Source organism: Bos javanicus, chromosome 12 (assembly GCF_032452875.1).
Source record: "Bos javanicus breed banteng chromosome 12, ARS-OSU_banteng_1.0, whole genome shotgun sequence".
Lineage (NCBI taxonomy): Eukaryota > Metazoa > Chordata > Mammalia > Artiodactyla > Bovidae > Bos > Bos javanicus.
The window spans coordinates 65,431,492-65,503,580 of NC_083879.1; the positions used below are offsets into that span (position 1 = coordinate 65,431,492).

The 72,089-nt window shown below is 38.8% G+C and overlaps 1 long non-coding RNA gene across 3 annotated transcripts; it reads left to right on the forward strand.

Annotated features, from left to right (window-relative positions):
* The first annotated feature begins 6,540 nt into the window (after positions 1-6,540).
* Positions 6,541-41,019, forward strand: LOC133258521 (uncharacterized). Of its 3 annotated transcripts, none has more exons than XR_009740065.1 (4): positions 6,541-6,699; positions 34,037-34,338; positions 35,633-35,766; positions 40,607-41,019. It is a non-coding gene; the product is annotated as an uncharacterized LOC133258521 (long non-coding RNA). The 3 variants fall into 3 exon arrangements; XR_009740067.1 differs by having other exon boundaries at positions 35,667-35,766; positions 40,607-41,018; XR_009740066.1 differs by having other exon boundaries at positions 6,542-6,699; positions 34,094-34,338; positions 40,607-41,018.
* Positions 41,020-72,089: the final 31,070 nt, after the last annotated feature.

Consider the following 72,089-nt stretch of genomic DNA (forward strand, 5'->3'; position numbering starts at 1 on the left):
CATGGGCGTTGATTTCCTGTTTCATAACTTGTGATTGGTGAGTTATTTTTACATTTAACTTAATGAGGTTACACCCTGCTCTGAGATTTCATAAGCCATTTTCCTGCCTCTGAAACAAACAAAATATTCTCTCGGATTCCGTTTTTTCATTGACCTTGGGATAGCTGAACAAGGGAATGGTCCGGGTTACACATTAACCTCTGGGTCTAAGATGTGTGGCAAGAAGGAACAATCAGGCTTTATTTGGAATTCTTTACCTGTGAGACTCCAAAGTCAGTTATTTCCTGCCTTTTTATTTGTATCTTGAAAAAGTTACAAAGGACCAGAAAGCAAGCGTTTCCTGAATTGTGCAGTAAAAAGTTCTCCAAAAAAAGTGTAAATATATCTTTGGCCTTGAATGATGCATCTTAAATCAATTCTGACAAAAATCTTGTGTGGATGAATAAAAATTAATGGAACATGATTCACTGTGGGCATCAAATATTCAAATGAATAAAGAGCATAGCCAAGGAGACACAATTATTTTATTCTTCAGTTATGCCCTGCTTGCTGCGGTGGACAGACGAATTTGGGCTGTGTCCTTTATCGCCACCACACTGCTCTGGGCGCTGGCTTGGGAATTAAGGATTCATGCCTGTACATAATGATATATGATTAGCACTGTGAAAGTAATTGAACTCTTCGTTCTACACAATCCCTTGCAGTGTCAGCAAGAAGCTGGAACAAACTGTGTCATTTAACAGAGTTATGCTGTAAGTGAAAAAAACCTCTGATCCCTGCACAATTAACTTCCTAATAATTTTTAAGTTCTCGAGATTAAATGAGAGAATTAATATAATAGACCATGTAAATGTGCATCAGAGAAATAAAGCGACACAAGGGCATGAAGAGGGATGGGAAATTTAAGGAAATTAACAATTGTTCTCAAATATAATAAGAGACAGGTGTCAGGCTGTGAAAAGGCTGATTGTTGTAACTGGAGCAGCTGAGGATGGTAAACCCACAGCTGTTGCAAAGATTAGTTGTATTGTAACAAAGAATACTACTTGTTTTGCTGTGCCCTCCACAAACTAAACTCTATTAGGACAAGCTTATAAAGTATCCAGAAAGTGAAGCAATAATGATATTAACACCTGTTTTACATAAAACACTATAACTCAAATCAATGATATTGACACCTATTCTACATAATAAAATGTTGTAACTCAAATCGATGATATTGACACCTATTTTATAAAACACTATTACTCAAATCATTTACTATAACTTTATGGCTTCAAGTCTTAGCACACTAGCTGATTATTTGTGAAATTTCTCAATTTTCTTCATTAAATTGATCAATTAGCTCAATAATCATTTTAAGATAATAATCTAATTGCATTAGGCTGCATTAATTTCCCGAGAAGGCAATGGCACCCCCATTCCAATACTCTTGCCTGGAGAATCCCAGGGACGGGGAGCCTGGTGGGCTGCCGTCTATGGGGTCGCACAGAGTCGGACACGACTGAAGCAACTTAGTAGCAGCAGCAGCATTAATTTCAAAATGATGACATTTTGAAAGAAATAAGTTCTCTTTCAAGTTCCCCTGTTCCAAACACCTTTTTATACTGCTAGTGTAGTTTTGTCAAAATGTTATTGTATTCTACACAGAGCAATGAATTGTATTTCAAGTAATTCTATAAAGAGGATGGGCGTACTCTTGGATAAGGTCTGGACTTGGATAAGGACTGTTATATTTGGTTAGAATCACACTGACCTTTAGGAAACAAAGGAAAGAAGGAGAGATTGCTTTATTGTTCAGTTGCTAAGTCATGTCTGACTCCTTACGACCCCTTGGACTGCAGCACGCAGGCTTCCCTGTTCTTCACCATCTCCCAGAGTTTGCTCAAACTCGTGTCTATTGAGTCAGTAATGCCATTCAACCATCACATCCTCTATTGTCCCCTTCTCCTGCCTTCAATCTTTCCCAGCATCAGGGTCTTTTCCAATGAGTTGGCTCTTCGCCATCAGGTAGCCAAAGTATTAGAGCTTCAGCTTTGGCATCTTTATAGTTATTCTCAAATGAAATTTTTGTTTCTTTCAGTACCATCTAATTAATTAACACCCTCTTGTACAACAAAAAAAAACATAAAGCTGAAAGGAAAAAATGTCAAAACAGAGATGTGATCATATTTATGGCTGCCTCTGCTATTTCTTTTTTTTAAAGAGTCTATGACTGAAAAGGTCTTCCCTGGTGGTTCAGTGGTAAAGAATCTGCCTGCCAAGGCAGAAGACTCACGTTCAATCCCTGGGTCAGGAAGATCCCCTGGATAAGAAAATGGCAACCCACTCCAGTAGTCTTGCCTGGGAAATCCCATGGACAGAGGAGCCTGGCAGGCTACAGTCCATCTGGTTCAAGAATCTGGCACAACTTAGCAACTAAACAACAACAATGAAAGAAAACGATTCCAGTCACTCATTTACAAGAACATACATTCTTTGGTGGCAGGGACCTGGGTTTATTCAGTGAGGTTTTTGTTGATAATGTTTCGTTTTTATAAATTATAAAATTTCTTTTTCATACCTCTCTAAGTCATTACCCTCTCCTGTGAGTTCCAGTCATGTTGGCCAGTGGTTGCTAGTTCTGGCAAACATGTGAATTGAAAACTGAAATAGCAATATATTTGAGCCAATAAACTACTATGAGAATTGATGTCACCATTTTTATGCAACTTTGGAAACTCTTCTATGTTTTTATATATGTTTGATGGCTGACTAAATAAACAACAATGTTAAACTGATTAGATCCAAGATACTAGACATTAATTTCTTATTAGTGATCAGAAAAGTTTTGTTTCTACCTGGATAGATTTAAAGAAAGCAGTCATCTTTTCTTATTATTTTGTTACTGCAGGATTCAACTGCTTATAATTTAATTCTGTGGGTTTTTTCTGTCTTGTTTTGTTTGTGTGTTTGGTTTTTGCTGGAGTAAGGTTGCTATGCAATTAAGCTTCCACTAGTTTTTAATAACCACTGGCCTGTTGAATTTGGATGCAAGGTTTGATCAACATGAATACTTTCTGGCTGGTTCCCTTGCAGATTAATATCAGAATAATCAAAGAGACAATGTGAAGTAAGGATGAATTTTTATATTACTGAATGTTCTCCTTATGAAGAAGGAAAAATAAAAAGAATTATATTAACTGTTAAAGGAAATAGTTTTGGTTTAACTGTTTCTAAACATTTCTTAAAGTTTGGTTGAACTTTTTCTATACTTTAAGCAGCTACTTCACTTGCAGATTCTAAAACCTTAGTAAAATTTTGTTTATAAGAGAGTGGGTTATAATAATGTGATGGAAAATTCTACTGTTGCTGCTGATATGGAGAACTGTCAAGGATATGTCTTCAGGGTAACATCAGCATTCTGAAGTGGTGACTCTGGTTACAGCATATTTAATAATATATTGTAATCAGTTGATTTTTCCACTATCTGTGCCATTGAAATTATAAAACAAGCTCCTCTAAATCTTTTGTTCATCGTTAAAGTAACAATCCATTGGCCCAAGAGCTGAAATGCTTAAGTGAAGTTTATAGAAATATAAAGATGCATGTGAGTAACAAAAAATAAGCCTATTATATTCAGTTCTAGAATTGTGACAATTTCCAGAGCATTAAAAAAAAGAAAGCATGATTATTCTAGAAGCCAGAAAATTTAGGATTTAGATTACGTAGTATGTCAGCAACAAAGAGCATGGCGAGGCATTTAGAAGTGCCTGTGGTTCTTACCTTACTCTAATGTAGTAGTTGTTTACATACTTTTCCTTTCTTGATCTCTGCCTTATGTCTCTATCTAAAAATGTGCCAATAAGAGCAGGCTTTTGTTTTTCTCATAGTTACATCCTCCCATGTACAGCAGATCATCTTTCGTTTAAAGGGTTCACAAATACATTTAAATGAATTGATCAGATGAACACACATGGATTCAGTTCAAAATAATGCACAGAAACCAACAAGAAAGAAGCTATATCGAAAGAAATGGGGAAAACAAATGAGAAGCAGCAGAGGCACCAACAAACGAAAAAGAAGCAAGCAGACAGGCTTCAGGATGGTTATAGCAACTGGAGAATCAAGACAAAGTGAGAACTCATTTCATTCAATACGCAAATATTAGCCAAGTGCCAGGCTGAATGGCAAGCACTGGGTGACAGCAACGAATAAGACAAGCATCTTCTCCGACCTCCTGTAGTTGTTGTCTAGTGGAAAGCATAATGAAGGAAATAAACAACGTTCTTGGGTAAACAGTAACGTATGGACAAAGGGTGGAGTCAGCCAGGACTTCTGAAAATAAATGACTTCTATTCTGAGACCTAAAATGTGTAGGAAAAAAAAAAGAACAACCATCCAAAAAGTGGGAAGAAATGTTGTCCCAACAGCATGAACATGTACCAGTTTCCTGAGAAAGGGAAAACAGAATGTCTAAGAAAGTGGAAATAAAACCTAGTGATGCCAGTGGAGTTAGCAAGAGGGGGATTGGCAAAAGATGAAGTTAGAGAAAAAGGCAGTGGCCAGATAATGCAGAGCCTTGAAAACTAAGATAAAAATCTTATTCCAAGTGCAATGAGAGAGTTTCACACCTGTTCCAAGTACAGCCAAGGTCATGATCTAATTTAACTTAAAAAAAAAAAAAAAAGAACACTTTTCTGGTTGCCAGGTGAAGATTAGATTTTAAGGGAAACCAGAGTGGAAGTGGGAAGGCTAGTTAAAGGCAATAGAAGCATCTCTGATGCGAGGTGACGGCAGCCTCATTTGGGGCAATTACGGTAATGACGGAGAAGAGTTGGGCTCTGATTGAAGAGCATTTGCTGAAGGATTAGATGGTGGAGATGGGAGTGAGGAAAGTGAGGAACCAGGACTGACCCTTAGAAGAAATGAGTGAACTTAGGGTAAACTGATTTGGTCTTCCCTTCACCACAAAAACGAGAGATGGCCACGGTTGTGTAGAAGTAGGAATCAGGAGTCCATGCTTAGTTATGTTCATGTGGAAATGCTTATTAGCAGACATGTCTGTATATGTGAGTTTGAAGATCAAAGGACACATCTTGGCTGAGATATTAATTTGGAAATTATCAGCACAACATAGTATTTAAAGGAATGAAAATGTATGAGATCATCTGGAGAGGAGAAGAGACAAAGATAGAGAAGATACACAAGTACCACCGACAATCAGAAATGCCGTGAGATTTCCTTCAACGTATTCTGTTTCTGAACTTGGCACATCCCCAAGACCTTTCCAACTAAAGTCAGCTACAAGAAGCAAGACATAATCTTCATAGGGTCTTCCAATATTTAACAACTGGGGGAAATAATGTAAGGGATTAATAATTCCAAGTTTATGTTTTAATGTCAGCAACACAACTCTTAAGAAACACCATGTGATCTAACTCTAAATCCAAAACCCAGTCTGCAACCTGGGCACAAGGAAAGTTTTCTTCCAAATAAACATTCAAGTTATATGCCAATCCTGCAAAAAGCCTTAAGATTCCTGGCTGCAGTCAATTAAAATTATTCATGAAATGTTAATCTTCTGTGCCCTAAGTCACATCCTCTGTCTTTTCCACTCCCTACTATACATGGTTTTCCTTCCTCGATAAGACATCAAACCTTAGGAATGGAACCAACGTTAATTCTGACACAGGGAAGAATGACTGATGACTTTAAAAATATTACCTTTCCCTGAGAAATTGTCTTTTCAACAAAGATTTGGAAAATTATGGTGGCATTGAAAACATCAAAGGCAGAAATAAAGCCCTCAGTGGTGGAATTTCAGGGGACTGCATTCCGAGAGATTTGGGAAGGTGAAGGAGGGAGGGTGGGATTTTACGCTACTATTGGAAGTATTAGCATATGCAATGAAATGCCCATTTAGAAAGAAAAGAGTGTATTAATAGATTTAGTTTAAAATGCTTATCTTAGATAAAATATCCCCTTTATTGATTACAAAGCATTGGTACCCTGAGACAACTGAACTCTGTACAGACATTAAAATGAAGGGACTTCCTGGCAGTTCAGTAGTTAAGACTTTGCCTTCCAAGGCAGGGGGTATGGGTTTGATCCCTGGTCAGGGAACTAAGATCCCACATGCCTCTAGGGCAAAAAACCAAAAACATAATACAGAAACAGCACTGTAATAAAATCAATAAAGACTTAAAATTTAAAAAAATGTTCACATCAAAAAAAATGTTTAAAAATTGAAGCAAGTTTTTTCCCAACAAAACTTTTGTCATAAAGAACTGAAAAGTCTTCTCTCATAGGGTAAAAATAATACTAACCATGTTTAAAGTTTGTTTTGTATTTATGTATTTATATTTCTCATGCCAAAAGAGAATACGATTACTCCTTTAAAAAATGCCTCCAGCACCCTTCCTCTTAGGAGAAGCAAAAGCTACACACACTAAAAAGTACTAGATTTAAAAGTAGAGCAGAGGCCCTATTATTTGAAACACAGTTCAAGGCAACACTGAGAATAAAGCCATTGGCTGGGGTAAAATTTAACTGACCCTTTCAAGGTTGAAAGAGATCTTCAATCAAAACGCTTCCCTGTCACAGGAGGAAGAGCTCTGCATTGAACTGATTTAAGCGTAAAACCTACTGAAATCGCTCTCGCTGGGGAAGCATAAGCTAAAACAAAAGCAACAACAATATAAACCTGCTACAGTTGTGGTAAGTAGATTGTGGAGCTGTATTTTTGCTACTTCAAAGGATACCATAGATGAGAGGATTTCTGTTAAAGTAAAACAAGTCCTATGGACAAAAATTGTGTTATTCCTCACTCTTGTTATCAGTTTACTCACTCACTGTAAACTCTTCACCAGACTTTAGATATCTCTCATATTAAAATCTCAGATACTTAAATAAAAGGCTATATTTTTGAGGCACAAAGGGATATTTATGATTTGCTCTAATGCATTTACTGTCGATGTCACAGGCCTACCTTCAGGGTTGAATCCACGAGGGAACGTTCCCCATGAAGTAAGTGAGTCACAGTAAGCACAACGGTAGCTGGTGCTTCTTGGGAAATGGAAAACATTTTCTCTGGAAGTTGAGGCTGTGATTTTCATCCTAGTGAGGTATCTTTCAAGGACTCTATTTTGTTTTTCGAGCTCTTGACCACTTTAGCCACAATCACAACAGATGTGCAGGGCTATCAAGCTGGACACGTTCCGATCCGTGGGTGGTTTGAAAGGATTTGACAAGGTGAGACCGATGTGTCATCCCAGTTTTGAAATGAAGGACCACAAATACTAGTGCTGTATTTCTGCTGATTCTCTCTGGGAACAAAGCTGATTGGTGCACAAATCCCTCACCAAGAAATGTTAATAGAAGCCGTAATTCTGACACCTCCTCGAATTGGGGGAAGTGAGTCAGAGGCCACACAAGAAACCCAGCAGCGTTATTAATTTCACACTTGAGCAGAACCACACAGTTGAGCATGCACTGCCTGAATTCAAGCCACAGCAGACAACTGGATTCAGTGATAATCAAAAAGCAAAGCTGATTTAAAAAAAGAAAAATAAGATGAAAACCACAGTATACAAGGCTTTTTAGCACAAAGAGTCACTTTTACTGAAATATGTACTTACTGAATTTGATCATAATTGATAGGTATGTAGTATGAACTATCAATGAGGTCAAAGCTTATACTATATGAATGAATTAAAGTACAACAGTAATTTTCCAGAGAGTTCTGTAAATGACCATTCTTCTTGCCTGGAATCTGAATTACGTGGAAATATACTCCTCCCCTTTCTTTTTCTATCTGTAATTGTCAGTTATTTTTACCATTTGCTCAGTTCTTCACTTTGATAATGCACATCTCTTACCATTACCAAATTTCTCAAATAATTTTGTGATCCTTAGAAAGGCTATATAAAACATTGAACACAGCTCAGGAGATCACCAGGGAAACAGTGATCTGCATTATACATCAGTATCAATATAAATTTTGTGGTTGCTTGCTTTCTCTTTTCCCTACAAGAAATGTGTCGTTGTTGTTTTAGTCGCTAAGCCCTGTCCGACTCATCTGTGACCCCATAGACTGTAGCCCGCCAGGCTCCTCTGTCCATGGGATTTCCCAGGCAAGAATACTCGAGTGGGTTGCCAGCTCCTTCTCCAGGGGATTTTCCTGACTCAGGGATCGAATCCACTTCTCCTGCATTGCAGGCAGATTTTTAACCACTGAAGCCCATCAATATAAATCAGTATAAATACCTTCATTGACTGAACTGTTAAATAAATGGACAATACGAGTTTGGAGTGGTACTGGCTTAGAAAAATGTATAGTGAAAAAAAGAAAAGGAGAGATTACCCAGAAAAAAATATTTGCTTGCTAAATGAAAGAGAATTAATATGTTTTTCAAAGTAACATCAAAGTAGTTTTTATGTTAAGAATTACACCTGACTTTTATCAATGTAAAACCTAACAATTTACACACACACACACACACACACACACACACACACACACACACGTACACACACACACACACACACACACACATTCCTGCATTTATTTTTTGTTCCTGCTTTTGTCTTAAGCCCTGCATCTGAGATCTCTTGGTGGCTTGAATTAGACATGAGTAATGGACTCATGCTCACTTAGCATTTCACTTTCTTTGTACAAGGAAACATATATTCTAGTCTAGATCCACAACTTCTTTCCTGAGCTAATACCTACAGCTGTGCTCCATCTATCAGATGAGTAGATGTTAACACAGATATTAACAACCAAAAAAAACAAAAAACAAAAAGTGAAAAGACTGGTTTAAAAAATGTTACATGTCCTTCAAAGCTCATTGTTACTGAGGAGTATTTTTAAAGCTTATTCCAAGGGAAACTATTTCCCAGGCTCCTCTCTCCATGGGGATTCTCCAGGCAAGAATACTGGAGTGGGTTGCCGTGCCCTCCTCCAGGGGATCTTCTCAACCCATGGACTGAACCCAGGTTTCCCACATTGCAGGCAGATTATTTACCATCTGAGCCACCAGGGAAGCCCAAGAATACTGGAGTGGGTAGCCTATCCCTTCTCCAGCGGATCTTCCCAATGCAGGAATCGAACCAGCGTCTCCTGCATTGCAGGCAAATTCTTTACCAGCTGAGCTACAAGGAAGACCCATAATTGGAACCATGATCATTCAAATCCAAAGACTGATTTGCTGGAAGCAAAGGTCAAAAGCATTTGACTTAAAATTCTCTATTTTCTACTTCAATTTATGCATATAAACATGGTCTCAGAATATACAAGCTGTCCCCATGAGAAAAATCACATTTTATAGTTGGAAAATGCTTTCAAGACATTGAGCAAGAAATAGGGAAACTTATGTAGCAGGCAAGGATAGCCACAAAGCAAAATGTAACTGCTTGAAATCCAGATAAAGCAAAAAAAAAAAAAAAAAAAAGCCAGTGGACTGGTAGCTTCTGACATGACTTTTTTGAACAGATTTACTACTGCACCCTATGCCTCCTTGCCTCATATTGTGAAAAGCTGACTAATCCATACCACATCTCATCTCAAGAAGAACATTTTTAAGATTTATGAGTGTATTTTGAGATTTTATGATGGTCATTTGATTTATGATGTATGTAGTGAATTTTCCAGTAACAGGCAGGGTACAGGCACTCAAAAGCAAAACACATACTATTTTCCAATCATTTCCGTCAAAATGCAGAAAGATATGATGGTGGGATTGAAATAATGCTACATTATACTGTTCCCTGACTGCCTCTCCTCTCCTTCACACCCCACGTTCCCCTCTGTGCGTGGTGGTATGTTGAAGCCTGTCCTGAAGGCATATTATGCTCTTACTAAAGCTACTGCCGCAATATCTTTGATCTATGTACCCACTGTGTTTATGTTCCATATATTTTCATGAGAAATCAATGGTGCTGATTTCTCTTTTTTCTGAAGGGTTCCGGGAGGCCAAGGGTTTAAGGGAGGTTATAGTTCAACTTGACAGTGTTTATAATTAGAGAAGTTTAAAATTTTTAAAAGGGCTCTTTATATTCTCATGTCATAGGCATAATTTCTTCATGTGCTAAGTTGCTTCGGTCGTGTCTGACTCTGTGCAACTCTATGGACTATAGTCTGCCAGGTTCCTCTGTCCATGGGGTTCTTCCGGCAATAATACTGGAGTGGATTGCCATACCCTCCTCCAGGGATCTTTCCAACACAGGGATCGAACCCACGTCACTTACATCTCCCACATTGGCAGGTGGGTTCTTTACCACTAGTGCCACCCAGAAAGCCCAATTTCTTCACAAAGAAGACGTTAACCAAAAGGTGAGGACTGAATAGACGGCACTGGTTCATTCTCTTCACCATACCTCTGTTCCATTCTTTTGGTGGTAAAGTCATAGACGCACCACTCATCTTGTTTGAACTAAAGAGAAGGCTTGAATGCTTTTCTGACAGTCAAAAGATCTTGGAAGACCAATTAGTTAAAGCCATGAGTGAGTGATAGTTGCTCAGTCATGCTGACTCTTTGTAACCCCGTGGACTGTAGCCTGCCAGGCTCCTCTGTCTATGGAATTCGCCAGGCAAGATTACTGGAGTGGCTTGCCATTTCCTTCTCCAAGTTAAAGCCATGAGATATGTTCAAAATTTAATCATACACCATTATTATATTTGAAACATTGTATGGCCCCAAGAGATAAATTGAATATGAAACGAGTGCATGATCCCCTCAATTTTTAAGGTCTTTTTAAATTGCATAGGAAGTCATTTAAATATTATTACTTTTTTTATGGTTGTGCCAGGTCTTCGTTGTTGTCCATGGGCTTTCTCTGGTTGCAGCAACAAGGGTTACTCTCTAGTTATGGTGCATGGGCTTCTCACTGTGGAAACTTCGTATGTGGAGCCCAGGCTCCAGGGCATGTGGGCTCAGTAGTCGTGAGGCTGAGTAGTTGTGGCACACTGGCTTAGTTACCCCACACCATGTGAGATGTTCCTAGACCAAAGGTGGAACTCCTGTGCCCTGCATTGGTGGGCAGATTCTTAACCACTGGACTGCCCCATTTAAATATTAAGAGAATGCAAAGACAAATCAAATAATATAGCACTATGGGTGGGAATTTCAGGCTTTCATGAGTAGCCCTGGAAAGTAGACTTTGGGGGCTATAGGTTTAGAGCTTAAAATATGAGAGGTTATAAATAGGACATATGTATGTTGTCCCATTGGTGTCCCAAAAAAAGAGGCCAGTGGATATTCTGTCAAATGCTTCTGGTTGTTGAGCAATCACAACCAGCTAAGCATATATACCCCAAATTGCTTGGCATGGTAAACATGTTTATTTAACAAACAAGATTCCTTAAACCCAGGGAGGTTTTAAAATTCAATGTAAAAAGGCCTAAGAGAAGCAAGCATGTGATGTTAATGCTGTTGTTGTTGTTGTTCAGTCACCCAGTTTTGTCCGATTCTTTGCGACCCCATGGATTGCAGCATGTTAGGCCTCCCTGTCCCTCATCATCTCCCGATGTTTGCCCAAGTTCATGTCCATTCATCGGTGATGCCATCCAGCTACCTCATCCTCTGACGCCCTCTTCTCCTTCTGCCCTCTATCTTTCCCAGCATCAAGAATTTTGCCAATAAGTCGGCTGTTCGCATCAGATGACCAAAATACGGAAGCTTCAGCATTAGTCCTTCCAACGAGTATTCAGGGTTGATTTCCCTTAAGATTGACTGGTTTGCTCTCCTTACAGTCCAAGGGACTTTCAGGAGTCTTTTCCAGCACCACAGTTTGAAGGCATCAATTCTTTGGTGTTCTGCTTTCTTTACAGTCCAGCTCTCACAACTGTACCTGACCACTGAGAAGACCATAGCCTTGACGATACAGATCTTTGTTGGCAAAGTAATGTCTCTGCTTTTCAACACACTATCTAGGTTTGTCATCACTTTCCTGCCAAGAAGCAATAATCTTCTGACTTCATGGCTGCAGTCCCCATCTACAGTGATTTTAGAGCCCAAGAAGAGGAAATCTGTCACCACTTCCACCTTTCCCCCTTCTATGTCCCATGAAGTAATGGGGCCAGATGCCATGATATTAGCTTTTTTAATATTTAGTTTTATATTTGATAGAAGTTTTATATTTGATAGAATATTTGATAGAAGCTTTATCAAATAAACTATAGAGTATGCAATGGAATATTATGAAACTGTAAAAGTGGTAATTGATGTTTACTGAACACTTGTTGTTGCCAGGCATTCTTGAAAATTTTTAATGTATGTCGACTCATTTAAAAAAAAAAAAAAGTAGAAACACATACATATACATAGCTTCTTAGCCTCTGCAGTCTACCATTTGTTACCTGGTTGAGTGAAACATGTTCAGGAAGAGTTAACATCAGTTACTAAAATTTCCCAAAGCATCATGGCCTGCACAAAAGATTGAAGAGTAAGAATTTTAATCAAAACTTCTAAGCTTGTAAATCAACTATACTTCAATAAAAATAAATTTAAAAGTTCATATAATATAAAAAAGTTATTGCAATTAAGTTTTTATAAAATTCCATTTTGTAAGCTGAATATGGCTTACTCTGGCTGCTAGGAATTTCAAGTCCAAGTCTATATCCTTACATAAATAGTTGTGTAAGACTTTACCAATAAAATGCCTTTTTTTTTTTGCTAAAAAAAAAAAAAATTTAGTTTTAATCTGGCTCTTTCACTCCCTTCCTTCCCTCCCTTCATTCTGCTCTTTAGTTCCTCTTTGCTTTCTGCCCATTAGAGTGATATCATCTGCATATCTGAGGTTGTTGATATTTCTCCTGCCTATCTTGATTCAAGCTTGTACCTCATCCAGCCCGGCATTTCTGATGATGTGCTCAGCCTATAGATTAAACAAGCAAGGTGACAGCACACATCCTGCCGTACTCCTTTCTCAATCTTGAACCAATCAGCTGTTCCGTACAGGGTTCCAACTATTGCATCTTGACCCACATACAGATTTCTCAGGAGACAATATCTTTGTACTAAGATATCCGGGCTTCCCAAGTGGCTCAGTGGTAAAGAACCCACCTGCCAATGCAGGGGACATAAGAGATGCAGGTTGGATCCCTGGGTCAGAAAGATCCCCTAGAGAAGGGCATAGCAACCCACTCCAGTATTCTTGCCTGGAGAATCCTATGGACTGAGGAGACTGTCGGGCTGCAGTCCATGGGGTCACAAAGAGTTGTACATGACTGAAGGGACTTAGCACACACACATTAAGATATCTGGGCTTTTAGTTTCTACAATTTGTAATGTTCCAGAGAATTTGCCCTATTAGAGGAACAGCTTTATGATTTCAATTTAATATGCCTTGCTGAATAATTTATTTCAACTCATAATTTAAAGTTGGAAGTGTAAATGAAATAATAATGAAAAGTATTGGACATTTAATGGAACTTACAAATAACTATTTTAATAATTTTAATAAGTAAGTGTACTACTTGAGCATTTGAATGTTGGTCAGTCAAAAAATCAAATTACTTTAAAAGTATGTTTGACTATGTCAAATGAAAATTTGGTTTAAAACATTTACTAGTCTTTAAGTTATAAATAGCACTAATCATTAAAGATGTTTTAAAGTATCATTAAACCCCTCTAATTTGAACTCTATAGATTGATTTACAACTAAACAAAGAACTACATTTTAGAATTTCTGACTTTAACAAATTTAATATTAATTTTCACAAAAATCCTTGAATAATTATTTTGTGCCAAGACACACATACACACTTATTTTAGAAGCATCTATAAAGTCCCATTCATTACAAAGACTTTACTTGGTTTTTTTTTTGAAAGAAGTTATTTTTAATAATGCTATAGGTTACATAGTAACCCAAGAAATGTCATTTATAAAATATTGCAGGTCTAGAGAAATTTAATTTTTTATTCCTTTTTTTAACTTGTTATTTTATATTGGATTATAGCCAATTAACAATGTTGTGATAGTTTCAGGTGGACAGCAAAGGGACTCTGCCATACATATACATGGATCCATTCTCCCCCAACTCCCCTCCCACCCAGTCAGGCACACAACATTGAGCAGAGCTCCCTGTGCTATGCAGTAGGTCCCTGTTGGTTATCCATTTTAAATACAGCAGTATGTACAAGTTGATTCCAAACTCCCTGACAATCTCTTCCCCTGTTATTCTTCTCTGGAAGCCCTAAGACCATTCTCTAAGTCTGTGTGTTTGTTTCTGCACAAAGACTTTTGTGATCAAGAGAGTTTGGATTTTTTTCCCCTTTAGAAGTACCTATTATGCCTGGACTACATAACAAAAAGTAAACAAGAACTGTTAGGAATTAGAAAATTGATTCTAAAATAAATAAACTGTGTAATAATTTCAACAAAAGAGATGAACTAGCTATGCTGATTTTTTTTTTCCGATTGAATTTAGTCAAATTTAGTTGTATGGAGAGAAACATCTAAAGCTGTTAATTATCTGGTTGATTTACAACATTCTTACTCTCTGTCTATAAATTTTGGAAATGATAAGTGTAAATATAATTGAAGCCATGTTATTCACTGAGTTTAGAGCAGTAGTTTGTCAGTTAGTGGCAAAAAAAGAGAGAGAGAAAAAACAGTTCAAGCAAATAATCATTAGTAGTAATTAAAATTATTTTTATTTTAACATAAAAGCACATTGGTTTGCCTCTCTTTACATATGGCTATTTGCTTTGATTATAAACAGATTAGTATTCTCCACAATCAGAAGTTCGTTATCTAAAATTTCCAGTTTTATTTCTGTAAAGGGGTCCAAGAACTTAAAGAAGCAGGTAGTAGCCCAATCAGATACAGAAACTGTCAGCTTGTCCTCTTTATATCTATCCTTCACAGCTCTTGCTCATACCTAGAAACCTTTAAAAATTTTTTTGTTTTATTTTTTGGCCATGCTTTGAGACATGTGGAATTTTAGTTCTCCAACCAGGGATTGAACCCATGCCCTGCACTGGAAGTACATTCTTAACCACTGGACCACCAGCGAAGTCCTAGAGACCCTTTTCCAGTGACTCACCTTTCTTAATTCTTTCCATAGCATTCAACATGTTTTTTATAGAAACAAAGATAGGTCCTCTACTCTATCTAGATACATTGGCAGATATGCTATGTCATGATATATAATGAAAGTATATATTGTAAAATCCTAATTGAAATAATAGCCTTCTTATTTCAGTCCCCATGTCAACACCATAAATGAGTAACTTGATAATTTGTCCAAACTGATATCTGCCCATATAAGTCCTTGATGTCTGCAGCAAATCTGCAAAAACCTATAGAAAGAAGGAAGGAATGCAAGAAAGAAGGAAGGGATATGACAGGAGGTTAAGTTCCAGTATCTTTAACCTATGTTATTATGTTATAAAGGGCAACATCAACTAGCATGTATACATATGGAAGTGCTATTCTTAAAGCCTGCTCCTATAAGCTTATAAGCAGCAGTTCTTTAATTTTCCGGCAGTTTGAAAGTCAGTCACTAAACATAGCCATTATCAAATATTTAATCATATAAATTTAAAATTAAATAATTACATCAAAATCAAAGGCAGTAAATACTTAAATTCATCACTTTAATGGATTTTCCTATTATCTATGCTCTTGAGGTTATTTACAATGTTTATGGTAGAAATATCCAATAATGATATCCTACTAATATCTCTCCCAAAATCTTCCTTTTTGGGGTGGGGGGAGGATGGGTGTCAGGGTGCAGCAGTTAAGCATTTACCAGCATACCATTATATATAGGGTGTGATATTACCAAAAGATATGAATATTTTTGTCATGTTCTTAAAGTACAGAAATTAATTTGAGGACAACGAACCTCAAAATGTTCCTGTAGGTCATTTCTAAATGTGTTACCCCACTTCACTCAACAAGAAAAAAAGAGTGCTTTGGCAGGCTCAATGAGAAATCAATAACACACCCTGCTTTCCAGTCCAGACTTGACCCATTAAATTTCATTCCATTAATTGTTAAAAACAAATGTCAGCATATATTTTCCATTGTTGGCTGAGATACTAAATTACTTCATGTCCTATTTTATATATTTATACAACTTTTACAAATAGAATTTAAAAATTCCCACAAGAACATACACACAATATGCACACAAAATGGACACATTATAAAATAAAAAATATAGTCTTCTATATTTTTTATAGGTCTTCTATATAAGTCTCCTTCCTCCCCACCAGATACTCATGTACCAGTCACTTCTGTTTCTTAGAAAGATACTTTATTTACCTGCTCCAAATTTTACTGGGCTCTAGACTTTTATTTGGAGAAGGCAATGGCAACCCACTCCAGTACTCTTGCCTGGAAAATCCCATGGATGGAAGAGCCTGGTGGGCTGCAGTCCATGGGTCCACGAAGAGTCGGACACTTACTGAGCGACTTACTTTCACTTTTCACTTTCATGCATTGGAGAAGAAAATGGTAACCCACTCCAGTGTTCTTGTCTGGAGAATCCCAGGGACGGTAGAGCCTGGTGGGCTGCCTGATGTGGGGTCGCACAGAGTCAGACACGACTGAAGCGACAGCAGCAGCAGCAGCAGACTTTTATTGGGCTATCTGCAATAATGGGTAGAGAATTATGCCTACAAAAGCTAAGTTGGTTCATGTAAGAAAGAAAAGAGCTACACTTAGAAAATAAGAAAACAGTTGACCTGAAAGAAAGTGACATAATGAAATAAGCTAAAGACTTAAAAGACCCAAGGGAAAGAAATTTGAGAAATAATTGTCACTATGAGTGAAAGCAACATAAAAAAGACATGTTTTAAAATTAGTAGCAGTAATGAACATTCATTGATTATTAATTATGTAATAGGTATCACTCTTAAGGGGCTTACATGTACGAATTCAATTTGATCCTCACAACAACACTATAAAATAGTAACATCATCTTATCATCCTCCAATTTGCACATAAGAATACTCTGGAACTTTGAAAAGTACCTTGCTAAAATGAGTTTAACAGTAGTAGAGTTGGCATTCATACCCAGATAGTCTGGTTCTTAGCTTCTTCACTCAGCCACTAGACTGCACATAGTTTACTAACATAATATCTTTTATAGCAACATCAAAAATACAAAAAATATCAACAAACTTTACTTTCTAACACTTTTGGAAATAATATTTGTGTCTCTTTTAATCATACAAGCACATTTAAACTGGCCTCAATGGATACAATTTCATTTGGACCATAAAAGACAAATTAGAAGGATCTGAAAACCAATGTCCTAGTAGTCACTGTGACATTTTAGGAAGAGTAAATATAAAATGAATTTTGTCATTTAATGTGTTTTGGCTAAAAGCTGAAAATTTGACATTTCTTACAATGTGCATTTTTTGTTTGCATTCAGTTCAGTTCAGTTCAGTTCAGTTGCTCAGCCGTGTCGGACTCTTCGAGACCCCCATGAATCGCAGCACACCAGGCCTCCCTGTCCATCACCAACTCCCGGAGTTCACTCAGACTCACATCCATCGAGTCTGTGATGCCATCCAGCCATCTCATCCTCTGTCATCCCCTTCTCCTCCTGCCCCCAATCCCTCCCAGCATCAGAGTCTTTTCCAATGAGTCAACTCTTCCCATGAGGTGGCCAAACTACTGGAGTTTCAACTTCAGTATCATTCCCTCCAAAGAAATCCCAGGGCTGACCTCCTTCAGAATGTACGGGTTGGATCTCCTTGCAGTCCAAGGGACTCTCAAGAGTCTTCTCCAACACCACAGTTCAAAAGCATCAATTCTTTGGCACTCAGCCTTCTTCACAGTCCAACTCTCACATCCATACATGACCACAGGAAAAACCATAGCCTTGACTAGACGAACCTTTGTTGGCAAAGTAATGTCTCTGCTTTTGAATATGCTATCTAGGTTGGTCATAACTTTCCTTCCAAGGAGTAAGTGTCTTTTAATTTCATGGCTGCAGTCACCATCTGCAGTGATTTGGGAGCCCCCCAAAATAAAGTCTGACACTGTTTCCACTGTTTCCCCATCTATTTCCCATGAAGTGATGGGACCCGGTGCCATGATCTTCATTTTCTGAATGTTGAGCTTTAAGCCAACTCTTTCACTCTCCACCTTCACTTTCATCAAGAGGCTTTGAGTTCCTCTTCACTTTCTGCCATAAGGGTGGTGTCATCTGCATATCTGAGGTTATTGATATTTCTCCCAGTGATCTTGATTCCAGCTTGTGTTTCTTCCAGTCCAGCATTTCTCATGATGTACTCTGCATATAAGTTCAATAAGCAGGGTGACAATATACAGCCTTGACATACTCCTTTGCCTATTTGGAACCAGTCTGTTGTTCCATGTCCAGTTCTAACTGTTGCTTCCTGACCTGCATACAAATTTCTCAAGAGGCAGGTCAGGTGGTCTGGTATTCCCATCTCTTTCAGAATTTTCCACTTTATTGTGATCCACACAGTCAAAGGCTTTGGCATAGTCAATAAAGCAGACATAGATGTTTTTCTCGAACTCTCTTGCTTTTTCGATGACCCAGCGGATGTTGGCAATTTGGTCTCTGGTTCCTCTGCCTTTTCTAAAACCAGCTTGAACATCTGGAAGTTCACGGTTCACATATTGCTGAAGCCTGGCTTGGGGAATTTTGAGCATTACTTTACTAGCATGTGAGATGAATGCAATTGTGCGGTAGTTTGAGCATTCTTTGGCATTGCCTTTCTTTATACTGGTTCCAAATAGGAAAAGGAGTTCGTCAAGGCTGTATATTGTCACCCTGCTTATTGAACTTATATGCAGAGTACATCATGAGAAACGCTGGACTCAAAGAAACACAAACTGGAATCAATACTGCTGGGAGAAATATCAATAACCTCAGATATGCAGATGACATCACCCTTATGGCAGAAAGTGAAGAGGAACTCAAAAGCCTTTTGATGAAAGTGAAGGTGGAGAGTGAAAAAGTTGGCTTAAAGCTCAACATTCAGAAAACAAAGATCATGGCATCCGGTCCCACCACTTCATGGGAAATAGATGGGGAAACAGTGGAAACAGTGTCAGACTTTATTTTGGGAGGCTCCCAAATCACTGCAGATGGTGACTGCAGCCATGAAATTAAAAGACACTTACTCCTTGGAAGGAAAGTTATGACCAACCTAGATAGCATATTCAAAAGCAGAGACATCACTTTGCCAACAAAGGTTCGTCTAGTCAAGGCTATGGTTTTTCCTGTGGTCATGTATGGATGTGAGAGTTGGACTGTGAAGAAGGCTGAATGCTGAAGAATTGATGCTTTTGAACTGTGGTGTTGGAGAAGACTCTTGAGAGTCCCTTGGACTGCAAGGAGATCCAACCAGTCCATTCTGAAGGAGATCAGCCCTGGGATTTCTTTGGAAGGAATGATGCTAAAGCTGAAACTCCAGTACTTTGGCCACCTCACACGAAGAGTTGACTCATTGGAAAAGACTCTGATGCTGGGAGGGATTGGGGGCAGGAGGAGAAAGGCACGACAGAGAATGAGATGGCTGGATGGCATCACTGACTCGATGGATGTGAGTCTGAGTGAACTCCGGGAGTTGGTGATGGACAGGGAGGCCTGGCGTACTGCGAGTCATGGGGTCGAAAAGAGTCGGACATGACTGAGCGACTGATCTGATCTGATCTTCTTTGGGATTGGAATGAAAACTGACTCTTCCAGTCCTGTGACCACTGCTGAGTTTTCCAAATTTGCTGGCATATTGAGTGCAGCACTTTCACAGCATCATCTTTCAGGATTTGGAATAGCTCAACTGGAATTCCATCACCTCCACTAGCTTTGTTCGTAGTGATGCTTTCTAAAGCCCACTTGACTTCACATTCCAGGATGTCTGGCTCTAGGTCAGTGATCACACCATCGTGATTATCTGGGTCGTGAAGATCTTTTTTGTACAGTTCTTCTGTGTATTCTTTCCACCTCTTCTTAATAGTTTCTGCTTCTGTTAGGTCCATACCATTTCTGTCCTTTATTGAGCCCATCTTTACATGAAATGTTCCCTTGGTATCTCTAATTTTATTGAAGACATTTCTAGTCTTACCCATTCTGTTGTTTTCCTCTATTTCTTTGCACTGACTGCTGAGGAAGGTTTTCTTATCTCTCCTGCTATTCTTTGGAACTCTGCATTCAGATGTTTATATATTTCCTTTTCTCCTTTGCTGTTCGCTTCTCTTCTTTTCACAGCTATTTGTAAGGCCTCCTCAGATAGCCATTTTGCTTTTTTGCATTTCTTTTCCATGGCGATGGTCTTGATCCCTGTCTCCTGTTTGCATAGGTATACAATTTTGCATATCAAAAACCTTTACAAGGGGACATATGTATACCTATGGCTGATTCATGTTGATATTTGGCAGAAAACAACAAAATTCTGTGAAGCAATTATCCTTCAGTTAAAGAATTAAAAAAAAAAAAACTTTACAAATGAGCTCATACTCTTCTTTAGTAATGAGAATTTAAGAGAAAAAGCTGGTAGGCAGGATAGACTCAAGGAATATAAATTCAAAGTTAATTTTTCATTAGGTTAAGATTCATGAAAATGAAGGCTAACCTTTTGAGACGTATGCCATCATTGAGAAAAACATGCACTTAAGTTGCTTGTGGCCATAAGTCCAATCTTTGACCGGTACTCAAAGGTTTATGTGCTGGAAATGCTGGAAATTAATGAAGTGGATACTCCTTTTAAGCATGAGAGCAGAGTGCCAGGAAAAGGCCAGAGGGAAAGTAATACATGAACCTGAGTTCAGAAAAAAAGCAGAGTAGAAGTATAACCTGAGACTGCAATCTTTGCCTTTTGCACAGTCATCTGTCTATCTCCGAGTCCTTTTAGCTTTTTTCTATAAAGGAGATTCATATTTCATCAAATAAAAGCATCAATTTTGAAATGTGCCTCTGGTTCATAGAGCTATTTTTTTTTAATCAGCCAATTAAATTGAGTTTTTTTGATGTAATTGCTTTAAAATGTTGTGTTAGTTTCTGCTGTACAACAATGTGAATCAACCTGACAATACTTTCTTATAACTAGAATTTTTATTTTATGTTTGTTGAAATAATATGCTGGGACTTCTTTGGCAGTCCACCTTGACTTCTAATGCAGGGATGTGGGTTCTATCCCTGATCAAGGCACTAAGATCCCACATGCCCTGGGGCAAAAAAATAACAACAAAATATAAAGTAGAAGCAGTATTGTAACAAATTCAAATGAGACTTTAGAAATGGTTCACATAAAAATGTAAATTATTACATATGCATATAATATTTTCATATCGGTCTCTTTTGCACTCATAAAAAAGGAAAATAGAATATAAAAAAATTGGTAAAGGAACCATAACTTCTTCACCAGAACTTACTCTTTTGAATCACTTCCCACAAAGAGTTATAGATAAGCTCTGTTTTGTCATAAAATAGAGGAAACAATAGAATGGGAAAGACTAGAGATCAATAAGAACTCTGTTTCACTTTCACCTTTTACTATACTCTTTTACCATATTTCTGTGTTTATTAACAGCATTTGTCAAGGATTTGATCATTTTCTTATTATGCATTATTTAACATTTCATACAATATATTCAAACAAAAAAACATATAGTTCACAAAGACACAAATTATTTTCAGAGATTTAAGTTGTATATTGCATGCTACCTGCCTAAGTACTTACTATTTCAGGACATTTCAATATAATCAATCTATGGATCTTTGTTACTGTATTTAAAAATAATTAATCAAAGTATTACTTCATTATTACATCTAATACTGAATGTTTATATGCTTTTACCTTGAGAAATTTGTGGTAATTTATATAACATGGTAAAAAGAATGAATACACCAATATAGTTATTTTGCTAATTATTAAAGAAATACCTGGAGTGACAGGCAAATTTGGCCTTGGAGTACAGAATGAAGCAGGGCAAAGGCTAATAGAGCTTTGCCAAGGGAATGCACTGGTCTTAGCAAACACCCCCTTCCAACAATCCAAGAGAAGACTTTACACGTGGACATCACCAGATGGTCAAAACTGAACTCAGATTGATTATATTCTTTGCAGCTAAAGATGGAGAAGATCTATACAGTCAGCAAAAACAAAACCAGGAGTTGACTATGGCTCAGACCATGAACTCCTTATTGCCAAATTCAGACTTAAATTGAAGAAAGTAGGGAAAACCACTAGACTATTCAGGTATGACCTAAATCAAATCCCTCATGATTATACAGTGGAAGTGACAAATAGATTCAAGGGATTAGGTCTGATAGACAGAATGCCTGAAGAACTATGGACGGAGGTTTGTGACATTGTACAGGAGACAGCAATCAAGATTATCCCCAAGGAAAAGAAATGCCAAAAGGCAAACTGGTTGTTTGAGGAGGCCTTAGAAATAGCTGTGAAGAGAGGAGAAGCAAAAGGCAAAGGCGAAAAGGAAAGATATACCCGTTTGAATACAGAGTTCCAAAGAATAGCAAGGAGATATAAGAAAACCTTCCTCAGCAATCAATGCAAAGAAATAGAGGAAATCAATAGAATGGGAAAGACTAGAGATCTCTTCAAGAAGATTAGAGATACCAAGGGAATATTTCATGCAAAGATGGGCACAATAAAGGACAGAAATGGTATGGACCTAACAGAAGCAGAAGATATTAAGAAGAGGTGGCAAGAATACACAGAAGAACTATACAAAAAAGATCTTCAGTAATCATGATGGTGTGATCACTCACCTAGAGCCAGACATCCTGGAGTATGAAGTCAAGTGGACCTTAAGAAGTATCACTACAAACAAACCTAGTGCAGGTGATGGAATTCCAGTTGAGCTATTCCAAATCCTAGAAGATGATGCTGTGAAAGTGCTGCACTCAATATGCCAGCAAATTTGGAAAACTCAGCAGTGGCCACAGGACTGGAAAAGTCAGTTTTCATTCCAATCCCAAAGAAGAGCAATGCCAAAGAACACTCAAACTACTGCACAATTGCACTCATCTCACAAACTAGTAACATAATCCTCACAATCTCCAAGCCAGGCTTCAACAGTACAAGAACCGTGAACTTCCAGATGTTCAAGCTGGATTTAGAAAAAACAGAGGAACCAAACCAGAGATCAAATGGCCAACATCTGTGTCTCTTTTGCTGTCTTGCATACAGGGTTATCATTACCATCTTTCTAAATTCCATATATATGCATTAGAATACTGTATTGGTGTTTTTCTTTCTGGCTTACTTCACTCTGTATAATAGGCTCCAGTTTCATCCACCTCATTAGAATTGATTCAAATGTATTCTTTTTAATGGCGGGGTAATACTCCATTGTGTATATGTACCAAAGCTTTCTTATCCATTCATCTGCTGATGGACATCTAGGTTGCTTCCATGGCTTCCTGGCTATTATAAACAGTGCTGCGATGAACATTGGGGTACATGTGTCTCTTTCCCTTCTGGTTTCCTCAGTGTGTATGCCCAGCAATGGGATTGCTGGGTCATAAGGTAGTTCTATTTCCAGTTTTTTAAGGAATCTCCACACTGTTCTCCATAGTGGCTGTACTAGTTTGCATTCCCACCAACAGTGTAAGAGGGTTCCCTTTTCTCCAGCATTTATTGCTTGTAGACTTTTGGATACAGTCTTTTGGACTCTGTGGGAGAAGGAGAGGGTGGAATGATTTGGGACAATGGCATTGAAACATGTATAATATCATATATGAAATGAATCGCCAGTCCAGGTTCGATCCAGGATACAGGATGCTTGGGGCTGGTGCACTGGGATGACCCAGAGGGATGGTATGGGGAGGGAGGTGGGAGGGGGGGTTCAGGATGGGGAACACATGTACACCCATGGTGGATTCATGTTGATGTATGGAAAACCAATACAATATTGTAAAGTAATTAGCCTCCAATTAAAATAAATAAATTTATATTTTATAAAATAAAATTAATAAAAATAAAAGTAGCAGCTGTAATTTTCATTGAGAGGAAAAAATTAAAGGAATTGGTGGACTTCAAATAAAATTTTTTATCACAAAAAAAGAATTGCCAACATCCGTTGGATCATTGAAAAAGCAGGATAAAACCAGAAAAACATCTATTTCTGCTTTATTAATTATGCCAAAGCCTTTGACTGTGTAGATCACAACAAACTGTGGAAAATTCTGAAAGAGATGGGGAATAGCAGACCACCTTACTTGCCTCCTGAGAAATCTGTATGCAGGTCAAGAAACAACCATTAGAACCAGACATGGAACAATGGACTGGTTCCAAATTGAGAAAGGATTACGTCAAAGCTGCATATTGTCACCCTGCTTATTTAACTTATATGCAGAGTACATTATATAAAATGCCAGGCTGGATGAAACACAAGCTGGAATCAAGATTGCTGGGAGAAATATCAATAACCTCAGATACGCAGATGATATCACCTTTATGGCAGAAAGTGAAGAGAACTAAAGAGCCTCTTGATGAAAGTGAAAGAGGAGAGAGAAAAAGCTGGCTTAAAACTCAGCATTCAAGAAACTAAGATCATGGCATCTGATCCCATCACTTCATAGCAAATAGATAGGGAAACAATGGAAACAGTGACAGATTTTATTTTCATGGGCTCCAAAATCACCTGCAGATGGTGACTGCAATCATGAAATTAAGAGATGCTTGCTCCTTGGAAGAAAAGCTATGACCAACCTAGATAGCATATTGAAAAGCAGAGACATTACTTTGCCAACAAAGGTCTGTCTAGTCAAAGCTATGGTTTTTCCAGTAGTCATACATGGATGTGAGAGTTGGATTATAAAGAAAGCTGAGAGCAGAAGAATTGATGCTTTTGAACTCTGGTGTTGGAGAAGACTCTTGAGAGCCCCTTGGACTGCAAGAAGATCCAACCAGTCCATCATAAAGGAAATCAGTCCTGAATATTCATTGGAAGGACTGATGCTGAAGCTCAAACTCCAATCCTTTGGCCACCTGATGTGAAGAACTGACTCACTGGAAAAGACCCTGATGCTGGAAAAGATTGAAGGCAGGAGAAGGGCATGACAGAGGACGAGGTGATGGATGGCATCACCGACTCAATGGACATGAGTTTGAGCAAGCTCCGGGAGTTGGTGATGGACAGGGAAGCCTGGTGTGCTGCAGTCCGCGGAGTCGCAAAGAATCGGACACAACTGAGCGACTGAACTAACTAACTATGAACTATGAACCTCTGTGCCATCCAGAAAACTGGTGATACTCTTAAAATATGTCCTAATAATTGCCTTTGAGGTTTTCTTTCAAGTTTCTGACATCCTGCAAGTTTTGATGATGGTGCTTTCTTAATCCCAACTGAATACTGACCATGAAGGATTTCAGGTAACGATTATGACCTTATTCTAAAACTTAATGTTTACGTCTGACCACAATTCATATATTGAAGCCTAATCCTTAATGTGGTGGTATTTGAAGGTGGGGACTTTGGGAGGTGAGTAGGTCTTGAGGGTGGCACACTCATGAATAAAATTAGTGCCCTTAGAAAACAGACCTCAGCTCTCTTGCCTCTTCCACCATGTGAAGACACAGCAATAAGGAGACCATCTATGAGCCAGGAATGCGTTCTTCACCCGACACCAAATCTGCTCATGCCTTGATCGTGGACTTGGCAGCCTCCAGAACTCTGAGAAATAAGTTTCTGTTGCTTATAAGCCACACAGCCTATGGTATTTTTGTTACAGCAGATTGAGTGGACTAAGATACGGTCATATTAAAGCCCTTAGATAGTTTATGATTTAGACATTGAGGGTTTCTTTTTCCCATCATGCTGCCAGAAACAACAATCAAGGTTGAGTACACTCAAGCAATAATACATCATCCCTTCTACCTGATCAGGGTCCATTTTGAGATTACATCCATTGTAAGATACATGCCCATTTCATAAAAGCTAAAAGGTGGAAAATGTATAATTTAGAATTAATGGCATTACATGTTCAAGCTGTTCCTTGTTAATGTGAGCAAAACAATTTGAGTTTTGACATAATTCTTTATTTATTACAGTGAAACAACTGCTGATTAATGTAACCTGTTTAACATGTCTATGTGACTTTTTGTTTCATAAGAATACTGACCTTTCTGCCCTCAAAATCCATTATTTTGGAGTCCCCTACATTGTTCTTCATGCTTGGATCTAAAGAGATTATAATGTCAGCAAGGTTTGTTCTCCCAACTTCTTCCCTGGGCAGAGTGTACCTTGTAAATACCTTCTTCTAACAGATGAGGATCCAACATTTTTTTTAATCAAATAATAAAACATGTAATAAAGTACTATCCAATTTGAAGTTTAGGAATACCAGCTCTACAATCTATTCTCTAATGCCTTGGGACAGATGTGTGTCAGAATTCTCAATTTCTTTTAATTTTATAAAGAAAATACCATATTTGTATCATATCCTATGTAATCCAATAGGATCTAGAGCAGCACCCTGTAATCAGATGTTTTAGTACTTCTCTTCAGTGTATCCAGCTTTTTGTGACCCCCTGGACTGTAGCCTGCCAGGCTCCTCTGTACATGGAATTCTCCAGGCCAGAAAAAATAGAGTGGGTTGCTATTCTCTTCTCCAGGGGCTCTTTCTGACCATGGGATTGAACCTGGGTCTCCTGCATTGCAGGCAGATTATCATCTGAGCTACCAGGGAAGCCCTAAGTACCCTTATAGAGATGATTTATTTTTAGCTTTTGTGCTCAGTCACTCAGTCATACTTGACTCTTTGCAAGCCCATGGACTGTAGCCTGCCAGGCTCCTCTGTTCATGGAACTCTCCAGGCAAGAATACTGGGGAGGGCAGCCATTCCCTTCTCTAGGAGATCTTCCCTACCCAGGGATCAAACCTGGGTCTCCTGCATTGCAGGTGGATTTTCTACCATCTGAGCCATCAGGGAAGCACCAATATTTCTGCACTAAAATGTAAGAATTGCAATACCAAGAGGGATGAAAGTTATAAAATGGCCTCAATTAAATTCAAGCTTGAATCTGCCACCAGATGAGATCACATCAGATGAGTTTTGTCACTACGCGAGTTATGCAAACCTTCTAGTTTTTCAAGCTAATGGATCTTAGAATTGCAGATATGGAGCTCTAGACATATGTTAAGCATCAAGATTCAAGTTTTTGCATAAAGTTCTAGGCATGAACTAGAAGGTGAATGACGTCTTGAAAGGAGGAAGGAAGAGGCAGGTTTACTCAGTTCCTAAGTCATCACATTTGAAGAAATGGACACCATCAGCACCTGAGGTTGGCCAGGTGGCTCTGAACATTTTCCTCATGGCATCATTTTCTTCCTCCTTAAATTTCCTCAGTTCAGCAAATGGTATCACAGACTACCCAATTGCATGCCGAAAAACTTATAGCTGTCCTTGATTTTCCTGTTTCTCCTCCTGTCATACTCTACTTCCAGAATATGCCCTTTTGGGGCATGCATGTTATAGGGCCTATAATATCAACTCTCCCCATCTCCACAGCTACTACCTTAAGCCAAGGCTCTTCATGTCATGTTTACTATACTTTGGCATCATTTTATGCTTCTATCAATGCTGAGAAGTTTAAGTGACTTGTCCAATATCTCGAATCTAAAATCCAGTGGCATTGCGGTTGATTCCCGGCTTCCTCAGTGCAGATTTGAGGAAAGGAATGAAATCACTCAATTTATATTGAGATGAATTTAAACTTCTTTTAAAGATTCAAATGTCATGGTGAGAATGTTGCTATTCTCTAGCACAATGAAAAAAATAATGGTTATTTGACTCCTATGGGCCTCAAAAAGTATAACATTTAGGAGAGCTTACTGTGTCTGTACATTGGAAAGATTATCTTCTCTGTGGAAAACCCAAGTTCAAGGCCTCCAGGTTTAATATGCTTATAGAAGATATAAATAAATTAGGAAAACCCTCTCATGAAAATAACTGGGTTTGCAAGGCTATCATTTTCAGTAAAGAGACCAAAACTGCCTTCCCCTATGCCCTTGACCTGAAGGGAGACATGTTTTCAGTAAGAAATGTAAATGTTTTGGTTTAATATTTATAAGAATATTAACCCTTTGTGTTATAGTAAAGAAAATCCAAATTTTTTATCAGGACAAAATCATTTTCCTGTAATTCAATTAAAAAACATAATATATTGCAATCAACAGGGGTAAGGAAGTCTCCTGAACAGACAAACAGGGTGAACAAGATGAAACTTATGTGCCTATTTAAGACTATCCACCTAAACAGCATTTTCTTTGGCTTATTTTCTCATTTCTTTATAATGTTGCAAGAAAGTGTAAGTTTCCTCAAAAATGACATTCACGCTCAAAAAATAGAATTTTAAATCAAAAAGTTGTCTTGAGGTTTTATTTTCAATTCTTCTTGTCAACACGTCTCCTTAATGCCGACTATATTTAGTGAAACTTCCTTTATAAGTGTGTAACGACCCTTTCGGCTGTTAATATTAACAGCTAAAGTTTGAGGTGTGATTGTAAATGACTTTTCACATGCCAAAAGTGTTTTATTTTTTTGAAGTGTCAAATACTTTTTAATTGCTGGCTCCACCCAATGGCTATAATCATCCCCAAAGCAAATTTTTAAAAAGTCATTTTAAGAAACATTATCTAAAGTAATTTTAAGTGTTTTAAAACTATAAATACTCCAATACATGCTAAGTATAGAAGATTTAAGTTGACAGAATATTTATTTAAAACATTTGAGTGTTTCTTTTTCGATTTCCTTAATTACTCTTCAGTCAGTCAGTTCAATCGCTCAGTCGTGTCCAACACTCTGTGACCCCATGGACTGTAGCATGCCAGTCTTCCCTGTCCATCACCAACTTCTGGAGCTTGCTCAAACTCATGTCCCTCTGATGGCTAAAAAAGAAGTTGATTTCCTAAAAGATATAGAAGAAAGAAATCTAAACAATCCATATATAAGTCTCGTGGCCACATAAAAAGGACTGTCCATGGTCATAATGTTACTAAAGTCATCAACCGTACCTCCAACTGGGGTTCTAGCTCAGGCTGAGGCCCCCTGTCCTGGAGAGATTCCTTTTTTGGTTGAATTTACCCAGCCAACAGCAAAATCAATGCTGAGACTGGAACAGCATAGGCTTTATTAAAAGGCCAAAGAATAGAGAAGTGAGAACCTAATTCACAAATCAACTTGTCAGCCCAATTTGGGTGGAGACACTAAATATAAAGGAGGATCAAGATAAAAAGGGGAAACACTGGAAAGAATGAGCAGAATATTCAAGAGTATTTCAAGAACAGCTGTGTGTTTTGGACCCGGAACTGATGCATCTCTCCTTTTTTGTCCTTGTATGGACTTTTCTGGTTGTTGTCATGGCACTCATCAACTGTCATGGCACTTTGGGTATGTCGTTTAACTAATGTATCACAATGAGTGTATAATAAGACTAAGGTCTACTTTGACCTTGAGTCAAAGTACAGTAAAGCTATGGTTTTTCCAGTAATCATGTATGGATGTGAGAGTTGGACAATAAAGAAGGCTGAGGACCAAAGAATTGATTCTTTTGAACTGTGGTGTTGAAGACTCTTGAGAGTCCCTTGGACTGCAAGGAGATCCAACCAGTCAATCCTAAAGGAGATCAACCTTGAATATTCATTGGAAGGACTGGTGCTGAAGCTGAAGCTCCAATACTTTGGCACCAGATGCAAAGAGCCAACTCATTGGAAAAGACCCTGCTGCTGGGAAAGATTGAGGGTAGGAAGAGAAGGGGGTGACAGAGGATGAGATGGTTGGATGGCATCACTGACCCAATGGGCATTAGTTTGAGCAAATTCCGGGAGATGGTGAAGGACAGGGAAGCCTGACTTGCTGAAGTCCTGGCATGATCACGACTGAACAACAAACAACAATGTGAGGGAGAGGTATGGTTCTGGGGCAACTGCCTTGATAACAATAACTACAGAGAGAAAAAAAACTGAACTTTAAAATTGTATTACAAATGGTGCCATCATGCATTTTCCGATGTACATCACTTCAGTGATTTTTCAGGAACTTCATTCACTAGATCTTTGTTTGACTGTTTCTCAGTCTCTCTCATTGCTACCACACACTGGAGGCAAAACTGTCTTTGTGAGAGGTGCAGTTTTTACCACACAGAACAGGGGGGTCAGCTGAGCAGGGCTTATGTCAAGCCCTAGATTACTGACTCAGAGAGAGAGGGCTGGAATTTAACCAAAAAGGGGGCTTCCCTTGTGACTCAGCTGGTAAATAATCCACCTGCAATGCCAGAGACTTGGGTTTGATCCTTGGGTTGCGAAGATCCCCTGGAGAAGGGAAAGGTTACCCACTCCAGTATTCTGGCCTAGAGAATTCCATAGACTTTATAATCCATAGGGTCATAAAGAGACAGACACGACTGAGTGACTTCCTCTTCCTCGAAAAAGACTCTTTTACTCGAACATCAGCAAAGGGATTGATTTAGAAGGCTCAAATCCTCAAGTTCCTCCATAGAGAGAATAATATTGACATTTCTCATTGCACATAATCCTCCCAATAGCCCTGTCTTTTAAGTTCTGCTATGGTTCCCATGCTACAGAGAGAAGATACTGAGGAGCAAACAGCCAGTCAGGTTTAGGAAAGGCTTTGACTAGGCTTTGACTAAAAGCCTCTTTGGTTGCACGTTATTCTACTGCTTATACTTCCTTTCCAAATGCTGGAGAACTGATTTATAGGCAAGTAGAGAGGGTTCAGGGCAGTGATTCTCAGTTAGTTTATGAATAAGTAATGTTTTATGTATATGTGTATATATGTGTGTGTTTAGTCGCTCAGTCATGTCCGACTCTTTGTGACCCCATGGACTGTAGCCCGCCAGGCTCCTCTGTCCATGGGGATTCTCCAGGCAAGAATACTGGAGAGGGTTGCCATGTCCTCCTCCAGGGGATTTTCCCAACCCAGGGATCAAACCCAGGTCTCCCGCATTGCAGGCAGATTCTTTACTGTCTGAGCCACCAGGAAAGCCCAAGAATACTGGAATGGGTAGCCTATCCCTTCTCCAAGGAAACTTCCTGACCCAGGAATTGAACCGGGGTCTCCTGTTGAGCTACAAAGGAAGCCCATAAATATATATGGGCCTCCCAGCTGGTGCTAGTGGTAAAGAACCTGCTTGTAGATGCAGGAGACATAAGAGATGTGGGTTCAATCCCTGGATTGGGAAGACCCCCTGGAGGAGGGCACGGCAACCCACTCTAGTATTCTTGCCTGTAGAATCCCATGTTCAGAGGTGTCTGGAAGGTTGCAGTCCACGGGGTCACAAAGAGTCGGACAGGGCTAAAATGACTTAGCACATATATATAGAGAGAGAGGAGAGGCAGAGAGAAAATAATATACCATGGTAGATTATATACAATGGTAGAAATATACAATGGTAGAAAATACCAACTTTTAAGAACAAATGTTTAAAAATATAAATATAAACATTGAAAAGACAGAAGGATTAACACTATGATTGCTTATTTAGAGAAGAGGATTTATTTTTCTGGTAAGTTTTCATACATGAAATCCCCTCTGTATGCATTTAGAACAACCTTCATTCATGTTAAGAGAAATTAATTGCTTTCCATTTCATTTTCACTTAAAGGTGGCCAGTTTCTTTCCTAATATTACACACTCATGCTTCATTATTTAAAAAGAAAAAAAATGCTTTAAAGTTCATATTGAGAAAGGAATGAAAGGCTGAAGAGCTTGAACTTGATTTTCAGATTGCCCCTGGATTCAATTCAACTATACCTCAGTTTTCTCTCCTGTAAAATGGAAGTTTTGAAGATTAAATGAGAAGGTACAAATAAAGCACTTGAGATATGAAATGAACATTAAATTATAGCTCTTACATCAATAAAATGGCTTCAGTTGTCAAAAATTCACTCTAGAAATTCACTGGAATATTGAATCAGTTCTCTAGTGAATACAGCATTGATTGCCAGTTTCCTTAACTCTTCAAATGATAAGCTTTCCTTAAAGGTGAAGGATATTCCATGGGCTTCCCTTGTGGCTCAGATGGTAAAGAATCTGCCTGCAATGTGGAAGAGCCAAGTTCAATCCGAGTCAGGAAGATCCTCTGGAGAACGGAATGGCAACCCATTCCCGTATTTTTGCCTGGAGAATCTGCATGAACAGAGGAACTTGGCAGGCTACAGTCCATGGGGTTGCAAAGAGTCGGACATGACTGAGTGACTAACACTTTCAAAGGTGAAGGATATTCCATAGGTACAAATGCCCCATGCCTTTTAATCTTAAAACTATACTCCAAGTCACTCAGGAATCACTTCATTTAGGCATTTGAAAAACTCAAATCAGCATAACACAGCCTTATAATGTTCCCTGCTGCTGCTGCTACTAAGTCACTTCAGTCATGTCCGACTCTGTGCGACCCCATAGATGGCAGCCCACCAGGCTCCCCCGTCCCTGGGATTCTCCAGGCAAGAACACTGGAGTGGGTTGCCATTTCCTTCTCCAATGCATGAAAGTGAAAAGTGAAAGTGAAGTCACTCAGTTGTGTCCAACTCTTAGCGACCTCATGAACTACAGCCTACCAGGCTCCTCCGTCCATGGGATTTTCCAGGCAAGAGTACTGGAGTGAGTTGCCATTGCCTTCTCTGACAATGTTCCCAGTGTGACCCTCTAAAAGATTTACTGGTCAACAGACAATAGAATCATGAAAAACATTTTACTTTATCTGCATCATGAAGTCTGGCTTTCTTGAAAGTATGAAAATTAAAAGGCTTTATAGTTAAGTATTTTTCCTCCAAAATCCCTAGCTTCATGCAGGCTAGATTAAGGATGATATGGTTGAACAATTAAATGCCCAGGATTTCAAGAGTAAAGCTGTATTGCCCCAGGAGCAATCTCAAAGTAGCAGCTAGCAATTAGCCATTCAGAGCAAAGGGCTGTTTGACTATTTATAACCCCTGACCCTCCACTGCCTTCAGGGGCCCATGTCTCCTTCATATTAAGGAATGAAGATATGGCAGATTCCATTCCTAGGAGCTATAGAACCTGGGTGGAGCTTGGCATTGATACTGTTGCTCAGCTGGTCTTGTTTCCTATGCAGCAGGAACTCTGTGACTTAAGGATGGAGACTTTCACTTACAGTTAAGGTATGTGACATCTGCATGTGTCCACTGGGCCATCTGATTCACACAAACTTGAGCAAATTTGTGTTTGTTTTTAGGTAAGTCAGTGATAAAGGCAGTATTTCAGGTGCCTACCCGAATTTCAGAGACCATAGGTATGGTGGTATAACATTTACACAGTAGATATCTATAAAATCTCTATAGATTATATAGATACAAAATACCTATATAATGCCTATATATTATCTTGTCTACTAGAGCAGGGACTTCTGACTCATGTAGCAATACTGAGAATATAGTCAAGTCCTCAGTAAATATCTATTAACTGATTGAGCAAAGAAATGAATAAGATAAAACCTTGAAATTAGTGACTTGGGCAGGAAAAAGGAAAAGAACACCCAGGGTATAGGTGGAAAGGAAGAAAGAACCAGGTACTTACAAGATTGGTATGACAACGCATTGTCACATGCATACATGCTCAGTCATGTCCAACTCTTTGCGACCCCATAGACTGTAGCCTGCCAGGTTCCTCTCCATGGAATTTTCCAGGCAAAAATACTGGAGTGGGTTGTCATTTCCGGCTCCAGGGAATCTTCCCCACCCAGGGATGGAACCCACATCTCTTGCCTCCCCTGCATTGGCAAGCAAATTCTTTACCACGGGCTCCATCTGGGAAGTCACTATGACAATCCATTAAGTGAAAGTCGCTCAGACGTGTCCTACTCTTTGTAACCTCTTGGACTAGTCCATGGAATTCTACAGGCCAGAATACTGGAGTGGGTAGCCACACTCTCCTCCAGGGGATCTTCCCAACCCCAGGGATCGAACCCAGGTCTGCCAGCAGTGTTTTAAAATATATTCTAATATTGTGTAAAATCGTGTCACACACCCCACCCATGGTAAATCTAATGATATAAATGCAAACATTCTGCTGCAGTTGAAAAAAAAAAATTTCAAGTGTCCTTTCTTTCAGCAAACTCATTGTTAAAGAGGAAGAAACCAAGCTGACATGTGCTGTGGGCTGTTCTAGAACTCTGCACAAATTGTTCTGAGAGAACCCAGGAAGTTTGGGGAAAACCGGGCCAGAAGCACAACTCTGGGCACGAGAGAGAACAAGCAGAAGCTTTCCCAGCGGAGGCCGGGATGCAGGCCATCACTGTGGTAGTGAAGACTCCCAACAGAGGAGTCCAGCTGGGGGCTGCCCAGCTGCTTCACCCTACATAGACCTGCATCAGCCTGGATGAGGGCCATCTTTGTGCCATCGTCTGTCCCCAGGTGAGGGAGGATGGGTTGGGAGGAATTCACCTGCTAGAAAAGCCTCCTTTTCTAACTCATCTTCCTGGAAAGTGAAAGTCACTCAGTCATGTCTGAATTATTGTGACCCCCATGGACTATACAGTGAATTCTCCAGGCCAGAATACTGGAGTGGGTAGCCGTTCCCTTGTCCAGGGGATCTTCCCAACCCAGGGATCAAACCCAGGTCTCCCACATTGCAGGTGGATTCTTTACCAGCTGAGCCACCATCTTCCTGGAGGGGCATCTTTATTCTAATTTGCACAGACACCATCATGCAGCTTGATTAGAGCCATACACTGTGAAAATGTGTGTGTGCTCAGTCATTTCCAACTCTTTGAAACCCCATGGATTGTAGCCAGCCAGGGATTTCCCAGGAAAGAATACTGGAGTGGGTTGCCATTTCCTCCTCCAGGGGATCTCCCCAACCCAGGGATTGAACCCGGGTCTCCCGCATCTTCTGCGTTGGCAGGTGGATTCTTTATCATTTGTGCCATGATGATGAGTCTAATTGCTCACCAAGTGGGTTTCAATTCCTTCTTCTTTCCCAACTTTCTCTCCCATTGTTATAAATACAGAGATGCATTGCTGGGGTGGGGGGAGCTCGAATCTTGTCTCTATTCAGTATTCTTCCAATTTACCCTCTGCTACAGAGAAAATAATATCCCCCAAGATATCTACATATCTACATTCCCCAAAATCTGTGAATACGTGTTACATGACAAAAGGGAATTAATGGTTATAGATAAAATTAATGTTAACTGGTTGACCTTAAAATAGAGAGTATCTTGGAATATTTAGGAGAGTCTCACGTTATCACAAGATTCCTTAAAAGTGGAAGAGGGAGACAAGAGAGGAGGTCGGAATGATGTGATGTGAAGAGGACTGGATACATCTTCACTGGAGGAAGGGACCCCCAGCCGAGGGTGTTAGGCAGCCTTCTTCTAGAAGCTGGGAAAGGGTAGGCAGCGGATTGTTCCCTCAGTCTCCAGGAGGAACACGGAGACTCTAATTGATCCCTTCCTGGTAGCCCAGTGAGACCCAGGTCAGACCTCTGCTTAGGAGAACTGAAAGATAATATACGTGCATTGGTTTAAGCCACTACGTTTGTGGCGATTTGTAACAGCAGCAAAAGGAAACCAACACACTTTCTCTCTGACCCCAAAGACATCCCTGTTTTGCCTCTTTTTGTTTCCAGGTTCCACATCTCTTACTGTTCCTTTGCAATTTCTTGTTAGCATCTCTCGAATATCTCTAAAATATTGTTCTTTCCCAGGTTACACAGTTACTTCTCTTTTCCTGCTCTTCAGGAATCACAAATTTGCTGAACATGGCCCAGATTCAGCCTGTAGCTATGTTTCCATTGGCCTCACAGTGTTTTTTTCAGGAGCCAAATTGAAATGTTCTTAGGTAAGTAAGACATGTGTCCTCTAGTTTTTCATAACTCACCCTACTCCATATTGTATTTCACCCAGCCTACTTCCCCGGCTTAAACTAAGGAAAATCCTTTAAGGTTTTGAGTTGAAGCCCTCGTCTCCTAAAATATAAATAGATAATGAGATGTTGAGATGTTATATACTGGGCTTCCCAAGTGGTGCTAGTGGTAAAGAACCCACCTGCCTGCCAATGCTGGAGACATAAGAGATGCGGGTTTGATTCCTGTGTTGGGAAGATGCCCTAGAGGAGAGCATGGCAACCCTCTCCAGTATTCTTGCCTAGAGAACCCCATGGACAGAGAAGCCTGGTGAGTTGTAGTCCATAGGGTTGCAAAGAGTTGGACATAACTGAAGTGACTTAGCACACATGCAAGATGTTATATTAAAAAGAATTCTTGAGTCAAATAGGTTTAGGAAATGCCAAGATTGATAAAAGTAGGTTGTTATATGACAGAAGTTGACAGCCTTAATTATGCTAATTATCATATATCATATAATATAGGATGTAGATGCAAATGGCATGTGGCATCTCCCCAACTTATGTCCCCATAGAACCTTAGCGAGGACAGCGTCTTATAGGTGGGGTGCTCCAAGTAAGCCGTTGAACAACATGTGTTGTTCAATACACTCTTTTCATTACCGCAACTATCATGCATATTTTTATGTTGCTGCTGCTGCTACTGCTAAATCACTTCAGTCGTGTCCGACTCTGTGTGACCCCATAGATGGCAGCTCACCAGGCTCCCCCGTCCCTGGGATTCTCCAGGCAAGAACACTGGAGTGGGTTGCCATTTCCTTCAATGCATGAAAGTGAAAAGTGAAATAAAGTCGCTCAGTCGTGTCCGACCCTCAGCGACCCTGTGGACCGCAGCCTTCCAGGCTCCTCCATCCATGGGATTTTTAAGGCAGGAGCACTGGAGTGGGGTGCCATCGCCTTCTCCGATCTTTATGTTAATGGCTTCCAAAAGCTATAAACATAATAAATCAGACACAAAGCACACACTGCATGTTACATACTGTTCTAAGCGCTTTCACACATATAAGCCAATACATGATTCTGAATGATAAGAGGCACTATTCTTATCCCAATTTTACAAGTAAAGTAACTAAGATCTAGTGAACTTATCATGTGCCCAATGTCACATGCTAAGAAGGTTACAAAGCTGTAACCCACCTTGTTTCCGAGTCTGCACTGAACCATCTACTTCGAGCACTCACTCTGCTCTTGAACTGGAGGTGTGGGTTCCATATAAGAAAGTACTTTCTACCAGAAGTAGCTGAAAATATAACAAGTCATCTCAGATAAGATTAAATTCACTGTCTCAAAAAGAGGTTTGGAGGACTTCTTAAAAGGGAATTTTCTGGGAGGCACTAGTATTGAAGACATCTAATCTAACCATAAGATCTCTCTAAATATGAGATTCTAAAAGGATAAGAGAATCTATATTGAGTGGAAAGGCAACACGAGCAAAGGTAAGGAATGTTGTTTGAAGCAGACCAGCCTGGCTGTTATGAAAAACTTCACGAAGAATGGTTGCCAAGTAACGTTTCAAATACAAACTGGAATCAGATTGCAGGAAGCCTTGAATGTCAGCAAAAGAGGGATTTGACCTCAATCCTTTGATATGGACTGCTAAAAAGCATTGCATCAGGAAAGTGACGAAGGTTTTAAACATACACACACACACACACACACACGCACGCACGCACATACACACACGTACATAGTGACAAGAAGGAAATGAATCAATTGTCTTGATCTGCTGAGTGGTGACTCGGGTCAGGCCTCTTTGGCATGCTCTATTCCTCCCCTTCCCACTAGGTGGCACCAGAACTCAAAATCAGGTCACCAGAAAAGGCTGTCCCTCTGTTCTTTTTTGTAGGATGACTTTGTATAAGGAAAATTGATGTGATGTGAACATACCAAAAAATATTTTTATAGCCAATTCTTAATTTGCCTTTTCCTTCACCCTGGGGTGTATTTCCCAATAGTTAACAATTTTCAGCTTAACTGACTGTAACATTCTAAAGAACAACTTCTGGGGACCCTGCCAGTTTAGAGCACTAGCGTAGACCAAGTACTGCATCCTCAAGAAATAGCTAACAGCCAGCTGGAAGCTGATACAGTGGAAATTATTCCACTCTTGATGCAATAAGGGGGACCATGGAGGATTTTCAGCAAGCTGGTTGAATTACCTCCTAGAACTGAACTCTAGTTAGAGGATGGAAAGGGGGTGCAAGCCTGAGCTAACTCATTACCTAATTCTTCAGGAAAGAAATAGCGTCCAAAACATTGTCCCTCCTTCCTTTCTGAATGCCTTTTCTTGGTACAAACTATTTTACACAAAAGACAGCTTCTCTTTTAGGTATTTCTTAACTTTTTCCTTTAGTGCCACAGGTCTTATTCTGTCCTTTTAAAGGACGGGAGGAAAGTAGGCTTTCACTTTGTTGGAAAGTCAGTGTGATCACAAATTGACACAGAAAGCAGTCATTTCTGGTCACAAGTAAATTTGTATGTGGTGACAAAGTATCCATAAATCAAGATTCCTGTTTTAAACATCCTAAGACCAGTTCATATGTTTCAAAAAATCAAAAGGCAAATGGCAGAGAGCCCAAATCTTCACAGGTTAAGTGGGCACATGGAATTTTCCCCTAAATCCTTCAAGCTGAAATTTGAGGAGGAAATGCAAAGTTAGTGAACGTGTTACAAAGGAGGCTTTGTTAAAGATACACAGACTCTGTCTAAATACCACAGTCTCAATTTTTCCCTGATTCTAAAGACAAAGGAAAAAAATATGTGTAACATCACTTAATTTCATTTGAAATTTTTATGCTTCTAGTTTTTCTACACCCACCTCTTCTAAAATGGGACATAGAAGAGAGTGGCTAAAATAGATGATAGACTTATGGACTTGGATAAATAATTAATGGCCTGGAGTAATTAGCTGGAAGATGTTTAATCATTAATCTGTCTGAGTCATCACAAGCATTTGCGCCCACTCACAAAGTATTGCACTCATTATGCGTGTATATATTTTGTCAAGATGGAAATTAATATATGATGAGAATGAGCACTTTGAGAAATTAAAATATGAAACAAGTCTGTTTGGTCTCTTCTTTGTTCAAGATAAATGAGATTTCACTTTTCTTTATTTTACCTAATAAGAAAAAAGTTGTAGAAATTCCATCTGTGTGCATAAGCAAGAAGTCAAACTTTTTGGTGAGGGAAGCAAAATAGTTGGCTCATTTTGTCTTTGTTTCGGGACTTTTTCCAGGAGAAAATAAAAGGCCAAACCAAAAACACCTCATTATTAAAGTATCTGGTGAACAATTAGGGTTCTTTCAGAGGACTTCAGGGGAAAAAAAATGTCCTTTAACATAATGCTATTTTGCAATTTATAGCTGTGTTCTTCAATGTGGTGTTTTCCAATACAATTTTATTACAGGCTTTAAATTATACTTTCACAGGAAAGGTCTGCCTTTAAACTTTTAGGTCAGAATTGTTCAGATCTTTTCACACTGAATCAATCAGGTTTAAAGCTGGCAAAATCCTTGGCAGCCTTGTAAATCTTTCAAAAGATGTTATCCAATTACCCTTCATGGGCCACAGGATTCTACAGCGTGACTATTTCCTTCTCTATGAGGAATTAAGTGCTCATGAGAGGTTAGAAAGCAATGGAGTTGAAAAGTAAGGTTTTGCATTTTTTTTCTCCCATTTACATGGTATAGATATAGCTCCAGCTACTAATATATTGTGAGAACTGCCACAGACATTCTGATCTAAACAGTGGCCCTGGTATCACTGAAGTTTTTTTTTTATTTGCTTTAAATTAGCAAAAAAAAAAAAAGAATTAAAAAAAGAAAAAGCACATACTAGTATCAGAATGGTGCGCATTACAAAACCTTATTTAGGACCTGTATTCAGAATTTAGCATAAAGTTATATGCCAAATAGAAAGCACAAGAGATCACTATTTCTCTCAAGTGAATTTGTTTTTCAAGAAAAACAAATTTTTAGGTATACTCTATAAATACACATGGGATTGGAAAAAATAACAAAGAAGATAAATGTACTTCTTTAGTGTGGGTCTTGATCTTCTAAAAAATGTGCTTATTTTCCACTTTTAAAGAAACACATATTCATCTTTGTTAGTTTTTCCTCTAGGTTGTCAATATAGAATACTAATAAAATGCTAAGGAGACATTCAATTTATATAAAAGCTTATTTCATGCCACTTGGCTTTGAGAGGAAGAATTATCATGGGCAGAATCATTTTGAAATAATTTTTCAAGAAAAAGTGTGAATGTGCCTACAGATTTCCTTCATGAAGCCTAGAAAAGCTTTGCTTTCCTTTGTGATGTAAAAGGCTGCTTGGAGGTTATGGGATCCCAGTTGCACCTTTGACCTCAAAGCCTCTGGAGTCATTCATTTGTCATGACCTTTGACCTTTGGCAAATCACAACCCTGACTTATCTGTTTCTCTTGATTTTTACTACCTATAACAAAAGCTCTTTCCCCCTCTGGAATGCATAAGCAGAAGTCATATAAATGTTTAAAAATAGTTTGTCAGCCAACAATCTGGCCAAGAGAAGATAAGTATCATAAACAAAAACAAAAAAATCACAAAGCATGAAGGAAAATATCTAACATTTAAAGTGTCCTCTGGTGGAATAGATTGATTTCAGGGACTACAGTGTGAACAGTTGGCCACATGTTCCCTCTCTTAAAATCTTTGTTTTCTTTGATTTAAAATGTGATGTAGCAAGAGGTGGGAATTTGGTGCTGTTATAAATTGTGCTTCTGATTCTTTGCAGGCTGGTCATTAAAACTTGCAGACATCACCCCTGCAGCTGTGTGTTCATCAACACTTCCTTTTAACCACTATCTAAATTGCTTCCATGTCCAAAGAAATGCAGTTCCCCTTATCAGGATTGTGAGTGAAAGGTGAATATGTGTAAACATTTGGACTAAAACAGAATTGGAACCAACTCAAGTACAGATGAGGAACCAAGACAGTTCATTTTAAAAACGTGTGTAAAAAAAAAATAAAATAAAATAAAAATAAAAATGTGTGTAGGAGCCCTCTGCATCGAACAGTTACTCAGTATATAAAATGTTCAGTCCCAAATATTACTTGGTCTTTTTTTTAACAGTAATTTTCTTTTTTTATTTTATATTTTATTTGATTATTTTTTATAGTAGGTCCCTGTTGGTTATCTATTGTAAATCTAGCAGTATGTACATGTCAATCCCAAATTTAGTCTTTATGATATCAACTGTTACACATGTGTACATTCATGCTTGGTTGCCCAGTTGTGTCTGACTCTTTGTGACCCCAAAGCCTGTAGCCCACCAGGCTCCTCTGTCCATGGAATTTTCCAGGCAAAAATGTGAGTTGCCATTTCTTTCTCCAGGGGATCTTCCATACCCAGGGCTAATACAGACTACTGATTGGTAACTATCAATTGATTTGACCTTTTGCGAGTTTTCCTTTCTAATACTCAAGTTTGTTCATTTGCTTATTTGTTTAAAGCAAATATTAGGGAAGAGGAAGCTTGAACTTATAGTTTAATAAAAGAGTGAAGGCTTAATACAGCAAAGGGTGATGTATGCTTTTTCACCAAGCTGAGAATTAAATGCAATCTCTTTAATACTCTGAGATTTGTCTACTTAAGGAATACTCTTATGGTTACTTATTTCCCAGCCCCCATGAAGATTCTTATTTTTTCTTTTTGCATTAAGATAGACCATTTTAATATTTATTTTGGGGACAGTTTTATTTTTAGCTATTTTTACTGGCTTTATAGTGGAAATCCACCGTTTTTTTTTTTTTTTTTCCTCACAGCTTCTCTTTCTCTAAGGATCAAAAGAAGTGCTTGCTGCTTTGAAAATACAGTCCAAACTGGCACATTGATGATGTTAGTTCTAGATGGACAGTAACCTGGTTTAATTATAATTTAGAAGGAAGATGAAGGGTTTGCCAAGTACTCAAACAAGTCTAGTTAAAATCTTGGCAACAAAGATTTTTCAGTATTTTTAATTCATTTTAAATAGTTGAAAATGGAATCTCTTTTTAAAATCTTAATACAAATCTGTTTATAGAGGTATATCTGCAGTCTATCAATTTTGTAATCTCTAGACAGATTTCAATAGAAAGTTGTACAACTGGTATAACGTTATCCTTCCTGAGGTCGAGGTAGGAAAAAGTGAATGGGCTGCAAACTGTGGAGTGGCAGGTCTACTCTGCTCTCTGAAAGTCTGTGGATACCATGTGACATTCTGTGCTATTTGAATGTGTTTTTTTCCTAATTTTCGCATCTATCACCACAACACCAAAAACTTCCTGCAGCAACCAGAATCTTTCCCCCCTCAGATCTCAGCTAAGGGTCCTGTGGTTTCAAATTAGAAATCTCAGAATTCACTCTTCATTACTTTCCCATTGGAATATTTATGACTTCCTGTAGAGCTAGTCTTCAATAAAATTTAATTAACCATATGGAAATTGGAGGGAATTTGTTGAGTTCTAAAAGTGTTTTGAGTCTGAAAGTTGAGTCAATAGAAGATAAATTGACCCCTTAATTTCACAGAAATCTGATACATCATTTGGATAAGATAACTAAATGATGGACATTATCCATGTTTTAAGTGTTTCCCCTACTTTAAGCCATTCAAATAAGGCTGTCTCTCGTTTTTTCTCCTTCTTCCTGAAAAAACGGGGTCTAGAATTTTTACAACTGTGATTTTTAATTAATAATACATGAAAGATAATAAACAAATTTTACTTAGGGTTTTAGAAGGGTAATACTAACAGCATTATTTCTTAAGACCCCTTTGATCTCAGTGTACACCTCTAGAGCAAGGCATTTTTGAAATGTAAAACATCAGTCTCATTGCTCTTGCCGCCCATCACCTCACCCCAACAACCACAGGCACAATTCTGCTTAACATATGTCAGTCACTATCCATCCAGATAGAGCAGACTTTCTCAACATGGCTGCCATTGACAATATGGATGGGATGATTCCTGGTTGTGGGGATTGTCACTTCTCATTTTAGAAGATACAGACTGGTCTCTATCCCCAGATACTAATATCACTCTCCCCAAGTGGTAACAACCAAAAATGTCTTCCATGCCATGCTGCTGTGCTAAGTCGCTTCAGTCATGTCTGACTCACGTCTTCAGATATTGCCAAATGTCCCCAAATTCCTGTCGGCTGTGAATCACTGAGAGAGAAATTAAATGCTCAAAAAAAAGTCTGCATGTCCTTTTCCTACCTATCAAATCCTGTATTATTCAGAGTTCTCCAGAGAAACAAAACCAATAGTATGTGTGTGTGTTTATTCACTAAGTCCTGTCTGACTCTTGGCAACCCCATGGACTATAGCCTGCCAAGCTCCTCTGTCCATGGGATTTCCCAGGCAAGAATACTGGAGTGAGTTGTCATTTCCTTCTCCAGGGGATCTTCCCGACTCAGGGATTGAACCCAGGTTTCCTGCATAGCAGGCAGATTCTTTACTACTGAGCCACCTGGAAAGTCCTTATAGATAGTGTGGTATCAATAGAAAGAGATTTATTATAAGGAATCGGATCACATAAACAGGGAGGCTGGCAAGTCCAAATCCACAGCATGGCCCAGCAGGTGGGAGACCCAGGAGAATGGATGGAACAGGTGAAGTTAAAGGCGGTCCACTGGAGACTTCACCTCCCTCAGTGATCCCTTCCCAAGAAGAGATCCTCAGCCTTCAGGGACACAGACCTTCCTTCAGTTCCTTGAACATATATTCTTGCGCATCTCGGGTCTTTGCCACCTGATATGCCCAGTTGTGCGGCACTTTTTGCCACCACATCCTGTCATTGAGCAACTAACTCCTTTCCATTAACATTCTCTTGTGCTTCCTGATGGCATTTTCCCCAGCCTTCTTGGGTAGGTAACCTCTTCTCTAATTTTGCTTCCACAGCACTTATGCAGCTTCTTCAAATCACTTAGCACTGCAAAGTCCTTGGGGCCCTTTCATTTTTATTTTGCTCTGTAGCCCCAGTACCTGGCATATAGTAAGTACAGTTGTTCTTTGGTATCCACAGAAGGTTGGCTCCAGGAGCCCAGTGAATACCAAAATCCATCGATGCTCAAGTCCTTCATATAAAATGACATAGTATTTACATATAGCCTATACACATGGTCTCAGATACTAAAATCATCTCTAGACTACTTATGATACCTCATACAATGTAAACACCATGTATATATTTGCTAGAGCACAGGAAACCAGTTTTGTTTGGGAGAACTTTCTAGAATTCTTTTTTCAGAATATTCTCAATTCTGGTCAAATCCATAGATGTGGAACCCACAGATACAGAGCTGAATATTTGTTGGCCACCTGAACAAATGAATGAACATTTACCCCAAATAGTTTTCAGATGATTACTGGCTTCCCAAGTGATCGTTGGTGAAATTACTGATACCCTAGGCCTCATTCCCACTGTTTCTTATTCCAATCCTTTTGAACACTGTAAAACACATCACTTTTTTTATACTACAGGAGCACTTGTCTGTTTTTTGTTGTTGTTTGTTTATTTATTTATCCATATTTGGCTGTGATGGGTCTTTGTTGGCAGTGCCGGCTCCTCACTGTGGTGGCTTCAGTTGCTGCAGAGCACAGGCTCTTGGGCATGTGGGCTTCAGCAGTTGCAGCTTGTGGGCTCTACAGCATGGGCTCAGTAGTTGTAGCACACAGCCTTAGTTGCCCTGTGGCATGTGGGATCTTAGTTCCCCGAACAGGGATCGAACCCACGTCCCCTGCATTGTCAAGAAGACTCAACCACTGGACCACCAGCGAAGCCCCATGTCATGAGCATTTGTAAATACACTCTATACATTTTGGAATTTAACACCTTAAGGAAAGGTAGGTATCAGCGATCAAAGTATTGTCTCTGGGCTCCAAATTCACCCCTCAGCTCCTTGCTTTGTGATACTGGAGTTGGAACACATGAAGATTTCTCCTTTGCCATTTGGTACCATACTAAGCTTTGTCAATAGAGTGTGTCACAGGAGGGACAGTGCCAGAGAGACTTCATTTGACTGGATTGCATCCTCTCATCTTGTCCCTCAGATGCAGCTGCTAGAGGTGTGGGTTCAGCAGGTCCAGTTGCACAGCCCTCTGGCAAGTTTTGCCAGGACCCCAATGGAAGTCTCTGAAATCAGTTCCTCCTCACCAGCCCCTTCCAGCTGGCCATAACCAGTTTTGTCCTAGGGCTATTCAGTGAACTATTCTGCCACTGGATGGGTCCAGTCACACTCTCACCAGTGAATTCCAAATCTGTGTTGGAGAGGGTGCCCAACCCTCACTCTAATTGTCTTCCTTCATCAGGTACTGTCTCTCAGTGCTAGGGGATTGTTCGAGTTCTCCTTTATGCCCTCTGAGAGGCTATATACTTGCTGCTGCTACTGCTACTGCTAAGTCACTTCAGTTGTATCGGACTCTGTGCGACCCCATAGATGGCAGCCCACCAGACTCGCCGTCCCTGGGATTCTCCAGGCAAGAACACTGGAGTGGGTTGCCACTTCCTTCTCCAATGCATGAAAGTGAAAAGTGAAAGCGAAGTTGCTCGGTGGTGTCCAAGTCTTAGTGACCCCATGGACTGCAGCCCACCAGGCTCCTCCGCCCATGGGATTTTCCAGGCAAGAGTACTGGAGTGGGGTGCCATTGCCTTCTCTATATACTTGCTACCAGTTAATAATTCTTTGTATTAAATGATCTCTTTTCAAATTACTGGTGTGAATTCTGTTTCCTATAACTCTGAAACAGCAGATCAATGAATTAAAAAGTCTGAATACACGCACATGAACACACGCATGTAGTTTTATTTCAAGAACATTGAAATATGCCTTTCTAAGATGAAACACTGTAACAAACAGCTTTTTAAGGACATCCTATAATGATCAGTATCCAAGAAACAGAATTTTACTGCTGGATGGAGTCCAAACGGCCACTCAGCCCCTTTTTTTCAGTGGAAGCATCACAGTCACAAGAGGTTAAAGTGACTTCATATCCTGAGTGGATGTAAGACCCTGGGGACCTGATAGGAGGCAGCTCCTCCATAAAATGTTCCCCCACTCTGTGCCCCACCCCCATTCCCAGGGAAGATGCTCTCTGGACCTTCACAAGATGACTCACTGGCTTTTTTATGAGGACTCATGGGAGGGAGAGATTTCTCTCAATTCTAAGTACCAGAAATAATTATGCTTCTTCTTAACAACTGCTCCAGATTTAGCTCATAGACAATGTGAATTATGTAAATGCTCATCTTCCATTTAGGACGGTGGCCAGGAAGCTCCTGGCCAGGGGACAGCACCTCAGGACAGACATACCTTTTGCATCCCCACCCTCCTCCCGCTTAATCTCAGCTCTTTTCTATCCAGTGTTCCCCTTTCCCTTGATTTTAACCCTTATTATCTTATTACACATCAGACCCTTTAAAACAATGATTTAAGAATAGGCTCACTATCAGCTCTACTCCAAAATAAAATAAAATTTTTTAAATGGATAGGTTAGCTATAAAAATATTCAAGTACAAACCTTCAGTTTTCCTTATGCTCACTTCAACATTCTTTTCATTACATTGTGTTTGCTGACAATGGAAAGGAGTTTAAATACTTACATACTCCCCAAAATGGGTGCACCTTGAACACCTAAAAGCAATGTGTTCAAACGTTTCAAAATATCCCCTGTCGAATGTGCTGTATGTTGCAGGGAGCTCAACCTGGTCCTCTGTGGTCGTCTAGGTCCTCCTGGTCCTCTAGGTCCACAATCTAGAGGGGTGGATGGGGTGGGAGGTGGGAGAGAGGTTTAAGAAGGGGGCACATATGTATAACCTATGTCTGGTTTGTGTTACTGTGTGGCAGAAACCAAGACAACATTGTAAAGCAATTATCCTCCAATTAGAAATAAATAAAATCACCTGTCACTTGCTTACCTAATTAATATGCTTAATAAATTGTCCAAATAATAGAAATATTTATCAACTTCTTAGCTGTTCTGTCAGTGCAAAGACATCCAAGCTGATAAAGCCTGACTATAGCAAAGCTGGCCATAGGTTCAGCAAAGATAATCTTTTATCTTTTTCTTACCAGTTCATTGAATTATAGTGTCAAAATTCGGTTTGTTTCAAGGATGGTCATTTAGCCATGTTCCTCAAAATACAGAGGGGGAAAAAAAATCTCTTCTCTGTCCTTTTTCTTTATTTTTATGATCTTATTATTTTTTCTTGCTGAATAAGCCCCTTTCTTTTTTGTGAGTCTCTCTGGGATGGTGAGAGATGGCTATTCGGAACCTTATTTACACCCAGGCGCCCTCATGTTTCTGTGCTTCTGTAGCCCAGCTCTCCACCTGCCATTTATCATGGGCAGTGACTAAGACTTTCTAAGGGCAAAATAAATATTTGCTGAATAAATCCTCAGAGCTGCTACCAAATATGGAAAGTACTGGAGACAAAGAAGCAATCTCTGATATAAAGTAGCTGCAGCTGGAAATACAGAAATTGCATGAAATTCCTGATCTTCTCCTCATAATTCCCCCAAATGGGAAAGGTTTCTTTTTTGTTTCTTTCTGTACTGAAGCTGAAAAGCCATATACTTTTGGCTTTGTCTGATTTCAAAGACATTTTTCTGACCAATGTTTTTCTTATTTTCCTTCACTTCAGAGAAACCCAGGCACTTCGTGCCCTTGGCAAAGATTCATTCTTTTCATTCAGTATCTCTGTGAGAATTTGCCAAAGCTTTTGTGCAAATACACCTGATAACCTTTGGCTCATTCATACCCAGAAAGCCTTCAGTGAAACAAAGTCAGGCACATTGACCTACAGACCAACCTAACAGAGGGAATCCTGGGAAATGGCCCTCAGAAACAAGTGGGCTAAGAAGGTAAAAGTTAGAATGAAGCGCTAAGGAGGCAATGCCTCTGCATTCCTCTTGTTGTTAGGAGTGTATTGTAAGACAGAGGCTTTCTGCCATTTCTGACTTAACTCTGAGTACGGTTCATAGATAGTGGTCCACCATCCTTTTAACCTTCAGATTTCCGGTTTATTTCAGAAAATATAAGATCAATTTTCCAAGTAATTCAATCAGCTCATTGGGTTAATGCCCTTCATGGCTTCAAATATCTTCTTGTGCCTAATTCTATTACCCAAGGCTTTGATCTTCAAAACTAAAGTCTGTGTTCCTCTGAGGGCTCTTCTGGGGGTAAATAGCTTGACTGAGTCAATGATGAATTAATCTTTATCTTCGGACACCCTAAGTTCTTCACATGAACTAATGGAAAATAGAATAGACAAAGGAATTAAGAAAGACACATTTCAAATACCATGTCATTTCAGTTGATATTTATTAAAAAAAAAAAACACTAATATTAGTTGTTAATATCGTTCAGTTGCTCAGGTATGTCTAACTCTTTTCAACCCCATGCATGGACTGCAGCACACCAGGCTTTCCTGTCCTTCACTATCTCCTGGAGTTTTCTCAAAATCAGGTCCATTGAGTTGGTGATGCCATCCAACCATCTCATCCTCTGTCACTTCCTTCTCCTCCTGCCTTCAATCTTTCCCAGCATCAGGGTCTTTTCCAATGAATCGGCTCTTCGCATTAGGTGGCCAAAGTATTGAGCTTCAGCTTCAGCATCAGTCCTTCCAAAGAACATTTAGGGTTGATATCCTTTAGGATTGACTGGTTTGATCTCCTTGCAGTCTGAAGAAATCTCAGGAGTCTTCTCCAGCACAACAGTTCAAAAGCATCAATTCATCGGTGCTCAGCCTTAGTAGATTTTCAAATATATACCAATCTGAAAAATGTGTTTTTTTTGAAATTATTCATAGAAAACTCTGCTTATGCTTTCCAGTGTTATCAATCACCTGAAATTTTCTGATGAGCACTTTTAAGACATTTTAAGACTTAAGACATTTCAGACACTTTGCCTGAAGTTTGTAACTGTATGCGTAATGAAAGCATGCACAGTGGAAGTGGAAGTTCTCCTGGCTTGGTGATGTAATGTTGGGCAGTGATATAAAAAGCAGTGCAGAAAAAGAGCTTTCTAGATGCTCTGCACAGACAGGGTTCCTGGGAGCCCAGGGAAGCCATGCTGGAATTTGCTGCAGTTCCATCTGCTCTTGCCCATTTCTGATAAGATACGGAATCCTTGAGTAATTAAATCAGAGCTGTAATCTCCCCACTAGAGAGCCTGTCCTTGGCATTAACAGTGGTGTTGCCTCGTTAAATGCATTACCTGAGCTTCCTTCCCCCTGACAACCACGCAGGTTCCTCCAAGGCCATTAGCCGGATAATATGAATGAGCAAACATGAAGAAGGCAGGCTTGCACAATACTTAGTAACATACCTATGACAATTATCATGGCTATTTTTTACTCTGGCCGAATGACAGTGGGAATAAAACTGCATGGAGAAATCTACGGCTTAAGTGTGCTTAGTTTTGGGGTGAATATAGAGATAAAGGCTGGTGCAGTTTAAAAATAAATGATTCTGTTGCCATGGTTTCCTTCTTTATAAATTCTTTTCAACATGAATTGCTGTTGTTGTGTTTAATTTTAGATCCATGCAGATTTTCGACAAATAAGAATCCCTATACATATGAGAAATGGTTTTTCAAAAGCTGCAGGAAGAGATGTTTGGCAGTCTGGCTTAAACACTTCTGAGCAGAATAAACTGCAGGGTTCTGGCTATAGACAACTGCCAAAGGAAAGCAAATAAAGAGAATGAGAACTTAGAGAACACATAAGACTACATTTAACCTTATGATTAAAAAGGAATTCATGTTACTGCAAGCTTTAAGGGAAAATGTTGAGTCTTAAAGATGGCCTCTCAATAGCGGGGGCCATAGGGAGACAGATGTCCCTCCTAGGAAGTAAGTCTCTAGACAACCAACCGGTAAATGTCAATTTAGATAAATATGCATTTATTAATATCAAAGGGTCTAATTGTGTTTTCAAAATCTGTTCTATTACTTCAAATACAGTTGCATTCTTGAATAGGGTGTCAGAATTGTTTATATCTGCTCAAAAAATAGCTCTGCTTCATTCTTTTTTCCAATTTAGTAATGGTTATTTCAAACTTGGATATTCTATGACAAACCCAGACAGCATATTAAAAAGAAAAGACATCACCTTACTGACAAAGGTCAGTGTAGTCAAAGCTGTGGTTTTTCCAGTAGGCAGGTACGGATGTGAGAGTTGGACCATAAGGAAGGCTGAGCACCAAACATTTGATGCTTTTGAACTGTGGCGCTGGAGAGTACTCTTGAGGACAGACAGCAAGGAGATCAAACCAGTCAATCCTAAAGGAAATCAACACTGAATATTCATTGAAAGGACTGATGCTGAAGCTCCAATACTTTGGCCACCTGATATGATGAGCTGACTCATTGGAAAAGACCCTCATGCTGGGAAAGGATGAGGGAAAGAGGAGAAGGGGGCGATTAAGGATGAGATGCTTTGATGGTATCACTGACTCAATAGACATGAGTTTAAGCTAACTCCATAAGATAGTGAAGGACAGGGAAGACTGGTTGTGCTGCAGTCCCTGGCGTGGCAAAGAGTCAGACATGACTTATTGACTGAATAACAGTGATTCCAAACTTGGAAAAGCATAAACAGAAAGGAAGAGCTGACTTTACCAAAGAAGTTCTTCTTCCTCACGCATTTATTACAGGATTTTTTAAATGGTAAAATCCTCTACCACTATTAAAATAGGACTTGATTTTAAAAAGAAGGAAGGGATAAAATTACTTTGGCAGAAATGCATTATAATATACTTATTATGTAAGCAGTAGACTCTGAAATGTTGGTAAATGCTTGTTTCAAGTGTAAATTTAATGATTTATTTAAAATTTTGTTTTTGCTATTCATTTTCTTTTTCTAAGGATTTTGCAGTTAATCTCAATAATCCAGCAAATGAAAAATCCAGAAGTTAGAATACATTAAGATAGTAAGGGTAGGAATTCATTATATCTGAAAGGAAATGAGTGAACCATATTTGTCTTCATAAACTTATTTTCTAATTTGGTTACTCTGATTTATTACAGCAATTAATCAATTGTTTTGTTAATTGTACATTTGCTGTTTAGTCATTCAATTTCTGTTTTCATTTAAAAAAACTGAAAACTCAGAAAATAAATTCTTGAAATATTTTAGTCCAATTAAAGTTGAAACAGAAGTTTGTTGTATTTCTCTTTTTTAAAATTGAAGTATAGTTGATTTACAATGTTATACTTGTTTCAGGTGTACTCCATAATGTTTTTGTGGATTATATTCCATTATAAGTTATTACAAGATGATGGCTATAATTCCCTGTGCTATACAGTATATCCTTGTTGCTTATCGTTTATCCATAGTAGTTTGTATCTGTTGATGTCATATCCCTAATTTGTCCCTCCCCCTTTCCCCTCTCCCCTTTGGTAACTGCAAGTCGGTTTTCTGTATCTGTGAATCTGTTTCTGCTTTGCATATGCATTCATTTCTATTATTTTTTTGATTCCACATATAAGTGATATCATACAACATTTGTCTTTCTCTGTCATTTCACTAAGCATAATATTCTCTGGGTCCATCTACATTGCTTAAATGACAGAATTTCATTCTTTTTATGGCTGAGGAATATTTCATATATATATGTACATATACACGTACACATATATATACACACAACACATTTTTATTCCCTCGTCTGTTGATAGGCACTCAGGTTACTTCAATGTCTGAGCTATAATGCTGCTTTGATCACTGGGGTGCATGAATGTTTTCAAATTAGTATTCGTGGTATTCCTCTTCATGTATCTTATATTAAAATTTACACATAACAATTTTAGAAAGTTTTGGAGGTTGTGTGTGTGTGTGTGTATTTGGAAAAGAGACAGGGGATTTGATGATTAAGATATTTCAACTAATAACATAGACATAGCCCAAGTTAATGGAATGATTTTATTAGTCTCCACTTCTTTCTGTGAGAGTATTGCCTCATGTTTTATAATATTTCTATAGTATACAATCAGACAAAAACTATTGTGTAAAGTCATACGTGTTTTGAAATTTTCGTGCATAGATCAGAGCTGCTCCTCAGAGCAGACTTTATCAAATATCTACTTTTTCTAAAGGGGTAGGGATTGCTGAGGACCTGCTTCTTTGATTTTTTTCTCTGAGTTTTCAACTTCCCAGTGTCACAAACTGTAAGAAATAAATCCCTGTTGTATACAAGTCACCCAGTGCATAGCATTCTGTTACAGCGGCCTGAACAAACAGACTAAGAAAACTGAGATCTATTCAAAGAAGGAATGAAACAAGCTCTCCAGAACAGAAAATTATGACCAACTGAAACTAAGGATGCCCTAGATAAGCATAATAAAAGTTTAGACACAACTGAAGAAAAGAAAATGACCTGAAAAATGGATCCAAGGACAAAATATCCAGTTTGACGTATAGAGAGGAAAGAAAGCTAGAAAAGAGACTGAGAGAATATTGGACAAGATGTCAAAATCTAACATGGCTTCCCAGGTAGCTTAGTGGTAAAGAATCCTCCTGCCAATGCAGGAGACTCAGGAGAAGCGGGTTCGATTCCTGGGTCAGGAAGATCCCCTGGAGCAGGAAATGGCAACCCACTCCAGTATTTCTTTCCTGGAAAACCCCATGGACAGAGGAGCCTGGAAGGCTACAGTCCAGGGGTCACAAAGAGTCAGACACGATTGTGTGAATGAGCAGGCACACATGTGAAGTCTAATATATGTGGATTATAGTCCCAAGGGGAAGACAAGAGCAGAAGAGAGAGAATTAATATTTGAAGATATAATAGCCTAGCCTAGAATTCTATCAAATAAATTAAAAAACATCATCACAAATTTAAAAAGCAACATGAACCTTGAGCGTGATAAATACAAAGAAAAACACACTTAGGCAAATTACCAAAATGTGTGAAGTGACTTCCCTGGTGGCTCAGTGGTAAAGAAGCCACCTGCCAATGCAGGAGACACAAGTTCAATCCCTGATCTGGGAAGATTCCACATGCCACAGAGTAACTAAGCCTGGGAGCCACAACTACTGAGCTTGTGCTCTAGAGCCCGGAGCTGCAAGTACTGAGCCCACGTGCTACTGCTGAAACCCACACACCCTAGAGCCCGTGGTCTGCAACGGAGAAGCCACCATGATGAAAAGGCCATGCACCTCACCCCCAATCGCCACAACTAGAGGAAAGCCTGTGTCCAAAGCCCACAATGCAGCACAGCCAAAAATAACAAATAAATATTTTTTTAAGGGAAAAGAGATAACTTTCAAAGCATCTAGAGAAAAATTACAGGCTTTTACTTTCAAGGAGCAAAATAATCCCTATAACAAATAATAGAAATAAGTGAAGCCAGAAAACATCTTCTAATTAAAAAAAACAAAAAACTGCCAACTTAGAAATCGATGATAAGTAAAAATATTCTTCTAAAATGAAGACAAATGAAGACATTTTTATACAAACTAAAATTATAACAATTGTTGCCAACAGATTTGCATATAAGAATATTATATATATTTTTTCAAGCCAAAGGAAACTTGTAATAGATGGAAGCACAGAAATACAGGAAAGAAAAACACAATGAAATCTTAAATAGGTGTGTAAGTTTAAATAAATATTAACTGAAAACAATCATAATATTTTAACACTGTATGGTAAAAAGTATTTATAGAATTAAAATGCATGACAGCAATTTGAAAGGCAAGCGGTGGCAATAAATGATATTAAAATAAAGCATTCAAGATCCTCATATGGGCTTCCCAGGTGGCGTAGTAGTAAAGAACCCACTTGCCAATGCAGGAGACATAAGAGATTCCGGTCTGATCCCTGGGTTGGGAAGATCCCCTGGAGAAGGAAATGGCAACCCACTCCAGTATTCTTCCCTGGGAAATCCCATGGACAGAGAAGCCTGGTGAGCTACAGTTCATAGGGTCGCAAACAGTCAGACATGACTGAAGCAACTTAGCAAGATCTTCATAGAGTCCAAGATTCCATTATATTAGACTCATAGGTCAAGGATTCATATTATGATTTGTAATACAGTTAATTAATGTGTAAGTAAAAACCTAAAGGAAAGTAAATGGAACAAGAAGAGCAAATGAAAAACAGAATGAGATAATAGACTTAACGTCAAATGTATCAATGATTACATCACAAGTATTTAAATGGTCTAGTAGAAGTCTAAGGCAACTCAATGGCTTTGAAAAACTTTTTGACAGTTTCTTACAAAACTAAAAGTACATCTATCCTATGACCCCAAAATTTCAACCTGTTTTATTTCTCCCAAGAAAAATGGAAACGTATGCACATACACATGCTTTTAATAACTTTAAACATAATATGCAAGAACTGGAAACAATTCTATGTCGACAGAAAAACAATCATACACTGTTATACTACTCAGCCATAAGAAAGAATATGTGACTGGAGAAAGTCAGTTTTCATTCCAATTCCAAAGAAAGGCACAGAAAGACAATGTCAAAGAATGTTCAAACTACTGCACAATTGCTCTCATATCACACACTAGCAAAGTAATTCTCAAAATTCTCCAAGCTAGGCTTCAGCAGTATGTGAACATAGAACTTCCAGATGTTCAAGCTGGATTTAGAAAAGGCAGAGCAATCAGAAATCAAATTGCCAACATCCCTTGGATCATAGAAAAGGCAAGAGAATTCCAGAAAAACATCTACTTCTGCTTCATTGACTATACCAAAGGCTTTGACTGTGTGGATCACAACAAACTGTGGAAAATTATTCAAGAGATGGGAATATCAGACCACCTTACCTGCCTCTTGAGAAATCTGTATGCAGGTCAAGATGTAACAGTTAGAACGTGACAATCAAACAATGGATTTGTTCCAAATTGGGAAAGAAGTATGTCAAAGCTGTATATTGTCACCCTGCTTATTTAACTTCTATGCAGAGTACATCATGCAAAAGGTCGGGCTGGATGAAGCACAAACTGGAATCAAGATAGCCGGGAGAAATATCAATAACCTCAGACATGCAGATGAACCACCCTTATGGCAGAAAGCAAAGAGGAACTAAAGAGCCTCTTGATGAAAGTGAAAGAGGAGAGTGAAAAGGCTGGCTTAAAACTCAACATTCAAAAAATTACAAAAATCCATGCATAAAAATAGGTGGACTAAATACTCTAAAAAAAAAAAGCTTCCAGACTGGGGTTTTTTAAAATCCAAGATAAATGCTGCTTAAAATACACATTAACAAAACACATAAAAAGACAAAGATTGAAAGCAAAAGCATGAAAGACATTTTATACAAATATCAATTTGAAGAAAGCTAGCATGTGTAAATTACAATCAAAGTAAAATGTAAGCAAAAAAGCCTGCTAGACATAGAAAGTGATAGTCCCTCATGTTCCTCCACAAAGAAAATAAAACAACTCTAACTTTGTATGCATCTAATAATATATATCCATAAAATATTTACTGTAAAAATTGCCAGAGTATAAAGAGAAGTAGAAAGGTCATTGTGAGAGATTTTAAACACCTACCTCAGTAATGGAAAGAGAAATCAGACCAAAAAAAATCATTAAAGTTCTAAAAGATTTAAACAATTATTCTAATCGTCTTGACCTCATTGACTTAATATATAACAAAACACCATGAACAGATGAATATATATTCTCTTTCAAATAAGCATTGAGTAGTTATCAAAACTGTCTATATGCATTTCTAGAAAGCAAGCTGCAACAATTTCAAAGGAACTTAATCAGATAGAGTATCTTCTCTACTATAAGAAAATCCAGAAATCACTAATGGTCAAATCACTGTAAATCTACCTTATGTTTGAAATTAAGTAATTCGGAAAGGGAGGAAAGAAGGAGAAGAAAGAAAGAAAGGAGAGAAGGAGGGAAGAGGGAAAAAATTGAAATTCTTACATTCTAATCAGAAGAGTCCAAATTGGTATTATCACTTTTGAGAATGCAACAGTAACAAGTGAAGGGCTTCCCAGGTGGCGCTAGTAGTAAAGAACCTGCCTGCCAATGCAGGTTAGATGGAAGAGATGCAGGTTTGATCCCTGGGTCAGAAAGATCCCCTGGAGGAGGGCAGGGCAACCCACTCCAGTATTCTTGCCTGGAGAATCCCACGGACAGAGGAACCTGGCAGGCTGCAGTCCATAAGGGTCACAGAGAGTTTGGACACAACTGAAGTGATTTAGCACACACACACAGACACACACACAGTAACAAACAAAACTGACAAAATACTCGTCCACCAAAGAGGCAACTCCACTTCCAAGAAGGTACTCAAGAGAAATGCATACATAAAAAACACAAGCACAGAAATGTTTACAGGAACGCTATTTCAAATAGCCCCAAATTGGTTGACATTCCCTTCAAATGATCATCAAACCATTACATGGACAATGGACTATATTCCTAATATTCATTTGATATATATCATCATGTAAAAATGAATAAACTATAGACATGCAACAATTTGTATAATTATCAATTTTGAGTAAATAACGCAAAAGTGTACATACTTCATGACTGTCTGTATAAAGTTCATCTATATAAATGATGTTAATGGGTATCAGGATAGTAGATAACTTTGAGGAAGAAAAGAATTGATGAATACTGTAAGAAGGCAGAAAGGGGGTTTGGGGGTGCTAGCAGTGCTCGGTTTTCTGACCTGGCAACTGGGTAGCGAAGAACTGGCATGTCCATTTTGTGAAAATTCATTGAGCTTTACACTTAGGATTTACAGAACTTCCTATATGTAAATATTATTTACAGTAAAAAGTTAAATTAAAATGTGAGGGAATTTCTTGTGAATATCTTCAGTAATGGCAAATGTTCACTTCACTGAGGATATGAGTAAACTTATTTTTAAAAAGTCAAAGGTAATTTTGAAGCTGATGAATAAAGTAGGTGATTAAACCGAGGAAAGATGTTCTAACCAAAAAGGAAGTTGGCTGTAATCTAATGAGATTGATTTTGTTATGAAGCATGGAAAGTGGCCACGATAATATCATCCAAAAGAGGATTTCTAAGAATTTTAATCAATGGAATAAACTGGGAGGAATTACTGTACCGTTTGTATGAAATCATGCTATTTGACCACGAAGGCATGCTTTTAACTGTATTTCTGTATATAGCTTCTCATTTTGACCACTCCAAAAGTCTGGTGAAGTAAGGGTTATAATCACTTTGGGAAGACATGCGTTAATATTTCATGAGTTTAAAAATTTTTGAAAGAGAGAGATGAGGAAGAATTTTAGGAAGGTGGTCAAAAGGAAAAGACTTCCAGATAAGTACTAGGGAGGTAATAGACACCATGAGGACTGTAGTTAACACTGCTGGGTGTTGCATGGGAAAATTGTTAAAAGGTAGATCCTCGGCACTCATCACAAACAGAAATTTGTTTTATTTTCTTTTTGCATCTAAAATATGGGCTTTCCAGACGACTCAGTGGTAAAGAATCTGACCGTCAATGCAGGAGACACAGGAGATGCCAGTTTGATCCCTGGGTTGCGAAGATCCCCTAGAGGAGGAAATGGCAAGTGACTCCAGTATTCTTGCTAGGAAATCCCATGGACAGAGGAAGCTGACAGGCTTCATGGGATTGCAAAGAGTCGGACATGACTTAGTGGCTGAACACCCATGCATCTAAAATGTATAAGATGATGGATGTTAACCAAACCTACTGCGGTAATCATTTTATAAAATACGTAATTCGAATCATCATACTGTACACCTTAAAAATATGCAATGATGTATGTTCAGCTGTTTCTCAATAAAACTGGGAAAAAATATTAGAACTGAAGAGAAAGAGAGACAGACATACAGACGGAGAGACAGGTAAGCTCCCCAGTCAGTGAATCACCCAACATTACATACTGTGGGAAAGTGCTTCAGGCTGAATTTGTCCAGCATCTTCTGATTCCTGTCCACTTTCCAGTGCCACGAATTCTTGAGATCAATAATGATATCTGTATCTCTTTTTATCTTTGAGCGGTTTCCTTATCTACACTACTGTTTTGAGCAATATATTATGCTCAGCTTCTGATCTTATTAAGCTACATGCATTCATGTTACCACTTCAGTTGTGTCAGACTCTATAGGACCTTATGGACTGTAGCGCCCCACCCCACCTCCAGACTCCTCTCTCTTTCCATGGGATTCTCCAGGCAATAACACTGGAGTGGGTTGCCATGACTTCCTCCAGGGGATTTTCCCACCCCAGAGATCGAGCCCAAGTCTCCTGCATTACAGGTGGATTCTTTAACCACTGAGCCTCCTGGGAAGCCCAGCTTATAAAGCTTACATACCATTTATAGCATTTGTAAGGCAGTAATTTTAATGTAAGATCTAGCAGTTTTATATCTAGGTTTGTGTCATCCAGGAGTGATAAAGTCAGTATGAAAAATTTTTTTAATCAATATTTTTTCTTGTACCATTGCCACCAATACCCTAATTAATCAAGCTTTTCTTTTGGGGTGAATTGATTGATTCAATTATTTTCTCATGCAGAACTGGGTCACTATTTAAATCCAAGTACAGAGTTTCTCTTTCAAGTTTACTAACACATTTATTCATGTTTGGATGATAGCTCAAGCTACTTCTGATGAATTACTCTGTCCTCAGAGAATTAACCTGAAGCATAGAAAGATAACTTCCTTTCCCATACAATGCATTTTACATAGTAGATGACCAAAAAAATATTTGCAGAATGAATGGATGGATGATTAATGAGACATAGCACTTCAAACAGAAGAGAAACTCAGAGCATCCCACTATTTCAGGATTGTACCTTGGACATGCTGTGTTTTCTCTGCTTTTTTAACAACTTATGCAATTGTGCTAGGCAATGCTGGGTATGCATCTGATACCATACACTCACATATAGGTGGGTGATTCTCATTTTTTTCTGTTGAGTTTTGTAGCTTTTTGGTGTTTTTTATTTTTATTTTTCAATGTGGAAAATCTATAAGACTTATGGGAATAATAACTAATAGGCATGAACAAAGCCAAATTAAACTTTTGTTGATGTTTTTAGAAAATGATGTTATTCTGGATTTCTTGGGAAAGAAGGGTAAAGACAATGATTTTTTTTTTCCTTTTCTTTCTTTATTTTATTTTAGGCTCTTCTGAGCTTTATCTTTGTTGCTGCAAGTGGGCTTTCTCTAGTTGAAGCAGGGATTACTCTTTAATGTGGTACACAGGCTTCTCACTGCAGTGGTTTCTCTTGTTACAGAGTACAGGATTAGAGTGCCACAGGCTTCAGTAGTTGAGGTACACGGGTTCAGTAATTGTGGCTCGCAGGCTCTTGATCATAGGTTCGGGGCTCGGTAGTTGTGGCACATGGGTTTAGTAACTCTGTGGGATTTAGGATTTTCCTGGACCAGGGACCGAATCTATGTCCCCTGCATTCTTAATCATGGGAAAGTCAGACAGTGATAATTCTTTGTTCAACTTTCTTGTCTTATATTTACAGCTATGAGTTTTTTTAAATGGTGGCATATATATTTATATGAAAAGAGCACATGACTAAAAAACTTTTACAAAATTAGAGACTTTTTATATTTCCAGCACTTTTCCCCTCCAATTTTAGCATATCAACTCAAATGGGAAAGAGATAGCTAACTCAAAAGATTAAAAAGAGAATATTTACAGAACTATAGGAAAAGTTAAAATGGAGCTGTCCTACAAAATAAAACATGCACTGAACATCCAACTCAGCAATTGTACTTTTGGGCATTTATCTTAAAGAATAAAAACTTATGTTCATAGAAGCTACATTCCTAGAGCACAGAGTAAGGCAGAGAAAGGCAGAGATTTGACCTGGGGGCCAGGAAGAAGGGCACAACGAGAGAAACCTGCATGTCTCTGCTACATTCCAATGCTTCCTTCTAGTATAATATTTCCCAGAGTGAAATTTTTCTTTTAAAAGTAATATTTACGTTTCTGAAATTTCGCTACATTTTTTTCAGTTTGACATTCTAGGAATCAGCAAACTGAAATGGACTGGAATGGGTGAATGTAACTCAGATGACCATTATATCTACTACTGCAGGCAGGAATCCCTCAGAAGAAATGGAGTGGCCATCATGGTCAACAAAAGAGTCCAAAATGCAGTACTTGGATGCAATCTCAAAAATGACAGAATGATCTCTGTTCATTTCCAAGGCAAACCATTCAATATCACTGTAATCCAAGTCTATGCCCCACCCAGTAACGCTGAAGAAGCTAAAGTTGAACGGTTCTCTGAAGACCTACAAGACCTTTTAGAACTAACACCAAAAAAAGATGTCCTTTTCATTATAGGGGACTGGAATGCAAAAATAGGAAGTCAAGAAACACCTGGAGTAACAGGCAAATTTGGCCTTGGAATACGGAATGAAGCAGGGCAAAGACTAATAGAGTTTTGCCAAGAAAATGCACTGGTCATAACAAACACCCTCTTCCAACAACACAAGAGAAGACTCTATACATGGACATCACCAGATGGTCAACACCAAAATCAGATTGATTATATTCTTTGCAGCCAAAGATGGAGAAGCTCTACACAGTCAGCAAAAACAAGACCAGGAGCTGACTGTGGCTCAGATCATGAATTCCTTATTGCCAAATTCAGACTTAAATGGAAGAAAGTAGGGAAAACCACTAGACCATTCAGGTATGACCTAAATCAAATCCCTTATGCTTATACAGTGGAAGTGAGAAGTAGATTTAAGGGACTAGATCTGATAGATAGAGTGCCTGATGAACTATGGAATGAGGTTCGTGACATTGTACAGGAGACAGGGATCAAGACCATTCCCATAGAAAAGAAATGCAAAGAAGCAAAATGGCTGTCTGGGGAGGCCTTACAAATAGCTGTGAAAAGAAGAGAAGTGAAAAGCAAAGGAGAAAAGGAAAGATATAAACATCTGAATCCAGAGTTCCAAAGAATAGCAAGAAGAGATAAGAAAGCCCTCTTCAGCGATCAATGCAAAGAAATAAAGGAAAACAACAGAAAGGGAAAGACTAGAGATCTCTTCAAGAAAATCAGAGATACCAAAGGAACATTTCATGCAAAGATGGGCTCGATAAAGGACAGAAATGGTATGGACCTAACAGAAGCAGAAAATATTAAGAAGACGTGGCAAGAATACACAGAGGAACTGTACAAAAAAGATCTTCATGACCCAGATAATCATGATGGTGTGATCACTGACCTAGAGCCAGATATCCTGGAATGTGAAGTCAAGTGGGCCTTAGAAAGAATCACTATGAACAAAGCTAGTGGAGGTGATGGAATTTCAGTTGAGCTATTCCAAATCCTGAAAGATGATGCTGTGAAAATGCTGCATTCAATATGCCACCAAATTTGGAAAACTCAGCAGTGGCCACAGGGCTAGAAAAGGTCAGTTTTCATTCCAATTCCAAAGAAAGGCAATGGCAAAGAATGCTCAAACTACCACACAATTGCACTCATCTCATACGCTAGTAAAGTAATGCTCAAAATTCTCCAAGCCAGGCTTCAGCAATATGTGAACCGTGAACTTCCTGATGTTCAAGCTGGTTTTAGAAAAGGCAGAGGAAGCAGAGATCAAATTGCCAACATCCGATGGATCATGGAAAAAGCAAGAGAGTTCCAGAAAAACATCTATTTCTGCTTTATTGACTATGCCAAAGCCTTTGACTGTGTGGATCACAATAAACTGTGGAAAATTCTGAAAGAGATGGGAATACCAGACCACCTGATCTGCCTCTTGAGAAATTTGTATGCAGGTCAGGAAGCAACAGTTAGAACTGGACATGGAACAACAGACTGGTTCCAAATAGGAAAAGGAGTTGGTCAAGGCTGTATATTGTCACCCTGTTTATTTAACTTATATGCAGAGTACATCATGAGAAACGCTGGACTGGAAGAAACACAAGCTGGAATCAAGATTGCCAGGAGAAATATCAATAACCTCAGATATGCAGATGACACCACCCTTATGGCAGAAAGTGAAGAGGAACTCAAAAGCCTCTTGATGAAAGTGAAAGTGGAGAGTGAAAAAGTTGGCTTAAAGCTCAACATTCAGAAAAGGAAGATCATGGCATCCGGTCCCACCACTTCATGGGAAATAGATGGGGAAACAGTGGAAACAGTGTCAGACTTTATTTTTCTGGGCTCCAAAATCACTGCAGATGGTGACTGCAGCCATGAAATTAAAAGACGCTTACTCCTTGGAAGGAAAGTTATGACCAACCTAGATAGCATGTTCAAAAGCAGAGACGTTACTTTGCCAACAAAGGTCCATCTAGTCAAGGCTATGGTTTTTCCTGTGGTCATGTATGGATGTGAGAGTTGGACTGTGAGGAAGGCTGAGCACTGAAGAATTCATGCTTTTGAACTGTGGTGTTGGAGAAGACTCTTGAGAGTCCCTTGGACTGCAAGGAGATCCAACCAGTCCATTCTGAAGGAGATCAGCCCTGGGATTTCTTTGGAAGGAATGATGCTAAAGCTGAAACTCCAGTACTTTGGCCATCTCATGCAAAGAGTTGACACATTGGAAAAGACTCTGATGCTGGGAGGGATTGAGGGCAGGAGGAGAAGGGGACAACAGAGGATGAGATGGCTGGATGTCATCACTGACTCGATGGACATGACCCTCAGTGAACTCCGGGAGTTAGTGATGGACAGGGAGGCCTGGTGTGCTGCGATTCATGGGGTCACAAAGAGTTGGACACGACTGAGCGACTGATTTGATCTGATGTACCCTTCTACCTGGCTGGCCCTATGATCCAAACCATTCTATTTATTGTAAACACTTATTTAAAGTTTTTGTCTAGTAAAATACCTTGTACACCAGATAATTTCATTTCTTAAATTAAGAGTATTTATTAAGCTCTCACAATGAGCAAGCTACTGTAATGAGTCTTACCAGGGGTACAATTGAAAGTTGTCCATAACCCTGTGCAGAAGATAGAAATATGTACCAAAAAAAAAAAAACCCCACCAATACATAGAACAAACTGAAAGGGAGAGAAAACTGAGTCTTTCATCAGGTGTAAAATTCTAAATTGAGATACTGACGTCATTAGGCATGGAACTTTACATTTCCACAGTGAGTCATGCACGTGTTTATGGTGGGGGGATGGGTGAAGTGAAAGCTACAGTGCTTCAGAATCTCATTCCAGAAAAGTCGATAGCCCAGTCCTGAGATGCCTTTGCATTTCTGAGGCAAATTAGGCTTTCTTCCAGTCTTCATCATTTTCCTAGGAAACTCAAGATGGTTTTTGCCGAAATCACCTTGTCCCTCTTCCTGTCTCATGTTGCAACTTTCTGGACTTCATCAATCTTTCATCCTTAATACCCAACCAAATCTCCTGTTTTCCAGGCACATCACAACCTTTGAAGAGAAGCAAACTTACAATATGATCATAGTTTCTAACAAGAGAGAAGAGATTATGTAGATCGTTATGAATTTTGAAATGTAGGCCACATAGGACATCACTGTGACGTGAAGGCATATTTTTCATTTAAACTCCAATTCTTTGAATAAAAGGAAAGACCCAACTGGGGTTGTCCCAAGTGAAATAAATATCCTATAACCAACTTTGCAGTATTTTCATATGAGGAAATGTAAAAGGATCTGCATCTCCTCTAAAATATTTATTTAGATTTTTTTCTTTAAAATGGTGTTTTCTTGCATTTGACTGTCACCAGCAAACATAAAGAGTGATGAGTTTCCCCAATGGCTAGAAGTAAACACGGTCTCTCATTGAGTAGCAAAAATTCAACAGCCGTGGTTTTTCGTGCTCACTTTTCTTATACAATGACTTCTAATTTGTCCCACAGTTACTTTCAATGTAAAAGGAAGACTCTGACTTAAAATCAACACAATTAGTTTTACAAAAATCGTTTGGCTCAAATAATTTATGCAGCATGAAGATGTCAAAAGCACTTCAGATTTTTATCTTCTAAAACAGATTTGCTTTGAAATCCAGTCTAACAAGTACATACATTTTGGGTCTATTAGTCTTTAATAAAAAAAGATAGTGAATATTTTTATCACAGTGCCTCTGCAGGATAATACCACCACTCTGCATTTTAAAAAAGCATCTTTATCTTGAAAAAGTTGGCATATCTTTCATCTCGTATCCTCTTTCAGGGAGTGTAGAATCCATCTTGCAGGTGAAGAATTGAGGTGGAGACAAAGGATTTATTGTCTGAAGTGACATTTGCACAAGAGGCTGGCCCTGCATGAAGACCCTCCCATCCAGCGCCGCGTGCTCATAGAAACCAACACTACAGGAGGAACAGGGGTATAAAAGCTCCTATCTCCCCCTGCAATCTCAATAGCAGTGGTCACTGCCTTTCTGAAGATGGCTGCTGTGGGCACACTTTAAAATTAGAAACTCAGGAAATCACGACAAAGGGTTTGGGTTTGTTTTCTGGGGAAGGAGGAAGTCAGGAGAACTCTCAGCAAAATGCTAAACTGATCACTCCTGGAAGTCAAACTTTTTATCCCAAAATGACAGCTTTTTAAAGGAAATAAATAACCCCTCCCATCCTGGTGGTTCAGATGGTAAAGAATCTGCCTGTGATGCAGAAGACTGGGGTTCAATCCTTGGGTCAGGAAGATCTCCTGGAGAAGGGAATGGCTACCTACTCCAGTGTTCTTTCCTGGAGAATTACATGGACAGAGGAGCCTGGTGGGCTATAGTCCATGGGATCACAAGGAGTCAGAAATGACCGAACAACTAACATGGACTCATTTAACAACCTGCATATTGTCAGGGAACTCCTTGGAAAAAGAGGTGGGACCTAAGAAGTTGCCCCAGAGGCTGGATTCCCTGGGGCAAAGGGTGCAAAGGAGAGAAAGGGCTGGGAGAGACAGAAAAGCAGATGGTAGGTGATGAGCAGCCAGGGTTGGGTAAGAAAAGAGTGCAGTTTAAAGAAAATGGGGAACTTACAGGATTGTCCACAAAGGCTAGAAAGCCCACCCAGTGCTGCTCCCTGACGATGAAGTCATGTGTGCATGTTTAGTCGCTCAGTTGTGTCCGACTCCTTGAGACCCCATGAACTGAAGGCCACGAGGTTCCTCTGTTCATGAGATTTTCTGGGCAAGAATACTGGAGTGGGTTGCCATTTCCTCCTCCAGGGGATCATCCTGAGCCAGGGATCAAACCCGCATCTCTTGTGTCTGCTTCATTGCAGATGGATTCTTCACCCTCTGAGCCATCAGGGAAGCAATTCAAATCAAAAGAAAGAGGGCTCATGGAGGGGAGGGCTTAGGCCAGACCTGTGGTTACTAACTCACAAATGATGAAGAACAGGAAGATTTAAGTCCACTATCAAACAGAATTTCTGTAAACACTTCAACTCAAATGTTTAATCAATTCTTTGGTCAATGTCCATTGTATTCAATTGTTCCCTTTTTGTGACCAATCCCAGAGAAGCAACCTCAGTCTGTTATCCTTTGCGAAAACTGCTGATTCTGGGTGGCCTCAGAAAACAAAGCTCCAGCACAGGCATTTTGAGGAAGGAAAGTAAAAATGGAACATCAAGTCGGGTGTTTGGGGAACTGGACGACTTTGGAGATGACTTGGTTGCCAGCTCCCAGCTCCTTTATCTCTTCCATCTCAAATTAGGAAGTAAAACCTGTTTTCCCTGACTGCATTCCTTTTCAAAAATTTTCCTTTCTCATACCCAGATGGTGCCCTTTGAACTTAAAAGCTAAAGACCTTTGTTCCCCACTGTAAATCGTCCGCATGGCCATGCTGCTTTTCCATTTAGCTGCCAAGCTGGGGAGAATTGGCAGTTATATCGGACAATTAGCACTTTGAAATATTATCCCAGCACATATGTAACAGGTTAGCACAGCGCCTGGACACGAATGGGAGCGCCTTCTTTCCCTCTGGGCACTACCCTAGGCCGGTCTAGTTGCATTTCTACCCCTTAGACAGAGAAAAGCCGGTGTTTGGTGTCCTAAGAGGGGATAGATAGAGAAAAAAAGAAAACTATGAGAGAATGTTGCTGGACTCTCATCTTAAAATTCAGTTTTAGACTGATAAGTCATTAAGCAAAGCCTAAAAACAAAATTACAGGGAGAAAAAGACAACAGGAAATGAAAACATTAATATTGAAACCCCTAAAAGCAATCACCTTTATCGCTAGCTGTAAAACAGTCCACATGCTAAAAAGTCAAGTCCGAAGTATTACAGACACTAAACAAAGACCTATCAGTGGACTGTCACTATTAATAATTAGGGATGGTTTTAAGTTTTTCCCTAGCACTTTATTTAGTACAATCAAAATGTTATCACCTAGAAAAAATAGGCAATAACAGGGGCTGTTATTTATATAATCTGTGAAAATAAGCAATAACCCACTCCTCCAGTCCCTGAATAAAACCCAACATATGGTGGGTATTAAAAAGCAAATGTAGTCTATCGCAACTTTGTAAATTTCTGTTTGTTTTGTCACAGAAACTCTCACTTAAAGGGAATTTTTCTGCTTCAATCTTCTTTTAAGAGATGAATTCTCTAAAACACTACCCACCGCTTTCAAGATCCTTAAATCCAGAGAAAAGTGGCTCTTAAAAAGTATTCAGATTACCGTGGAAATAACACAGTAATTTAGCCAGCTAAGAATTGAGTGGGTTCGGCTTCCCTGGTGATCAAATGGTTAATCCTCCTGCTAATGCAAAGACCCAGGTTCAGTCCTTGGTCTGGGAAGATCCCATGTGCGGAGCAACTAAGTCTGTGAGTGCAGCTACTGAGCCAGTGCTCTAGAGCCCACATGCCACAACTACCGAAGCCTGAACGCTTAGAGTCCATGCTCCTCGATGAGAGAAGCCACCTCAAGAAGTGGCTTGTGCACAGCAATGAAGAGTAGCCCCTGCCTGCTGCAACTAGAGAAAGTCCACATGCAGCAATGAAGACCCAGCATAGTCAAAAATAAATGAATAAATCTTTAAAAAAAAAAGACCCCAATTGAGTTTTTCTGGCTATTCTTCATAATGATTTCCTGACCAGAAGAGAATGTAACTTCTAGCTTCACCCTGAGCTAATAAGTCAAGAGAAATTTGAGCCAATGCTTAAAGAGGACATATATAATACAGGCTATGGCAACCCACTCCAGTGTTCTTGCCTGGAGAATCCCAGGGACGGGGGAGCCTGGCGGGCGGCCATCTAGGGGGTCGCACAGAGTCGGACACGACTGAAGTGACTTAGCAGCAGCAGCAGCATACAGAAAAAAAAAATTGCATTAAATTTGGTTGAGCTTTCAGAGTGTGATGAGAAGACTAGATTAGACAGGAATCAGAAGATGTGGGTGTTAGCCTTGATCTGCAAACTTGAACAATACCTCTCTGGTTCTCATTTTCTTCATCTGCAAAATAGGACAAGAAAATCCATTGGGCCAATCTTTATGTGAGAAAGGATTTCACAACTATAATCAGATACACGTTATCCTCCACAGTTAGATACTATTCATTTAACAAACTTCTGTTGAGAGTTTCACCTTCCAAAAGGATTTTATTCCATTTGAATGTTTATTATCATTGTGGGTAGCCAAAATCTCTGGTGTTTCTGAAAAGGATAAGAAGGGTTAAATCTCAGGTATCACAAAGCTCTCTTTATTCCTCTGACCTCTAAGCCCTTAGTTCTGGAAATCCCGCCTCCCCTCTCCATGCAGACTGCTTGATCTCACTTGGGGTAGGGAAAGAGATGCTTCTAAATTTAGTCTAAGTGGATTTAACATATGGCATCATACCTTCCTGGGTCAAGAGGTCTCTGTGTTTCTGGAAAACTGGAAGACGGATTTTGCTGGGTGGGAGAAATTGGAGAAGGAAGACCATTCAACTATTTGGAGAAAAACAGTGACTTGAGGATATGGGATTGCTTTAAACTAAATTTCTAAAAGAAAGCTATGCCCCAATGCTAAAACAGCATCTTGATTTAGGCCTTGGAGATATTTCCCTGATGGCATCTAAGACATATTAAATTATTTGGCATTTGGTCCATGTGCAAAATAGACTTGGCTCTAAGGGAGTTACTCAGGCTTGGCTTTGGTAAATTACCTTTATTGGATTTGAGGATAAAAAAATAGAAACACAAAGAGGGTTAGAAGAGAGGTTTTCTTTTCCAAAGATAAAGGGCAAAAGTCAACAGAAAAAGGAGTAAGAAAAAAACAACAGTGAAATTTAAACTTTTAAATTGGAAACAATTTTTAATAAAACTGTGATTCAAATCTTATAGGTTTCTTATTAAAAAAAAGACCTGCCTTTACTTTCAGGTGTGATACGGGTGGCTTCATGTCAGCAAATTACTGCAATGTGTATTTCTGTGAACTTGAAATACTCATGAGTGGAAAACAAGTATGAATTGCCATATTTCCTTACGGCTTAAGTAAGGCACCAGGATTCACGCTTTTACGTCTGTCTGGAATATCCACAAGTACTAACATTCTTATAAATGTTTTTTGTTTTTTTTCCCCTCATTGCATCAAAGGCATAAAAGGAGTCCAAGAAAAGAACAACTTTAGAGACAGAGATGAAATGGTGTAAAATCCAAAATGAAGGTGTATATTTGGTTCTGTGCAATCAAACTGTAATAGAAAGTGCTATTGTAAACTATGTGAACACTGCCATCTAATGCATCGCTAAAAAGCAGCAAGGGCTTTGGAAAGTTATGCTGGGAAGCAAGAGAAACAGAAAATGACCACCTAATTAGGAACACTATTCTCAGGATTTTACTTTAAATTGAATACAGTATTTAAATAACTCATGGTTCTTGTGCCTTATTTTTCAGCACACCAGGGGTATTTAGTGTCTAAATATGTGCCATCTCTCTTTTCTCATTTTCAAAGGATAGATTTTTTTATTTTACAAGTGCTGTGTAGCCAAAAGTATTTGCATTAAGAACTTTTTCTATCTGAGGATTACTTTGTAGCTTGGACAAAATAGGTCATCGAAATCTATCAATAGAAAAAAATCCAAAAACCTAGAACAGATCCAATAACCTGTATTTATTCAATGTGGGATGTGATTAAAATGTCGGATGCTGTGTTAGAAGCTATCAATCCTGTATCCACTATGGCCATTTTCGTTGCTCCAAGACAACTTAGAAATAAGTTTTTTGAAAAACTGTTCACCATGGATGAGGTAAAAGAAGCATACCATGCACACACACACACACACACACACAACACACATCACACACACACACACACACACATACATACACATATATAACAAAACTAACGTAACTTCCCCTCGTCTTGTAAAGGAATATTTGGGGAAAAAATACTGAAAGATGTATCAATGACTTCTAATATTAGAAGTTTGTAAAAAGGCTTTACTAAAACTTCAAATGAGTCTGCCACAATCATTTATATAAACTCTATGAGCAAGTAAATTGAAATAATCCTGTATTCTTAGGTTTCTTTGCCAGGAAATAGTCGATGGTTATCTTGCTGCAACAATTCCCACCTTGAAGAAACTGAAAATCACACTTACCAAGAAAGGATGAGTAGCAGGCCAGAGGAGAGAGGGTGCAGTAAACTTGATAAGTTTGGAGAAAGCATGCTGCTGTACACTTCAGCTGACATGGGTCCTTCATGGTAGCAAAAGATATGTGAGGCTCAAGGCAGTTGTTTATACTGACAGATGTAAAATGTTTAGAAAATGATTGCATTTAAGCTTCATTCATTCAGTTTACTGAGCTGAGACCAAAGACAAATGGAGAGATCAATGAGATGATGTTGCTGTGTTTTAAAAATTACACCCCAGTGAGAGAAAGATGAATTTTGCCACCAAGTTCCGGTATCCAGGTTCACACTCAGGGTGTGTCCCCACAGGATCCAAGAATTCTCCAGACAGACCTGGGCTCACCGGATCTCTCCTACAGAGAAAAATGATGGAACAGATGAGAAGAGAGAAGATATCTTCATAAATACATAATATGTGTATATATTAAAAGTATATATCTTACATAAATATACATGACATAATATATTCATGAATACATAATATATGACATAATATGGGACAAAAATACATAGTATATTTGAAAAGATTTTAATAACTAGTAGAGTAGATACCCAATAATTATATTACTGAATGTGTAGATAATTACTTGGATAAATGAATACATGGATCTATGAACTAGTGTCATAAGAGAGGTGATGGGATTTCTTGAAAAGACAAATTGTTTCTGTTATTTTGGTAAGCTGGGATGTGGAGAAAAGATACAGGAGTTTAACACTATAAATAAATATAAACATAAAATATAGTTGGGATTTGTGCAGCACACTGAAAGGCTGATAATATAAACCTAGGTAGTGACAATACTTTAAGGCCATTGAAGGCAGAAGAAATAATAAAGGTTTGGAGACAAGAATGTATTCTGCATGAATTTATTTCTGTTTGCCTGAATGATAGACAATATACAATTGAGGGGAAAACTTTTACCTCACACCATATACAAAAATTAGCTCAAAATAGATCAATGATGTAAATATGACTTAAACATGAGAAGAAAGCATAGAGGTAAATCTTCATGACAATGGATTCTTAGATATGACAACAAAAGCACAAAAAAACAAAATTATAAATAAATTGGACTTCAGCAGAAATGAAAAGTTTCTGTGAATCAAATGATATTATCAAGAAAGTGAAAGGGCAACCAACAGAATGGAAGAAAAGTACTTGTAATTCATACATCTGACAAGGGTCTGATAATCAGAATTTACAAAGAACTCTTGGAACTCAAAAGCAAAAGGAAAAAACAATACAATTAAAGGACGAAGGACTTAGGCAGTTCTTCCCAGGCAGTGCTAATAATAAAGAATCTACCTACCAATGCAGGAGGCATATGAGATGCAGGTTCAATCCCTGATCTGGAGAGGAAATAGCACTCCACTCCAATATTCTTGCTGGAAGAATCCCATGGACAGAGAAGCCTGATGGGCTACAGTCCAGGTGGATCGCAGAGTCAGACATGGCTAAGCACATACACACCACACCCAAAGGACTTAAACAGACATATCTCCAAAGCATATGAAGAGAAGTACATTATTAGCCATTAAAGGAATGTAAATTGAGGCTGCAAAGAGGAATTGGCAAATATGTGGAGAAACTGGATTCCTCAACTGTTGCTGGTGGCAATGTTAAATGGTTTACCACTGTGGTAAACAGTTTGGCAGTTTCTTAAAAAGTTACATATAAAATTTCCTTATAACCCAGAAATTCCACTCCTGGGTATATATCCAAAAGATATAAAAGCAGGTACTCAAACAACTATATTTACATGCAAATTCACAGAGGCATTATTCACAGCATCCAAAAACAATCCTAAGGTCCATCCATTGGTGAATAAACAGATGTGGCATATCCATACTGTGGAATATTATTTGGCCATGAAAAAGAATGAGGAGTTCATACTTGCTATAAGAGTGATGAAACACAAAAACATTATGCTGAGTGAAAGAAGCTGCTAGACATAAAAGGTCACATATTGTGTAACTCCAAATATATGAAGTATCCAGAAGAGTCAAATCCAAAAAGCAGATTGATGCTTTCCAAAGGCTGGGGGGAGGGGAGAAAATGAGGAGTTACTGCTCAATGAGTTTGGAGTTTCCTTTTGGAGTGGAAAAATGTTTTGGAAGTATGGAAAGAGATGGTTGTTGTACAACACTGTGAATGCACCAAATGCCACTGAATTATTCACTTTAAAATAGCTAGTTTTATCTTTCCCAAATTTCACCAATTTTTTTTTAATTATTAAGGAAAAATGACAGCAGGATATAACATAGAAATGTAAGCTAAACAATTGTTATTTGCTGCCAATCAAATGCATGCACAGGCGAAGAATTACTGTTTGTTAAGTTCTTGGTTAGAAGAGCAATGTGATCATCTCCATGCTGAGGGACAAATGAACTAGCTGCAGTGTGAGATAGACATTGGACAGAGAGATAGGGAGAAAAACTACCTGTTCATAATTTTAAAACCAGTCCTGTTGTAGGAAGAACCGTCCCAGGTCTTAGGCAAGTCCCTGAGATAGTCACCCAGTGTGGATTCTTGGCTTTGCACAAGAAAGAATTTTAGTATGAGCCATAGTAAAATGAAAGAAGGTTTATTCAAGGAGATATATATTCCACGGACAAAGTGAGGACCATCTCAGAGCCTGCTGCCACTGATATTCAACTCTTTTATGACCCCATAGACTATAGCCCGTCAGGTTCCTCTGTCCATGGGATGCTCCAGGCAAGAATACTGGAGTGGGTTGCCATTCCCT